Here is a 72,089-nt window from a genome sequence, read left to right as displayed (position 1 = left end):
ATCTTGGTACACATGCAACACACCCAAAGCTTCTTTTGGTGAAATAACCACTAAAATGGCCTCCTAGGCTCATAACTCAAAAGGTATGGCATAAAGCAGAGTGGTAAGGACTCTCTGGACCTCTTAAGGTCCAGATCTATGAACCATCTCGTCTTGGGACCTCACATACTCCAGATTCAACTAAAAGAGGCATAAAGAAAACCCTAGATTTCACTAGAATTATTATAAACACGAGAATGACACAGATTGTTATCTCCAATATCTTCCTCTGATAAAATAGAAGTGGATCCAAGCTCCTCAACCCGCTTAACTTGTTCTACCTCCTTCCTTCTTGCTAAAACACACAAGAAATGGTGAATTAGCCTTCCTCTTGCACCACAAACGATCTCTCTGCTCTCTAGGGTTTCTCAGGGGTGAAGTGGCCGCAAATGGAGGCCATAAAGGCCTTTAAATAAGGCACAAACCCCGAGAATTAGGGTTTCAATCCACAGCGCGGACTCGTCGAGTCCATCCTTTCCGACTCGTCGAGTCCGTTCATTAATCTAGTCAGCACACGCGATCCTACTCGACGAGTCTACGCCTCAACTCGTCGAGTCCCTCCTCATAACTCAAAAAGAAATACTCAAATTGTCATGCCTGGAAATCCGGATGTTACAATAATTATGATTTATTAATATATTATATGAATAATATATTAAGAAAGAAATCATATTATTTAATTAATAATAGTAAAAAATTAATCAGAATTAATTTTGTGGCTAAGAGACATTAATTAAATAAAGGGTACTAGAACTGTCAATTGTGTGATAGTTGGATATTGGGCTAATGGACTCCATAGAGGATGGAGTGGACGAAATCTATGGGGAAACCCATTAGAATTCGTCTAAGGCCTCTAAAGGAGGAGTCCATAGGCTGCTTAGGGCCTAAGCAGTCAGATTAGGGTTTCCTAGTTCAAAACCCTAATAGCCTCACATATTTAAAGACCCCTAGGGAACCAAAAACGAAGTTAAGCTTTCCTTAGGGTTCTTGGACGTTTTTTGGTGCCTCCTTCTCTTCTCCTAAGTCATCCTCTTGATCTTGGGGTTTGTGAGCCATTAGAGGTGTGACACTTGTGACACTAAGCTTTCAGAAGCCAATTACAAGAAGGAATTGAGATTGTTATTGCTACATAACAATCAAAGGTAAGATCTAAACCATATTCTTATGTTAATGTCGATTATCACATGCTAGATTTAGGGTTTTTGGCTTTGGATGATTATTGCATGTTCATTAGACAAACTAGATCCAAAGCTTTAGGGTTTGCATGTACACCATAGGAATGATGTAGTGCTCATAACCCATCAGTGGTATCAGAGCCTAGGTTGTTTGTTTGATGTATTTGATGCTATAAATGTTTATTCAAAGCTGAAAAACTAAATTTCTTGGATCTGGAGGCTGGACTCGGCGAGTCCATAGGTGAACTCTCCGAGTTCACAGGCAACTCGACGAGTCCATTGTTGGCTCGACGAGTCGGAGCATCAGATTCGAGATTTTTTTGGGATTTTGACCTATTTTGCTGTGGGATAATTACCAAAAACGTTTTTTTATTAATAAAATCCGATTTTTATTAATTTGGGGTGATTATCCTTACCAAAATAATAGATAATTGTCAAAATTAAGATAATTACTTGTTTTATAAGATAAATATTAATTATTTGTAATTTTGTTTTTATTATCTTGTGAAAATTAATTTAGGTCAAATTTAGATAATTACCAATTATTTGATTAATTTTAATTACTTTTAATTTGATCTAGATAGTTTTGAAAAGTTTCAAAACTTGCCCTCAAGTTTTGGAATTTGAATATTTTGATTAAAAGTTTATTTTTGAAATATTAAATTCTAAAACCCTAGTTTTTGAAAAGTTCAAATTACACACTTATGGTTTTATTACGTTAATTAAAAATATAATTAAAAGAGAGTTAGTAAATCCATAATGATATGGTTTAGATTTAATTAAATTAAAAGTGTAATTTATAAAATTAAGCCACCTAGTATTTTAAAAGTGTAAAATACACCCTTATACTATATATAACATTAAAAGTCAAATATTATATATATGTATAACTTAAACTGCTAGTCTTACCGTTAGTAGGCCTCATTCACGAAGCCGATCTATAAGGGGGGTATAAGGTTATGACCTATAAAATGGCCGTTTAATGGGTGTCCACTCTCACCCACCGCTTCCTTGATTGGTAGATGGTCATTAGCGGAACGGGTAGGATAGGGCAAACCCTCTCCTCATTAAAAGTATAATGAATAAAGTAACTAAATGTTTTTTTACAAAATTCCCAATCTTAGTTACTTTAGGAAAAAATGAAATCGATGCAATTCCATGGAATTACACTTTGTACCTTTGTCGAGACAATTAGTGGAGCGTGTGTGGTTAACCGGCACACTAAGTTGGGTTTGGAATTTGTAGCGAAGGGTGACTCGATGGTTGTCATGGATCGATGGACCGTGTGTGGTTAACTGGCACGTCGATTAGGTGATTGTAACATTGAGGGCACCACGTACATTCGCATGGTTATTCACACATTATTTGTGATCCTCGGCATCCCAGTCACAAATAAAGGGAATAATCAAGATTAAACATGACATTGAAAAGTTCAATGAATCTCAAAAGATCTAGGAGTTTCAATTCATTTAAAACTTAACCTTCTTTTCGTTTTTCATGGTGGAAATTGGTAAATCGTCATTTACCTACCTTTAAATGTTCTCCGAGTTGGATTACGACATCCCTCTTCCAATTTGTAGGATATTGTGTTGGGTCCTGACCTTAGTATCTCATTTGGGTGTTTTATTAAGGACTCAGTCAACGAAAATTGAATTTTCTCCTGTTTCATAGATGTCAAAGTTTGACAACTATGGTCTTCCTAAATGCGTTGGAAAAAGTTTTCCACGTGAAGATGATGTTCCACGATTGTATTGTGGAAATGGAAATCATGCTTCATTTCCTCCACCTCCTCCAATAATTCTCCCTGACCCACGTGTTCGAAGACTTGAAAAGTTCAAGGCCACTCAAGCCCTATTTGTAAAAGACATGAAAATGGAAAGTCTATATGTGCTCATGTCTTGGATAAAAGGTTACATATTGATAGATTGGGATTGTTGGGTGTCAATGTTTTTAGGAAGTTGGCTGTTGACTTGGTTCTTCAGTCACTTCCCGAATCATATGGTTAGTTCGTTAGAGAGTACTATATGATGGACCACGACATAACCCTTATTGATTTGACTTATTTGCTTATTGCTGCTGAATCAGAAATGATATGGCGCACTGGTCAGCAAATTTGTCTGGTAAATCAATATCCCAACCCTCTATGGGCAATGGTAACATTGGAAGTGCTGAAAAGTTTTCTCTACGCAAGAGAAAGGCTGAGTCTGAGATAGTCCCGTGTGCCATTCCAGAGAGTCCATATGTTTCTACTGCCAAAAGAAGGGGCATTGGTTACGAAGCTGCCCTCACTACCTAAGAGATCTAAGAGATGGGAGAGTCAAGATGTATGACTCTGCTTTAGGCAATATCCACTATCTAACTCTATTAAGTTCCTATTTGGAGATTCTTAATACATGATGTGATAAGATTACATTTCGATGTTTTGAAGGATCGAAGAAAGGAAAGGAAGCTTAGAGCAAGGAGCGAGCTGAGTCTGATCACGAAGAAATGGATTACGATCGCATGTATTCGATGATCGGTTTTTGAGCTGCTGCTTAGAGTTATGATAAATTCTTAGGAATATGTAATAGCATAGTTTTCATTTGCATTGTAAGGATATATTTTTCCGCAAAAAAATAAATTTTGATTTTATCTTATTTATATTTCCTTGCAATGGCAATTGTGAAAATTGATGTCTGTGTCTTTGTATTATAAGCAATATTAAGTGGATGTGATTCTTAGTTATGTTATTTATGGTAGTGTCGTGATTTTATAAGTAAGGAAAGATTCCCATCGCCCAAGTTTCAATTGGACAGAAGCTTGGAATCATATGATTTGAATCATTTGATGTATAGAAATCTTGGTACTTAGAAATTTTAAGGCCAATTCCTTGACAAAGAGTCAAGTGAAGGACTAGGAGATCGAGTTCACAATGTTGTGCACTGGTCAAGTCCACCATAAATAACAATAAGATTATTCGTCATTATTTACTAAAAGTCTAGTAAACGTGATTATGCTTACAATATTAAGTGTAATTCTGAATCATTGAAAGTTTCAATGAACGGAAGAACGAATAAGAAGAAGCAATTCGGCAGAAAGATAAAAGGTTCTTCAATCTAAGAAGAAGGGAGAGTACTTTTGTATCGTGTTTTATGATCGTCTTAAAGATTATAAGAACCATATTACAATTCATCCTCTAAGGAAATCTTGGTGTACTAGTATGGCTAAGAAGAGGAGCCGGGAATTGTCAAAATGGGTTAAGTCAATAAGATGAATCGTACTTCGTTCCAAAATCAAGTCTTAGAGTCAAACTCCAAGATTGTGACTTGAGTGACATAATCTTAAGTAGGAATGTTCTTACATTTGCATATTTTGGTAAGTTGTGATGTCTTGAATAAGACAAAGACCAGCTAGTACCAAATTGTGTGTAGGTTTGTCTTGATAAAGACACACACTAACTCTTGACTATTTGTTTGTCAAGAAATGTTTCTTGACAAGAGAATCTTATAAGTCAAGAGGTCAGTGGGAGTCTAAAGATCTTGAAAAGTTTCAAGAACAAATCAAGAACTAAACCTATTAAACACTAGCACACGACTTGAGGATTGTAACCTATTGTGTTGACAAAATATTTATTTCTGTGCCAATCCAGTTGAGTGATTATGCATATGAGTTCTACGAGTTCTCAATTGAATGCATAAGGGCAAACACCTTGATCAATGAAAGTACATTGACTGGCATAGGAGTTTGAATTTGTCACAAACATTATCTTATGATTATGCTTATGAGAAATTTGCATGGATAGGAACACATGCACCATAAAATCTAAGTGTCATAAGGTTTCTCTCCTTCATGAAAATGATTGTGAGGAAACGCTTTCACTAAGAGAGATTTTAAGGAGGTAGCGATTATGTAAATTGCATTCTCAAATTCGATTATGATTACGACATCCCTCTTCATAGTTCGAATTGTGAGATTTGGCAGTTAGTATGAACATTTAGGACTTAGTAATATAAGTTCTGAATTAGTTTAGACACACATGTGAGCTATCTAAGGAAAGGTGTGTGAATTTGAGAAGCTTAGATAAACGCTTATCGAAGCACATCGTATTGGAAATATGAACTTTGGAAAGTCAATAAGTATTGTCTTTTAGAAGTCCAACTGTTTTCTGAATACGTGTCAAAGCTAGTGGGAGCATAAATGTTATGCTGGTATGGATATAATCATCATGTTAGTGGGAGCATGATTATTATTGCAAGCTAGAAATATTAATTATAGAAAACAAAAGTTTCACTTTGCAAAGTTGCATAGGTTGAAAAGTTGTTTTGCTATAATTAAGGGAGAGAATATTATACTTCGTTTCAAATCTAAAGGTTTAGATCGATAAATTTTGATCAAATGTAGTCAAAAAGATATATAAATGTTATGTTGAAAGGATTCAACGTAAGAGAATTCTATATATGGAAATAATTGTTGTGTTCTCACACTCGATTATGATTACGGCATCCCTCTTCATAGTTCGAATCGTGAGGACATGGCAAATAGAAATAGAAATATTATAGAAAAAGACCAGTAAAGTATCATGCCGTTGTAATATTCGACCGTTCTAAAATTTTCCAAATGCCTAGGGCATTAAGAGGGAAAGAGGACTAGAATCGGATTTGACTGAATAAGTTAAACAACTGTCAAGGATAATCTAAGGTTCGCCAAGGATTAGTCACTTGTGGACAGTTAGAAGTATAGTTATGGATGGACCATATTGAATTTATTATGAATCGATAAGATTCTATTTAAAATGGGTTGTCATATGGAAAATATGGAAATGTTTCCATATCGGGAGTTGGACGTTAAGAGTTTATGTCTAGATTAGAAACTTTTATGCAAGAAGGATGTTCAAAGGAATGTACTTTGAATGTGAGACTTCACATCTATGGAATTGTCTTGTAACAATCTCCAATAGAGCATTTTGTAATTTCATTGGCCGAGTCTTGGTGACTTTTGTGCCGTGACATTACGAAAGGACCGTTGCATAAAGTGTAAGAATCTAACATATTCTAGTAGTGGCGAGAATTTTGTAATCTTACACTAATTGATAAGGATTAGGAATTGTGAAATGAGTTTTGCTGAAAATGTTCTCAATAGATCTATTTCACAAGGTAAGGACCATAGGAAAATATAGTGTGCATGCTAAGAGCATGGGACAATTGTTGTTATAATTCAAGTAATAAGTTGATTACTCGAAACATTATACAATGAATAATGTGTAATCAATATGGTGACTAAATAAAATGAGTTTTATATATACTCAAAAGTTTGGGACCATATTGGATTCGATTATTATTGTGTTTCACTTTGCATGTTTTGACTTCCTGAATAATAAGATTATTCGAACGTTCGATAGTCGCTTATACTTTGGAAGTAGGTATGAAAGAAGATGGTCATGAATTGGTTGTAGATTGTCTAAAGTATATTAGACATAGCAAAGGTTTGCTGCAACGTTCATGGGTGCTTATGAACATGATTTGAGCATTGGATTTAACCCACGCTCACTTGGATCGCGTCATGAATTTTATCACGAGTGATTGGTGAGACGATAATATCTTATATTCTTGAAACCGAGATATGTGAGTTGTATCTTGCAAATCGGTTGCACATTGATAATATGTAAATGCACCAGTAACTTGGTGTTATAAAACGTATTGTTGTGTGTGATTCGGTGAGTGAGTACAAGAGAGCATTGAATCGAAGTTTATCTGTTCCTTTTACCCAATGTGGGATAAAAGTGATATCTGTGGGCCCCTCGATGATTTAGTGATGACAAAGGAAAGTGCTCGGCCGGGCCAGGACTAATTTGATTTGTTTAATTAGTCAGTCGTCATAAATCGGAAATTGGGAAACAACACATAGACTGAGAGAATGATTTTAATCCATGTATCACGTCTATACGATATCTAGAATGGAGAAATTTATGATCCCTTATCTAAAGGGTGCGTATCTGATAAGATTAGAGTTGACAGCGGCTTTTGAAAGCTACGATTGCTGATCAGGATTTGAAGTCATACGCAGAATAGTTATTAGACTTATCCAAGTGGGAGACTGTTGGATTAGTGTCTAAGCCCATAACTATTTTGGTATGTACTTGACCCGATTGCGAGCATGGTCCTTTTGGGTTGCCTTCACCAAAGCAACTTAATAGGATGCTTTATGGAAAAAAGAGAATAATTATGATTTATTAATATATTATATGAATAATATATTAAGGGAGAAATCATATTATTTAATTAATAATAGTCAAGAATTAATCAGAATTAATTTTGTGGCTAAAAGACATTAATTAAATAAAGGGGACTAGAACTGTGAATTGCGTGATAGTTGGATATTTGGCTAATGGACTCCATAGAGGATGGAGTGGACGAAATCTATGGGGAAACCCATTAGAATTCGTCTAAGGCCTCTCAAGGAGGAGTCCATAGGCTGCTTAGGGCCTAAGCAGTCAGATTAGGGTTTCCTAGTTCAAAACCCTAATAGCCTCACATATTTAAAGACCACTAGGGCACCAAAAACGAAGTTAAGCTTTTCTTAGGGTTCTTGGACGTTTTTTGGTGCCTCCTTCTCTTCTCCCAAGTCATCCTCTTGCTCTTGGTGTTTGTGAGCCATTAGAGGTGTGACACTTGTGACACTAAGCTTTCAGAAGCCAACTACAAGAAGGAATTGAGATTGTTATTGCTACATAACAATCAAAGGTAAGATATAAACCCTATTCTTATGTTAATGTCGATTATCACATGCTAGATTTAGGGTTTTTGGCTTTGGATGATTATTGCATGTTCATTGGACAAACTAGATCCAAAGCTTTAGGGTTTTCATGTACACCATAGGAATGATGTAGTGCTCATAACCCATCAAAAGGTAGCAATCTCGACATTCATGTTAGGCCACCAATACAGTTTCTTGAGGTCCAGATACATCTTGTCTGAACCTGGATGAATGGAGTATCGGGTTTTGTGTGCTTCATTCATAACCATGTCTCTGTAACCACCGAACTTTGGTGTCCAGATCCGGTTCATGAAACAATAGACTCCATCACCCCTAATTTCGAAGTTCTTATCCATTCCCCTCAGGGTTTCACCTGCCATGTTTTTTGGTTTCAAGGCCTCAAGTTGAGCCTCTTTGATTTTTGTGGACAGATGTGAATGGATCGTCTTGGTCAACGAATTTACTCGGCGCCCCGAGTATTCTTTTTTGCTAAGGGCGTCAGCGACTACATTGGCTTTACTAGGCTGATAATGAATATCGCATTTGTAATTATTCAGTTGCTCCACACACCGTCGTTGTCTCATGTTTAGTTCCTTCTGGTCGAAGATATGCTGAAGACTTTTATGGTCCGTGAATATTGTGCATTTTGTGCCATATAAGTAATGTCTCCAGATCTTCAGAGCAAATACTACTGCTCCCAGTTCAAGGTCATGTGTTGTATAGTTGACCTCATATGTTTTCAGCTGTCTCAAGGTGTAGGATATAACCTTTCCTCGTTGCATAAGAACACATCCAAGCCCTTGATTAGAAGCATCATAGTACACTACGAAGTCCTCTGTCCGTTCAGGAAGAGACAAGATCGGTGCACTGCAGAGGGCTCGCTTCAGCGTTTGGAACGCTGTTTCTTGTTTCTCTCCCCATCTAAAAGTTACACCCTTTTGTGTCAGGGTGGTAAGTGGTTTAGCAACTCCGGAGAAATTATGGATAAATATACGATAGTAGCCAACAAGACCTAAGAATTGATGGATTTATGTAGGTGTTTTAGGTGCTGACCAGTTCTCAATTGCCTTTATTTTGGAAGGCTCCACGTGTATTCCTTCTGAACTGATCACGTGACCTAGGAAATCAACTTTCCTAATCCAAAACTCACACTTTGAGAACTTCACATAGAACTTCGCATATAACTTCTTTGTTCTCACGTGAATAGGGTGTGTCGTCCTTACTTGGATCAGTTCGTCATTGTATTCATTGATTACATACTTATCTACTCTCGGAGTAAGGAGGAGCATAGTCAACATCTACGTCATGTCTTAGAAACACTACGACCAGAGAAGCTTTACGCAAAGTTCTCTAAATGCGAATTTTGGATTCGAAGAGTCGAATTCTTGGGTCACGTGGTTAGCGAAGTGGGAATTCACGTGGACCCTTCCGAAATAAAGGCCATTGAGAACTGGTCAGCACCAACGACGCCTACAGAAATTCGTCAATTTCTAGGGCTCGCTGGCTACTATCGCATGTTCATTCAGAACTTCTCGAGAATCGCAAAACCACTTACTACATTGACCCAGAAAGGCGTGGCCTTTGACTGGGAAGAGAAACAAGAAAAAGCGTTCCGAACGCTGAAGCGAGCCTTATGCAGCGCGCCGATACTATCCCTCCCATAAGGGATAGAAGACTTCGTGGTTTATTGCGATGTAGCCAACCAAGGGCTTGGCTGTGTTCTTATGCAACGAGGTAAGGTCATCGCCTATGCCTCAAGACAGCTAAAGACACATAAAGTCAACTACACCACACATGATCTTGAGTTAGGAGCAGTGGTATTTGCTCTGAAGATCTGGAGACACTACCTGTATGGTACAAAAAGCACTATCTTTACAGACCACAAAAGCCTTCAACATATATTTGACCAGAAGGAGCTCAACATGAGACAACGACGGTGGGTCGAGCTACTCAGTGACTACAAATGCGAAATTCGTTATCATCCCAGCAAAGCCAACGTAGTAGCTGACGCCCTAAGTCGGAAATAATATTCTGGTTGTAGAGTCAAATCATTGACTATGACTATCCATTCGCATCTGTCCACACAAATTAAGGAGGCTCGGCTAGAAGCCTTGAAACCTGAAAATGTGGCAGGTGAATCTGTAAGAGGGATGGATAAAAACTTGGAAGTCAAGGATGACAGAGCCTTATATCTCATGGATCGGATCTGCACACCGAGGCACAGTGGTTTTAGAGACTTGGTCATAACCAAAGCGCACAACACTCGATATTCCGTCCACCCAGGTTCAGATAAGATGTATCTGGATCTCAAGAAATTATACTAGCGGCCTAACATGAAAGCAGAAACCCTCAGGTTTACTTGCGCCAAGGTTAAGGTCGAATACCAGAAACCCTCAGGTTTACTTCAACAACCGGAGATACCTGAATGGAAGTAGGAGCGGATCACAATGGACTTCATAACCAAGTTGCCCAAGACAACGGATGGTCTCGATACCATATGGGTGATCGTAGACAGGTTAACAAAGTCTGTGCACTTCCTGCCCATCAAAGAAACTGACAAGATGGAGAAGCTAACGAGAACTTACATTAGGGAGATTGTACGGCTGCATGGTGTTCCCATATCCATTATCTCGGATAGAGATAGTAGATTCACTTTAAGGTTCTGGCAGTCGCTACAAAGTTCCCTAGGAACTAGGCTGGACATGAGTACAGCCTACCATACGCAAACCGATGGACAAAGTGAGAGGACTATTCAAACTTTGGAAGATATGTTGGGAGCTTGTGTAGAATTTGGGAAGGCATGGGATACTCATTTACCCCTTATCGAGTTCTCCTACAATAACAGTTATCACACAAGCATAAAGGCTGCTCCATTTGAAGCCCTCTATGGCCGGAAGTGCAGATCCCCTCCCTGCTGGGCTGAAGTGTGTGATACACAATTAGCTAAAGGACTAGTTCCTGACATCACTCTCATAGGTCCGGAGATCGTTCATGAAACGATAGAGAAGATCGTTCAGATTCGTGAATGATTGAAAGCCTCTAGAGACCGAAAGAAAAGCTACGCAGACAAGAGGAGGAAACCTTTGGAATTCCGGGTTGGTGACCGTGTTCTATTGAAGGTCTCACCCTCGAAGGGCTTGATACGCTTTGGAAAGCGTGGGAAACTAAATCCAAGATACATAGGGCCTTTTGAGATCATTTCTAGGATCGGTACTGTAGCTTACAAAATCACACTACCTCAAGAACTTAGTAACGTACACCTTACTTTCCACGTTTCGAACTTGAAAAAGTGCCTATCCGATGAGACTCTTGTAATCCCACTCGACGAGATCGAGATCAACGAGAGCCTCAACTTCGTGGAAGAACCAGTAGAGATCATGGACCGAGAGGTCAAGCAAACGAAGCAAAGCCGTATCCCCATAGTGAAGGTTCGCTGGAATGCCAAGCGGGGCCCTGAATTCACTTGGCAGTACGAGGATCGAATGAAACTAAAATATCCTCAAATTTTTCCTTAGTTATTTGTCTTTGCTTAAACTCTAATTTCGGGACGAAATTCCCTTTAACGGGGGGATGACGTGACAACCCGAAATTTCAATTTTTGTAAAGCCAATCAATTCAATCAAAAGTCAGACTTGTTTCTGCTATCTTTTAGCATTGTTAAGGGTCTGTTTGAGTGTTCTAAGGCTAGTACATTTAGGAATTGTGTGTTAGGATGTCTTAGCTAAAGTTCAACGTGTTGCATTCGAGCTGGAAACTCCATCACAAGGAGTTTACGGCTGCAAACTAGAGTTTATAGCCGTAAACTCTTGACAGCCGTGAACTCTTCCCTATATATTATACTTCCTTCATTATTTCTTCACTTCTCACATTTCCAAGTCAAGAAGACTCATTTCTCTCTCAAGTATCATCAAGAACACTTCCATTTCTCTTCAAATTTGTAAGTGATTCTTCATTTGTTTCTTAATATCTATCTTGATCTTGTTAAACCCTTTGATTTCATCCATGAATTCAACTCTTTTGGGTTAGATCTTCAAATCTTCATCCTTTTCTTCAAGAACAACAAGAACAGCAAGAACACACACTAGTTCTTTGTGCCATGAACACCCAATACGCTTCCAAAACGTAAGTATCTGTTCCATATACTTGTTATCTATTAGAAGCTCTTGATTTCTATCCAAGAATCAACCATTTTGTGCATGAACTTGAAGAGTTTATGGCCGTAAACCCTTCATGTGGCCGTAAACCCTTCTTAGTTCATGATATGGCCGTAAACCCTTCAACCCATGGTCGTGAACTCCCTTTTGTACAATCATATGTGATTGTAACACTTCATTTGAAGTGTTTCCTAGTCCCTAAGGTTGTTCCCTTACATGATTAGTTGTTATATACACTAATTATATACCTATATGTGTTATTATATGCTTATTAGGATCTGTTTGTGCTCGGGACTTCACTTGGCATACTTAGCATCCTATATCGATCTTTCATTCGAATCACTCACTAAAGGTGAGTTCATACCCCTAACTTATCTTTTAAATGATTTTAAATGCTTTTATGGGGGGGGGGAATACAAGTTGAAAACAATATAGTTATAATATCAATCGCATGTGATTTATAACTGTCAAACAAGAGGATTTCTTATACTTAAAAACTGTGTTATCAAACAAACTGTTTCAAATCATTTTATAAACTGACATCAAGTCATCAATAACCATTCAAATGGTTAAAACTCTTTTATATAATAAACTCTTTATCGTTTTACAAAACTCTTTTAAACTTATATATTGTCAAAATTATGTCTATATAGATATAGTTATATAAATAAGGTTGAAAGGGCTTAGGATTGATAACTCGCTTTATTTCCTGTTCGTTGTTTGGTTGTGGAATTAGGGTATCGGTTGTTTGTCCGAGTGTTGTTTGAATCTTAGTTATATACTATGTATATGTATATAGATATAAAAGTACCTTCAATCAGTTCAATACCTTTAGGTAGCAAAGGTGTACAAACATGATCAGTCATTCAAATACAGAGCTTACTAGTAAACTATAATAGGTATAGTTTAGGAAGTTACTACTTACTATTTCTAGAACAATGAAACTCACAAGAGTCAGTTCATACATGAGTCGGTTCAAACATACTATAACAAGAACAGAAAGAAACATACTATACACTAGAACAGAAGGAACACACTATTCACTAGAACAGAAGGAACATACTATTCACTAGAATAGAAGGAACATACTATTCACTAGAACAGAAGGAACATACTATAAAAATACAATAACAAAGATAACATTAATGTGAGCCACTACTTCATGACATGGCAATATACTGCTGTGTCACGTTTTGTAACCAGAGTCTCCTGGAGGGAGAGTGTGAATTTGTGTATAGATCTATACGGGATTGACCATCCTATACCTTGCTGCTAGCTATAATTGGACCTGCAGGTCTACGGGTGACGAATGTCATACCATTTCGACGTCTTTGATCGTCGTGTTTTACTAGTCAATCAAGTATGGTTATAATCTCATCACATTTTACCTTAATATAATAATTGGTTTAAGGTAGTAAGTACATCAGTAGTTACTTTATACAATACTACTGTACATCTTCATTTTTCCCATTACATTCATATAGTGATCTTCTCACATAAACGGTAATGTAAACTATTTTCTCGTAATAATAGTCATACTTGGGAAAAACACTCACTTTTACAAAAGAACAAACATACAGAACAATCGGGTCTTGGTAGAAGGCTACATTTCTTTATAAGTAGAAAATATAGGATTTTCTAGGCGTTATACAAACATTTACATCAAACACTTACAAACACTTTCATCAAACTTATACAAACATTTGACACTAAAATACTTATAAACTCACCAGCTTAAGTGCTGATCTACGCTTTCAAAATAACTTGTATTCGCAGGTCACCAGTAGACAGGTACCGATGACCAGGTTTTGAGAAGACGGAGCATGTTCAAGACTCGTCTTTTATTTTGATATATATATATATATATATATATATATATATATATATATATATATATATATATATATATATTGGTGTCTTACAAATACATTCAGAACATACTTGTATTAAATTATATTATTAATGCAATGGATGATGTTGTTGCTTGTTTTACTATTTTGCATTGTTATGATACAGTACATGACGTCCTCCGCCCCCAAATGTTTCCGCCGTTCTAGTTTGGGAGTGTGACAGATTGGTATTAGAGCTTTGTTTATAATGAATTGAGTATATCAACCCATAAAAGATATACAACTATAAACACATCGGGATTAAAACACTCTGACCAAGAGTTTATACTTTTTAAATAATAAAATATTTAACTAAAGCATACATACAAACATTCATACTAGGACTAGTGTGATACTAGAACAAAACAAAAGTATTGCGGGTGTTGGACAACACAAGTAGGCTTGGGGACATATAATTAGATCTGGGAGTGATATAGCCTGATCAACTATATCTTTCCGAAAAGTGATTAGCATGTGCTTAGGAATGGTTGTGGTGTTGCATCAAGTCTAACAACTTACCAACACTACTACAATTAAAACTTTAGAACATAACATAAACTTAAAAATACTATAGGAGTATTTTGTGTTACTATAATTACTTATGTGCAAACTAAAAGGTCTTTAGTAGTATGTAAATAGTTGCTGGGTGGATACGCTAAGGTTATATGTGACTAAGGTGTCATAGACTTAGAATATGTGATCTTTGCTTTACTTCATGTTCCTTGTTTGGTTGTGGAATTAGAGTTAGGGTCACTTATTCGAAGGTCTATCCTGTTTTGGTTACATATGACTGGTATGCACTACGCAAGTATTGAAGTAACTGGTAAGGATCATCCTATAATTATCTTAAGTAGTACGTCTCTTAACTATTTCTTTTACCCCTATTCTCGCGTAGATAAGATGGCTGGATTCCATCTCCCCGGCGACCCGTACTTTCCCAACCAAGGAAATGGTCGATGGCTCGATGCAGAGCCAGAAGAGAATCATGCAATTCCTTTAGATGATGACTTCGCAGAAAACTTCCCAGAGGATTCTGACTCCGAGCCAGAAGTCAATGATCTACCCCTGGTGGCTCCAATCCCAAATCCTAACCCTTGTCCGGCTTTTCAAGGCCCGATGCCTTTGTGGGATGAGAACCTGAGCAGATGGAGTCAAGAGCGGGGACAACCCTTACCATTCAACAGAGACCGAAGCTTCTACAATCTGAGCCAGGGAGGATCTGCAGACAGAGTTCTTCCTATCTTGGTTCGCCGAGTGGCTCGTAATGTTGAACTAGGAATGACAGCCATTCAACAAACCTTGGAGCTCGATGCGGATACAAACGCCAATACGGATCGTATTAGCAATCTGGAAGTTTCTCATGGGAGAGCTATGAGAGACAATGAGGCTCTACAGCAAGAGCTAGCTATAACCCGAGCTGAAGTCGTAGAACTCCGAGCACGCCAGACAATGTATGAAAGACACCTTCTTGATGTGGAGCGTCAGCTGGCCGAATTAAGGGTTCATCCGAGGGGTGCCCGTCGCCAGTAGGAGATGCTCTACTCATCCTTTCTTTTGGTTTAAGGAATAGCCTTCTTATCTATGCTCTAAGTAGCACTTTCCCTGTAAATATTCCTGTACTGCAAGTACTGTTTCACTAGGTCTTTATGCTGTCAAAAGTTTCTTATCCTGGTTTGATGTAAGACCTACTCCTAGGTCATTTTTCCTGAACTTGTTACATCTTTAATGCCAATGTTATTAACAGAAACCTAATCTTTTGGGGAAATCTTTATCCAAATGCTTTCATCCTTCTATTGTTAGATCTTCATTACAATCATACTCTCATCTATTTGTTGGGCTTTGGTGAGTTAGTCCATGCATCACTCTCATTTTCTCACTATTGAATACTTACCAATATCTTCATCTTTGTGAACTTATAGCTACAAGATGCCTCCTCGTAGATCAAACAGGCGCACTACTCCGATAACTCCTACTAAACCACCACTACCTCCTCCACAATACAATCCAGCAACTATCCAAGCTGCAGTGAATGCGGCTGTTATGGCAGCCCTAGCTCAATTCATAACCACCGGTTCTAGCGGAGGTGGAACGACTGTTAACTCCACTCAAGGTGATGCTCTCGTGCGCTCTAGAGAGTGCTCATATAAGGACTTCACCAACTGCAAACCCAGGACCTTTAACGGGACTGTAGGAATCATTGCCCTCTCGCAATGGTTCGAAAAGACGGAGTCGATTTTCGAGATCTGCTCCTGTCCGGAAGGGGACAAAGTAAAATTTGCTGCTTGCACCTTCTCGGACAGAGCCCTGACATGGTGGAATAGCCATGTCAAGTCGCTAACCTTGATAGTGGCAAATGCTATGGGATGGGAAGCTCTGAAGGAGCTTATGATTGAGGAGTACTGCCCGAGGGGCGAGGTTCAGAAACTTTAACAAGAACTTTGGAGCCTAACCATGAAGGGCTCCGATATAGTTGCCTACACTGCCAGGTTCAGCGATCTGGTGGCTCTATGTCCGGAAATGGTCCCTACTTTGGGAAAAAAGGTCGAGAGGTATATCTGGGGGCTGGTGCCTCCATTTCAGGGGAATGTCTTAGCTTCACACCCCACTACCTTCGACAGTGCCAAGTGACTGGCACAACGGCACATCGATCACGGGGTCCGCACACTGACAACAACAACAACCCTTGCCATCCCAGAATCATCCAAAGCTGCTGACAACAAGCGGAAGTTTTGGGACTACAAGAAGAAGAACGCGACGCAGAACTCTGCCAAAAAGCAACAGGTCGTGGCTGTTCATGCCGCGATAGCACCTACTGCTACTGCGCCGATGAAGCAGTATGCGGGAAGCTTGCCCAAGTGAAACAAGTGCAACATCTACCACAATGGACCCTGTCGGGAAATACAGTGCGTTAACTGTAACAGGAAGGGGCACACTGCCTGTTTCTGCAAAGCTCCGGCTAGGCCAATCACCCAAGTCCCCTACGTTGGTGTGGGTCAGGCTTGCTACGAATGTGGCGAGGTGGGTCACTACAAGAGGAACTGCCCAAAGGCAGGGAACGCGGGGGGAGTCGGAAGAGTTTTAGCTATAGGCCACGAGGAAGCGGTAGCAGACCCTACAGTGGTCACCCGTATGTTTCTCCTCGATAATTCTAATGCATGCATAATGTTTGATAGTGGAGCAGAGAGTAGTTTCTTGAACTACAAATTTGCACACTTACTTAAACAAAAACCATGTGCACTGAAAGAACCGTTCACTGTAGAAATGGCTAACGGAAAAACTGAGAGCACTAGCTGTATATACATAGGATGTACCCTAACTCTAGATAGCCATTCATTTCCAACCAACCTCATGCCGGTCTCAATTAAATGTTTCAACGTCATTATCGACATGGATTGGTTGAGTCTTCATCGTGCCGACATCATGTGTTATGAGAAGGTCGTTCGTCTTAATCTACCGTCTAACGAAACCCTAATTATCTATGGCGACAAACCACGCACGAACCTTCGTATCATCTCGAGCATACAAGCCTAGAAGTACTTACGAAAGGAATGTCATGCATTCCTTGCTCATGTAGTCGATATGAGCCAAGAGACGAAAGACATAAAGAACATCCCAGAAGTACGCGACTTTCCCGACATCTTTCCAGAAGAACTACCATAATTACCTCCACACCATCAAGTCGAGTTTAGAATCAATTTAGTTCCAGGGGCTACCCTAGTAGCCAAATTGCCCTATCGTCTAGTACCAGTTGAGATGCAGGAGCTATCCGGTCAACTTAACAAACTGCTCAGCAAGGGCTTTATTAGACCAAGCTTCTCACCCTGGGGAGCACCGGTCTTGTTCGTGAAGAAGAAAGACGGATCGTTCCGTATGTGCATCGACTACAGAGAACTAAACAGGCTTACCATCAAGAATCGTTACCCTCTACCTCGCATAGACGAATTGTTCGACCAACTGCAAGGGGCAAATTACTTTTCAAAGATTGATATGAGATCCGGGTATCACCAGTTACGAGTGATAGAGGAGGATGTTCCCAAGACAGCCTTCCGAACTCGTTATGGACACTACATATTTGTAGTAATTCCATTGGGATTGACCAATGCGCCCGCAATATTCATGGACTTAATGAATAGGGTGTGTCGTCCTTACTTGGATCAGTTCGTCATTGTATTCTTTGATGACATACTTATATACTCTCGAAGTAAGGAGGAGCATGGTCAACATCTTCGTCAGGTCTTAGAAATACTACGATCGGAGAAGCTTTACGCGAAGTTCTCCAAATGCGAATTTTGGATTTGAAGAGTTGAATTCTTGGGTCGCACGGTTAGCGAAGAGGGAATTCACGTGGACCCTTCCAAAATAAAGGCCATTGAGAACTGGTCAACACCAAATACGCCTACAAAAATTCGACAATTTCTAGGCCTCACTGGCTACTATCGCGGGTTCATTCAGAACATCTCGAGAATCACAAAACCGCTTACTACATTGACCCAGAAAGGTGTGGCCTTTAACTGGGAAGAGAAACAAGAAAAAGCGGTCCAAACGCTGAATCGAGCCTTATGGAGCGCACCGATACTATCCCTCCCAGAAGGGATAGAAGAGTTCGTGGTTTATTGCGATGCATCCAACCAAGGGCTTGGCTGTGTTCTTATGCAACGAGGTAAGTTCAACGCCTATGCCTCAAGACAGCTAAAGACACACGAAGTCAACCACACCACACATGATCTTGAGTTAGGAGCAGTGGTATTTGCTCTGAAGATCTGGAGACACTACCTGTATGGTACAAAAAGCACTATCTTTACATACCACAAAAGCCTTCAACATATATTCGACCAGAAGGAGCTCAACATGAGACAACGACGGTGGGTCGAGCTACTCAGTGACTACAAATGCGAAATTCGTTATCATCCCAGCAAAGCCAACATAGTAGCTGACGCCCTAAGTTGGAAAGAATACTCTGGTCGTAGAGTAAAATCATTGACTATGACTATCCATTCGCATCTGTCCACACAAATTAAGGAGGCTCGGCTAGAAGCCTTGAAAGCTGAAAATGTGGCAGGTGAATCTCTAAGAGGGATGGATAAAAACTTAGAAGTCAAGGATGGCAGAGCCTTATATCTCATGGATCGGATCTGCACACCGAGGCACAATGGTTTTAGAGACTTGGTCATAACCAAAGCGCACAACACTCGATATTCCGTCCACCCAGGTTCAGATAAGATGTATCTGGATCTCAAGAAATTATACTGGCGGCCTAACATGAAAGCAGAGATTGCTACCTTTGTGCGGAAGTGCCTTACTTGCGCCAAGGTTAAGGTCGAATACCAGAAACCCTCAGGTATACTTCAACAACCGGAGATACCTGAATGGAAGTGGGAGCGGATCACAATGGACTTCATAAACAAGTTGCCCAAGACAACGGATGGTCTCGATACCATAAGGGTGATCGTAGGCAGGTTAACAAAGTCCGCACACTTCCTGCCCATCAAAGAAACTGACAAGATGGAGAAGCTAACGAGAACTTACATTAGGGAGATTGTACGGCTGCATGGTGTTCCCATATCCATTATCTCGGATAGAGATAGTAGATTCACTTCAAGGTTCTGGCAGTCGCTACAAAGTTCCTTACGAACTAGGCTGGACATGAGTACAACCTACCATCCACAAACCGATGGACAAAGTGAGAGGACTATTCAAACTTTGGAAGATATGTTGCGAGCCTGTGTAGACTTTGGGAAGGCATGGGATACTCATTTACCCCTTGTCGAGTTCTCCTACAATAACAGTTATCACACAAGCATAAAGGCTGCTCCATTTGAAGCCCTCTATGGCCGGAAGTGCAGATCCCCTCTGTGCTGGGCTGAAGTGGCTGATACACAGTTAGCTAAAGGACTAGTTCCTGAAAACACTCTCACAGGTCCAGAGATCATTCATGAAATGACAGAGAAGATCGTTCAGATTCGTGAACAATTGAAAGCCTCTAGAGACCAACAGAAAAGCTACGCAGACAAGAGGAGGAAACCTTTGGAATTCCAGGTTGGTGACCGTGTTCTATTGAAGGTCTCACCCTGGAAGGGCTCAATATGCTTTGGAAAGCGTGGGAAGCTAAATCCAAGATACATAGGGCCTTTTGAGATCATTACTAGGATCGGCCCTGTAGCTTACAAACTCAAACTACCTCAAGAACTTAGTAACGTACACCCTACTTTCCATGTTTTGAACTTGAAAAAGTGCCTATGCGATGAGACTCTTGTAATCCCACTCGACGAGATCGAGATCAACGAGAGCCTCAACTTCGTGGAAGAACCAGTAGAGATCATGGACTGAGAGGTCAAGCAAACGAAGCAAAGCCGTATCCCGATAGTGAAGGTTCGGTGGAATGCCAAGCGGGGACCTGAATTCACTTGGGAGCACGAGGATCAAATGAAACTGAAATATCCTCATCTTTTTCCGTAGTTATTTGTCTTTGCTTAAACTCTAATTTCGGGACGAAATTCCCTTTAACGGGGGGATGATGTGACAACCTGAAATTTATATCTTGTAAAGCCAATCAATTCAATCAAAAGTCAGACTTGTTTCTGCTATCTTTTAGCATTGTTAAGGGTCTATTTGAGTGTTCTAAGCCTAGTACACTCAAGGATTGTGTGTTAGGATGTGTTATCTAAAGTTCAACGTGTTGCCTTCGAGCCGGAAACTCCATCAAGAGGAGTTTACGGCCGCAAACTAGAGTTTACGGCCGTAAACTCTTGACAGCCGTGAACTCCTCCCTATATCTTTTACTTCCTTCATTATTTCTTCACTTCTCACATTTCCAAGTCAAGAACACTCATTTCTCTCTCAAGTATCATCAAGAACACTTCCATTTCTCTTCAAATTTATAAGTGATTCTTCATTTGTTTCTTAATATCTATCTTGATCATGATAAACCCTTTGATTTCATCCATGAATTCAACTCTTTTGGGTTAGATCTTCAAATCTTCATCCTTTTCTTCAAGAACACCAAGAACACCAAGAACACACACTAGTTCTTTGTGTCGTGAACACCCTATAGGCTTCCAAAACGTAAGTATATCTTCCATATACTTGTTATCTACTAGAAACTCTTGATTTCTATCCAAGAATCAACCATTTTATGCATGAACTTGAAGAGTTTATGGCCGTAAACCCTTCATGTGGCCGTAAACCCTTCTTAGTTCATGATATGGCCGTAAACCCTTCAAGCCATGGTCGTGAACTCCCTTTTGTACAATCATATGTGATTGTAACACTTCATTTCAAGTGTTTCCTAGTCCCTAAGGTTGTTCCCTTACATGATTAGTTGTTATATACACTAATTATATACCTATATGTGTTATTATATGCTTATTAGGATCTGTTTGTACTCGGGACTTCACTTGGTATAATTAGCATCCTATATCGATCTTTCATTCGAATCACTCACTACAGGTGAGTTCATACCCCTAACTTATCTTTTAAATGATTTTAAATGCTTTTATGGGGGGGGGGGGGAATACAAGTTGAAAACAATATAGTTATAGTATCAATCACATGTGATTTATAACTGCCAAACAAGAGGATTTCTTATACTTAAAAACTGTGTTATCAAACAAACTGTTTCAAATCATTTTATAAACTAACATCAAGTCATCAATAACCATTCAAATGGTTAAAACTATTTTATATAATAAACTCTTTATCATTTTACAAAACTCTTTTAAAGTTATATATTGTCAAAATCATGTCTATATAGATATAGTTATATAAATAAGGTTGAAAGGGCTTAGGACTGATAACTCGCTTTATTTCCTGTTCCTTGTTTGGTTGTGGAATTAGGGTATCGGTTGTTTGTCCGAGTGTCGTTTGAATCTTAGTTATATATTATGTATATGTACATAGATATAAAAGTACCTTCAATCAGTTCAATACCTTTGGGTAGCAAAGGTGTACAAACATGATCAGTCATTCAAATAAAGCGATTACTAGTAAACTATAATAGGTATAGTTTAGGAAGTTACTACTTACTATTTCTAGAACAATGAAACTCAGAAGAGTCAGTTCATACATGAGTCGGTTCAAACATACTATAACAAGAACAGAAAGAAACATACTATACACTAGAACAGAAGGAACACACTATTCACTAGAACAGAAGGAACATACTATTCACTAGAATAGAAGGAATATACTATTCACTAGAACAGAAGGAACATACTATACAAATACAATAACAAAGATAACATTAATGTGAGCCACTACTTCATGACATGGCAATATACTGCTGTGTCACGTTTTGTAACTAGAGTCTCCTGGAGGGAGAGCGTGAATTTGTGTATAGATCTATACGGGATTGACCATCCTACACCTTGCTGCTAGCTACAGTGGGACCTGCAGGTCTATGGATGACGAATGTCATACCATTTCGACGTCTTTGATCGTCGTGTTTTACTAGTCAATCAAGTATGGTTATAATCTCATCACATTTTACCTTAATTAAAGAATTGGTTTAAGGTAGTTAGTACATCGGTAGATACTTTATACAATACTACTGTACATCTTCATTTTTCCCATTACATTCATATAGTGATCTTCTTACATAAACGGTAATGTAAACTATTTTCTTGTAATAATAGTTATACTTGGGAAAAACACTCACTTTTACAAAAGAACAAACATACAGAACAGTCGGGTCTTGGTAGAAGGCTACATTTCTTTATAAGTAGAAAATATAGGATTTTCTAGGAGTTATACAAACATTTACATCAAACACTTTCATCAAACTTATACAAACATTTGACAATAAAATACTTATGAACTCACCAGCTTAAATGATGATCTACGCTTTCAAAATAACTTGTATTCTCAGGTCACCAGCAGACAGGTACCGATGACCAGGTATTCAGAAGACGGAGCATGTTCAAGACTCGTCTTTTATTTTGATATATATATATATATATATATATATATATATATATATATATATATATATATATATATATATATATATTGGTGTCTTACAAATACATTTAGAACACACTTGTATTAAATTATATTATTAATGCAATGGATGATGTTGTTGCTTGTTTTACTATTTTGCATTGTTATGATACTGTACATGACGTCCTCCGCCCATGAATGTTTCCGACGTTCTGGTTTGAGGGTGTGACAGGGAGTCTCACACAACTTTTCTGCTCCTTACACTCCACAACAGAATGGTGTAGTTGAAAGATTAAACCGCTCTTTGTGCGGAGCTTCACGAACTATGCTCACGTTTGCATGTCTGCCTCTATATTTCTGGGCGGATGCAATTGCAACTGCTTGTTTCACCCAAAATATATCTATCCTGAATAAGCGATTCTATATTACTCCTTATGAAATGTTAAATAATCGTAAACCTAATGTTATGTTTTTCCATGTATTTGGTTCCAGTGTTTCATCTTCAATTCTAAAGAACAACGAAACAAATTCGATGCGAAAGCTGACGAGGGTATATTTTTGGGATATTCGCTGACCTCCAAGGCATAAATGGTTCTCAACAAACGATCAAAGAAGATCGAAGAAAACTACTATGTTACGTTCGATTACAACTACTTGAAGATGATTCAGTCGAATGAGAGTCAATCGAAGGAATTCCTTCCTAAGCCAAGTCCAGCCACTGTTCCAATCTCCAATCTGCATGTGGAATTCATGCTACTCTTTGATGAGCCAGAGAAGGCTATCACATCTGAAGCAAAAGCAGCTGGCAATAAAGTAGATGGATTGAAAAATATCATTGATGACACTGCGAAAGACATGCACAATCAACCATCAACTGTGAAAGTACCTCAAGACACGAGCACTACATTCCAGGGGGTGAATGCTGACTCCAATGCACGTCCTCAGGGGGAGCAATCTACTCCACAAGATGAAAACATTCCATCGCAGGGGGAGGGTTACACTTCATCTCTTTGTTCTGAACCACCCGCTGATACAAATGACTCACCTCCCACAATGACTCTCGAACCTCCATTCACAGGAGATACTTCAATTCCTGAAGAAGAGGACCATTCGTCATTCGAGGGGTAGAATAAGGATGCGAATGACGATTCAGACGTTCAATCAGAATTCGAAGAAGTAAATGCTGAATTGGATCCCTCTTATGATCCAAACTATCCTCCACTAACCAAATGGACCAGAGATCACCCCAAAACCCAAGTAATTGGTGAATCTTCTGCAGGAGTCCTTACGAGATCTCAGCAAAAAGCAAAACAAACTGCATTATTCTCTAAAGTAGAATTTTATATGTTCAACTCATTCGTTTCAAAGGTAGAACCCAAAACGGTTAATGTTTCTCTTGATAATTCTGATTGGGTGCAAGCGATGCAAGACGAACTCAATGAGTTTGAACGAAACAAAGTTTAGAGGCTAATTCCAACTCCACCAGATGCACCGGTTGTAGGTTTAAAGTGGGTGTTTCGCAACAAAATGGATAAAGAAGGGAATGTTTTAAGAAACAAGGCGAGACTCATGGTTAAGGGGTATTTTCAGGAAGAAGGGCATGTTTTAAGAAACAAGGCGAGACTTGTAGGTTTAAAGTGGGTGTTTCGCAACAAAATGGATAAAGAAGGGAATGTTTTAAGAAACAAGGCGAGACTCGTGGTTAAGGGGTATTTTCAGGAAGAAGGCATCGACTACGAAGAAACCTTCGCACCTGTTGCAAGGTTGGAATTTGTTCGCATCTTCTTGGCATACACAGCGCACAAGAACTTCGAGGTATTTCAAGTGGATGTTAAATGTGCTTTCTTGAACGGAGAATTAGAAGAGACTGTATACGTGGAACAACCACCTGGATTCATAAACGAGAAGTATCCCAATCACTGCTATATCTTAGACAAGGCAGTCTATGGTATCAAGCAAGTTCCAAGAGCCTGGTATGAAACTCTCACTCTCTTCCTTAAATTGTCGAAATTTAAACAAGGTTCGGTTGAACCAACCTTCTTTCACAAGAAAGAGGGTGACCACTTGATGATCGTCGAAATTTATGTTGATGACATCATTTTTGGTTCTATGAATCTCAACTTAACAGCTGAATTCTGAAAGTTGATGGAAACTAAATTTGAGTTGAGTTCCATGGGTCCAATTAACTTTTTCTTTGGATTGCATATAAGAAAGGGACCAGAAGGTATTTTTATAAATCATGAAGCATATACAAAGACCTTACTAGCTAAGTTTGGCATGGTGGGAGAATCAAAAGTGAAGTTCCAATGGCATTCAGAACCAAAACTGACACCATCTCTAGAAAAACTTGCTGCTGATATGACCCTTTATCGTCAAATGATAGGATCATTGATGTATCTAACAACTAGTAGACCAGATATTATGTTTTCTGTTTGTTATTGTGCTAGGTTCCAAGCAAATCCTCGCAAACCTCATATGGTGGCCGTCAAGAATATCTTCAGATACTTGAAACGAACTTCATCACTTGGCATATGGTACCCCGTGAAATCAGGCTTCTTCGTACAAGCATTTTTGGATGCTTAACTTGGGGGATGTGGATTAGATAGAAAAAGCACAATTGGAGGATGCCAATTTCTAGATGGCAAACTTGTCAGTTGGAAATCCAAGAAGCAAACGTGTGTGTCCTTGTCAACAGCTGAAGCTGAATATATAGTTGCTGCCTCATGTACATCTGAAGTCATTTGGATTCAAAGTCAGCTTCATGAATATGGCTTAAGCATGAAACGAATCCCACTATATTGTGACTCTGAAAGTGCTATTCGCATTTGTCACAACCCAGTGCAACACTCAAAGACGAAACACAAAGCACTGAGGTACCATTTCATTAAGGATCACGTCAAAGATGGCAACGTTGAAATTCATTTCGTAAGATCCTCTGATCAGTTAGCTGACATATTCACGAAAGCCTTACCTAAGACAACCTTCAACAGAATTCTTCAAGGCCTAGGAATGATGGAAGCTGAGTCTGTACCGAAACCATCTTCGCTTTAATAAAGTTGTCAATGCAAATCGATGCGAACGCTCGCAGTGACTCACAATCCACTGTTCATTTGTGGTTCAGTTTTACCAATATCATTTTGTACTTTATGTATAATGTTTCAAAACTTCAAAAATCATTTATTTGAAAAATCCAAAAATACAAAAATATTTGTTCTTTTTTCGCTCTCTTGGTACCCTTTCGTTTTTATTCTTGTTACGCGAATTGACACGAGCGCTCCGTCTAATTCGTTTCCAATTTTTTCGGGACACGAATTGACACGAACGTTCACCTTAATTCTCATAAAATATTTTTTGTGCTTGTTTTCTATTTTATTTTTGTTACGCGAATTGGCACGAGCGCTCGCTCTAATTCGTTTCCGATTTTTTCGGGACACAAATTGACACGAACGTTCGCCCTAATTCGCATAAACATTTTTTTTGTTTTGTTTTGTTTTTGGTTTGTTTGGCATTATTTTGTTTTCCTTTGTACATTATGTATTTAAATTCTATTTTATTCAAAATTCAAAAATATTTTTTTCTGTTTTTATTTATTGTTCAGAAAATCTCAAAATACAAAAATATTTTGTATGTGTTTATTTTTATTTCTTTTATTTTCACAAATTTCAAAAACACCAAAAATATCTTAAGAAGATCATGGAGGTATAGATTCATATCTCAATTCGTGTGTTAGGGCAGGTATAAGTTTCTTAATCTATGTATTCGCTAAGTGTCCCTAGAAGGATGCTGTTGTATGTTGTCCAAAGCCTCAATTGACTCGATGTGAAGCCTTAATGAATCGATTCTACCAATCGTTTCTTCCCAATCACAGGCTGTTAAATTCACATTAGTCATGGGCTACCTTACTCTTCTCACTTTGAGTTAAGAGTTATCTGCTTAGTCACTTTCGTATAGCAGAGGTACATTCAGTTCTCTGGAACCACCTTCACACTTCTCCATTGCCTTCGCACTCATAAATGTAACCCTTGCGACTCTCAGCTATACCACTGAGGTTTATGGTTACACAACATCCGTGTTAATGATCTTAGTTTCGTTCTCCATGAACTAAATGAAACCCCAAATCCAACACACTTACATGAATTGACGGTGGACAATTAGATGTTCTAGATTTTCACCATGGAATTAACCCAAGCCACTTTCATGGTCTGTATCAAGGAATCTCTTTTTCTTTTGCGAGATCTTTATGAAGTGTTCTGCTTCCAAGACACTTCTTCCCATAAGATCCAGTTTTAGTTTTTGAGATTTCAAAGTTTAATCTTGTCACTAAAATGATTCCAAACCCACTCGTTCAACTGACTACACTGGTCACACGAGTACTTCATCCAACATTCGTACTTATATCAAGTTCGTTGTTTGGTTGGATGGTTAGCCACCCATTAAGCCTAGTTAAAAGATGCCTTTCAATGTTTCTTATCAAACACTTGATCGTATTTATTAATATATTAATAAATCATAACTTATACTATTCTTAAACGATTATCCATAAATTGTTCGGGTGAAGTGCAACCCAAATGGACCATGCCGGGTCGGGTCAAGTACATACCAAATATAGTTATGGACTTAGACACTATATCCAACAGTCTCCCACTTGGATAAGTCTAATAACTATAGTTGCAAGTATGACTTCAGGAACCGATCAGCAATCGTAGCTCTTTAAACTCTGTTGAACTATGAAGCGCCATTTTAGATAAGTGATCATATAATCCTCTGCTCTAGATATCAGCCGGATAAATACATGGAACATGGTCTTGCTTATTGTCCAGCATTTGTTTCCCGATTTCCGATTTGTTTGACATAGAACTTAACTGAACACATCAATTTAGTTCTGACTGGGCCCGATACATAGGTCAAAACAAAATCATCGAGGAGCCCAGATATCGCTTCTAATCCTAGAAGGAACAGATAAACTTCGACTTACATGTTTGCTCTACTACTTGTTGAATTACACACAAAAGCATGGTTTATAACATCGAGTTACCAATGCGTTTTCGTGCAATCAATGCATAACCAACTCATAGGCAACAAATAATATCTCTAGGTTTGAAGACTTATATGATATTACCGTCTCACGATCACTCGAGATAAATTCCATGAAGTGATACAACTGAGCGTGGGTTGAATCCAATACTCAGAAATTATGAGCACTCATGAGTGCTGTAGCCCCGCTTTGTCTAACATCTTAGACCTCTACAAGCCAACCCATGACAGTCTTGATTCATATCTACTTCCAACATATGACCGACTGTGGAGAGTTTGAATAATATGATATAAACCATAACATAATTATTCTGGAAGTGAAAACATGCAAAAAGAAATAATAGTAAACGATTGACAAGAGATAGCAACACTTTACTCATAAATAACAGCTTTTATTTATCATCAAATGTCAATTACATTTTAAAAATTTCAGGATTATCTAACTACTAAAACTAATATCATCCTTCAGCCCTATGCTCCGAGCATGCTGGAGATGCTTAGCCCGAGTCAGTCCCTTCGTGAGGGGATCTGCTGGGTTCTCATCCGATGATACCCTCTTTGCCACGAGGATTCCTTCTTCTATTCGATGTCTGATGAAGTGATATTTTCTGTCAATGTGTCTGGATCTCCCATGATCTCTTGGTTCCTTGGCTAAGGCAACCGCACTATTCCTGTCACAGAAAATCTCCATTGGCTCCTTTATAGCTGGTACAACTCCAAGGTCTCCGATGAAGTTCTTTAGCCATATAGCCTCCTTTGCTTCCTCGCTTGCTGCTATATACTCTGATTCACAAGTGGAATCAGCCACTGTCTCCTGCTTGGAACTTTTCCAAGTAATTACCCCTCCGTTTAGAGTAAAGACCCAGCCCGACTGAGAGCGGAAATTATCCCTGTCAGTCTGAAAGCTAGCATCACTGTACCCTACAACTCTCAAGTCCTCACTGCCACCGAGGGTAAGGACCCAGTCCTTAGTCCTCCGTACGGTACTTGAGGATATTCTTTACCGCAGTCCAGTGTGCCTTGCCAGGGTTCCCCTGATACCTGCTAACCATGCTCAAAGCAAAGGCTACATCAGGTCGAGTACACGTCATAACATACATGATCGATCCTACAGCTGAAGCATAAGGTATTCGACTCATTTCTGCTATCTCAGCCTGAGTACTAGGGCTTTGTGTCTTTTTCAATCTGGCGTTACTCTGGATGGGTAACTCTCCTTTCTTGGAGTTATGCATGTTGAACCTTTTCAACACTTTGTCCACATAGGTGCTTTGACTAAGTCCAATTAGTCTTTTACTCCTGTTTCTCAAAATCCTTATCCCTAGGATATAGGCAGCTTCTCCAAGGTCCTTCATAGCGAAACACTTCCCAAGCCAGGACTTTACTTCCTGCAGGGTTGGGATGTCATTTCCTATGAGTAGTATGTCATCCACATACAGTACCAAAAAGCTGACTATACTCCCACTAGCCTTGATATAGACACAAGATTCATCTTCACTCCTTGAAAAGCCAAATTCTTTGACTTTCTCATCAAAGCAAAGATTCCATCTGCGAGGTGCCTGTTTTAATCGATAAATGGATTTCTCGAGCTTACACACTCTACTAAGGTACTCTGTACTGACAAAACCCTCTGGCTGAACCATGTAAACATCTTCAATCAACTTTCCATTAAGGAAAGCGGGTTTGACATCCATTTGCCATATTTCATAATCATGAAATACAGCAATGGCTAACAGAACCCTAATAGACTTAATCTTGGCCACTGGTGAAAAGGTCTCATCATAATCAACTCCCGGAGTTTGAGAATAACCCTTTGCAAGCAGTCGTGCCTTATAAGTGTGTACATTACCATCCATGTCGGTCTTCTTCTTGAAGATCCATTTACACCCAACTATCTTACGATCAGGTACATTGTCAACCAAGTTCCAAACTTGATTGTCATACATGGACTGTATCTCGCTATCCATAGCCTCTTTCCATTTAGCAGCCTCAGGGCCTGCCATGGCTTCCGTGTAGCTGTTAGGCTCATCCAGATTTACCAGTGTGTTATCATTGATAAGTGTCTCACCTTCTGCAGTAATATGAAAACCATAATAATGCTCAGGTGCATTCCTAACTCTGGTGGAACGCCTCAGAGGTATAGATTCTTCAGTCGGCTCAACATGAGTTTCCTCCTCAGGTTGAGGGCTAGGGTTTGAGGTCACTTCACCACTTGACTCTTGAATTACCTCAAGGTCAATTTGCCTCCCACTGTCTCCTTGGCTCATGAATTCTCTCTCTCGAAAGAATCCTCTTCTTGCTACAAAGAACACATTATCACTGGGTCTGTAGAAGATGTAACCAAAGGATTTCTGTGGGTAGCCGATGAAAATACACCTTTCGCTTCGGGGTTCGAGCTTATCGTGAGTCTCGCGTCTCACGAAAGCCTCGCAACCCCAAATCTTGATGTGGTCTAGATTGGGAACTTTTCCAGTCCACACCTCGTGAGGTGTTTTGGCAACCTTCTTTGTAGGGACTAGATTAAGGATATGGGCGACAGTCTCTAAGGCATACCCCCAAAATGAGATTGGTAGCGAAGCTCGACTCATCATGGAACGAACCATGTCCAACAAGGTCCGATTGCGCCTCTCAGCTACACCATTCAACTGTGGTGTCCTAGGAGGTGTCAATTGTGAGACAATCCCACATTCCTTAAGATAGTCAAGGAACTCAGTACTAAGATACTCACCACCACGATCGGATCGAAGCATCTTAATGTTCCTGCCCAACTGATTCTCCACTTCTTGCTTAAACTCTTTGAATTTCTCAAAGGTTTCTGACTTATGCTTGATTAGGTAGACATATCCATATCTACTAAAATCATCAGTAAAAGTCACATAGAACCGATTATCATCTCTTGTGGCGGTTCTGAAGGGTCCACACACATCCGTGTGTATGAGGTCCAACAAACCTTCACCCCTAGCACAAGTGCCAGTAAAAGGTGACTTTGTCATTTTACCAAGCAAACAAGATTCACAACTATCATCTGACTTTAGGTCAAATGACTCCAAGACTCCATCCTTTTGGAGTTGGCCTATGCGTTTCTTGCTTACATGTCCAAGACGACAATGCCATAAGGATGCTTTATCTAAGCTAGTTGAAGAGTTAATACACAATACATTATTTCCTAGATTATCTACAACAGATACAATTTCATACACGTCATCACAAGGTAATGCTTTAAAATAAAGAACATTATTAAAGAAAGCATCAATACTACCATTATTATTATCAAAATAAAAGGTAAAACCTTGTTTATACAATGCATGAAAGGAAATAACATTTCTTGCCATTTCTGGCGAATAATAACATTTATTCAAATCTAATGTAAACCCACTATTTAGCACTAAGGAATAAACTCCTATCTTGGTGACAGGTGAAGCTTTCCTGTTTCCCATGATCAAGTTTATCTTTCCCTGCTCCACATTCTCACTTCTTTTTAGTCCCTGCAAATCACAACATATATGAATACCACAACCTGTATCAAGGACCCAAGACTTAGAATGAGGTGAGTTATTAGACAATATAGTGTATATACCTGCATGGTTGGGTTTTACTTTCCCATCCTTCAAATCTTGCTTGTACTTTGGGCAGTTTCGCTTCCAGTGCGACTTTTCATGGCAATAGAAGCATTCAGCCTCATTAGGGTTAGCAGAAGGAGTGAAAAAACCTTTCTTGGTTTTGCTTGAAGAGGAGCCTTCAAGGGTCTTACCCTTGGTACCCTTAGAAGGGTTCTTTCTCTTCTTCCCTTTGCCATGCCCGATTGCCAAGACATTGGCCGCAGTTGGAGTAGGAGTAGGAGTAGTAACAACCGACTTACCCTTTAGACCACTTTCGGCGGTCTTCAAGAGTCCTTGAAGTTTGCTGAGGGTGACTTCTTCCTTGTTCATGTGATATGTCATGCGGAATTGATCATAACACGATGGCAAGGAATGCAAAATGATGTCTATTGCTAACTCCTTAGGAAAGTTCACATTCAACTTCAGTAAACGGTCCACATACCTTTGCATTTTCTGCATGTGGCCCGTGATGGGTTCACCATCCTTCATTCGGGTTGTTATCATGGAGGAGATTATTTCATATCGCTCTTGACGAGCACTTTGATGGTAGCGGTCCATCAAGTCCTGGTGCATCTCAAAAGGATAATAGTCCTCATAGGACTTTTGGAGCTCGGCTGTCATGGTGGCCATCATGATGCATGCCACTTTTGTAGCATCTCTTTCATGTACCTCATATTCAACAAGCTCTTCAGGAGTAGCAGTTGGCTCGGGTACCTTCAGCTCCTTGTCGAGAACATATTCTTTGTTCTCATACCGAGTGACCATCCTGATGTTTCTGATCCAATCTGTAAAGTTGGACCCATCAAAGATGACTCTCCCACAAAGATTCATGAGAGAGAAGGAGCTAGTAGGGTTTGAGCCAGAAGCATTGTTATTGGAAGACATCTGAAAAGAAGAGGGAATAGATTAGATTAGATATAGAGATAGTCCTTAACAAAACACCCAAATGTAATATTAAGGCTAGGACCCAAGACAATATTTTATAACTTAGAAGAGGGATGCCGTAATCTAAGCTATAAGATATTTGAAGGTAGGTGAATGACGATTCACCAATTTCCACCATGAAAAATGAAATATTTAATTAGGTTTTAATTGGTTTAGAAACTCCTAGATTCTTTGAGATTCATTGAACTTTCTTCAATGGCATGTTTCAATCTCGAGTGTGCCCTTCAAGTTTTGTGACTGGGATGCCGAGGATCACAAAACAAGGTGTGAAGTAACCATGCAAATTACTTGGTACCCTTAATGTATTACCCCTCAATCGATGTGTCGGTTAACCACACACGCTCCATCGATACTATGATAAACATTAAGTCACCCTTTACCTACCTTGTTAAGTTCAAGTTAGTGTGCCAGTTAACCACACACGCTCCACTAACGACTTAAACAAAGTGTAAAGTGTAATTTCATGGATTAGCACCTTATTCACATTTTCCTAAAATAACTAGGATTGGGAATTCAATAAAGTTTAGTTACTTTAGTATTATCATTATACTTTTAATGAGAATTTATTAGTCCTTGTCCTACCCGTTCGGCTAACGACCCTCCACCGATCAAGGAAGCGGTGGGTGAGAGTGGACACCCATTAAGTTGCCATTTTATAGGCAACAACCTTATACCCCCCTTATAGACCGACTTCGTGAATGAGGCGTACTAGCGGTAAGACGACTTGATCTTATACATATATAAATATTTTAAACTTATAATATTATAAAGTATAAGGGTTGAATTTTAACTTTTAAAATTATAGGGGTTGGAACTAAAGTTTTTAATATGACTTTACATGTTCCAAAACTTGAGGGCAAGTTTTGTAAACTTTCAAAACTTTTCATTTCTCATAACGTATGAGTTAATGGTTATTAAAAATGAAGACTCTTCATTTTTTTGTAACCTATGTGTTCTTTTAATGGTTATTTATAAATGTGACTTTTGGTTATCCATAACTTAAGAACTAGTTATGGACTCCATTAAAACACATAAAGATCAAGAATTAATCTAATCAATTATTAGCACATAATTTCTATGATCTTCTAAACTCATATGTTTATGAATGTTCATATCAAAAATTTCAAGAATCGTAAGTACATATACAAAACTTGAAATTTTGATACGAGCTTTTGAACAAAACTTCGATTTTCAAGTTTTTTTTTTTTTTTTTTTTTTTTTTTTTTTTTTTTTGCATCAAGTATCAAATAAACAAACCTGGCTCTGATACCACTGATGGGTTTTTGAGCATTCTAACACTCCTATGGTGTACATGCAACCCTAGAAACCTTGGATCTATGTTTGACTATGATACATGCAAATAATTATTTTTCCAAGGTTCTTATCCTATCTAGCATGGCATGGGGAACTTGAATCAAATAAAGCTAGTAGAATTACTTACCTTGTAGTTGTAGTTGATTGCTTGGAGTTTTAGAGCCTAGCACCAATAGTGTGGATGCCTCAAATGGAAATCACAAATCACCACAAACTTGGAACTTTGAGAGAATAGTAATCACCTTCTTGAAATCGGCCCTCTTACTTTACTCACCACAACTAGTGTGATTTCAAGAACCAAAGCCTCCTTTATATAGTCTGGTGGATTAGGGTTACATTCATGTAAACCCTAATACCCATGTCTTTTCATTTCCATGAGATCCATGGGTTAAAGCTCCATGGAGTATCCATGGACTTTCCATGCAAGCCTAGCCCATTCCAAATAAGCATTAGCCCACACTATATAAATACAAGAGCCCATATTTAATTAGTCATACTTTTGATCTCTAAATTAATTCTAGATTAATTATAGATCAATACTAATTAAATAATATGATTTTATATTAATATATTAGGACTTATAATATATTAATAAATCATAACTTATACTATTCTCAAACGATTATCCATAAATTGTTCGGGTGAAGTGCAACCCAAATGGACCATGCCGGGTCGGGTCAAGTACATACCAAATATAGTTATGGACTTAGACACTATATCCAACAGTATTCCCCTCTGGTCATTGCCTTAACTAAGGTTGAGTGCATCAAAATGTCTCTACTCTCGAAGGCTTATTCCTCAACATCATATATCAAGGAAGAAGAACACATCACCTTTGAAATCTCTGACAAGAAAACTTCTATCACCATGTCCAAGTTCTATTCTCTGTTAGGGCTTACATACGATGACTCCATGGTGAATCCAGACTCAATCTCCATCACAGCTATCGTGGAGATGTTCTATGAGATGGGGCATAAAGATCTCATTCCTTTTATATCCAAGTTCAGAAAACTCAACTTGCCTCCTCAATGGAATGGTCTATTTACTCTTCTTTTCAAAGCTTTTTCTGAAAGAGTCACTGGTTCAGACTGTGTCAGTAAGCTGTTCATGAATCTGATGTATGGTCTTTACCATGGCATCCATCTTGATTATGGCACCGTTCTATGGGCTCACTTGGTGCAAAGTACTCACTCCACGACTCGACACAGTGAGATTTCCTGTGCTCGATTTTGGAATATTGTTGTTCAACGGGCGATTAAAAAACACTAAATCCCCATGATGAAAGACTCCCTGATGTCCTCGATTGCCACTTTTCATACAACCAAGATCATGATTGCTGACAACTTGAATTTTCTCTTTGCTGACTCTATTCCAGAGATAATGTTTCGATGTGTGCTAGCCTCAAGTAAAATTCTGGAGGAATACAAAAAGCTTCCATCTTCAGGAGCTTGCACCATTACTCTTGAGATGTGCACAACAATTGATGAAGCTGACAAGGTGAAAAAGGGAGGTAAACAAAAGCAAATGAAAGAGGGTCCCTCTGAGCCAACGATCACTCCAAAGAAGCGAAAGGAGAAAAGTGCTCCTTCTGCAGCAAATCCCAAAAGGCGAAAGCAGCCAATTCGCAAGCGAAAGACCCCTACTCCCAGTGTAAGCGAAGATTAGGAGTCTGACACTCAGTCCGACATTCTCATCGAGGAGGATAATCTCGTTCGCAACAACGATGATGACGTTCGCAACGAGGATGACAACGTTCGCAACACAAAGGAGACATCAAATCCTGAAGTAACTCAAACCTTTAACGATTCTGTTCCTTCTCCACCTCCTTCACCTAAAACCACCTCTATCCCATTTACCATTGCACCATGCCCTCCACCAGTCTGTTCACAATAACAAACCAGCATTCCTCTTTCGATCCCACTATTTATTGATTCTACAGTTCCACCCACTACCTCTACCACACCTCTTGTTTCGGTCAATGTATCTGATACGGGGGCTAAAACTTCAGGTTTCTCAAGCCATGTTTCACCTCCTGTTTCCCCTGTCAAGCGAGATGACCTAGATATGATCTTCGACGATGTTGAAGACGAAGATCTTGGGGGATTCACTTACAGTCCTTTCCAAATACTGACTGAGAGTGAAGATAATGTGCTTGTTTCGAAAGGGCAACTTCAGTCCTTAAATGAAAAGATTGATCAACTGCTTCTCGCTTCCCAGGCTTCGTCTTCCAATGCATACTCTAAAGCAGCAGTTGAGTTTCTCTTTGATAGAATCATGAAGGAGCATTCTGCTAATGACGAGAAGATGAATAAAGCAGTTGCTGACTCGGCTGAAGTTTGCAAGAATACGACCAAGAAAGTCGATAAACTAATTGCTGACACTACTACCTTCATGGAGAATTTCCAAACCACCTTCAACTCCAACACCACGGTAGCCAATGAAGATTTAAAGAGTCTGGGCCCTCTCTTCAAAACTGAGAAGACGAAGTTGCAAGAGATTCGTACTGGTCTGAAAACTGATCATGAACCGTTTCAAACCTCCATCTCCTCTCAAATTTCCAAGCTTCAAGACAAACTGGCAAAGAAGAGTAACCTCAAGGACTCCGTTTCCCTCAAGACGGAAGAAGTAAAGATGTTGAGTGTTAAACTGGACACTTCAGAGAAACAGGTCAATGATTTGTTATCTGAGAGGGCTGTTATGAGAAGCTGTATCACATATGTTACCGACATGCTCTCGGATATCATTGAGACTAGGGACTCAATGATCACCATAACAATGTGCAAGCATCTGGCAGAAAAGTTAAGGCCAGTCTTCGCAATGTTTCACAGGGTTGATGGTGTTTCAGATCAAATCTTTAATCAGAAACAAGGGGGAGAAGGTGTGTCTGGTGTGTCAAGAAAAGAAGAACCCAAAGCTCCAGTTAAACCTGTTGTCAAGAAAGAACCAAAGGGAAAGGAAAAATTGTTCTGTGAAGAGCCCATCGTTGATAATAGTGAAGGCGAAGAGGAGTTGGATGAAAACGAGCTTAAAAGGCGCAAGGCTCGTGAAGCCGAACTAGATGAGCACCAACGGATCATCCGAGAGGCTGAAGAAAAGGAAAGAGCTGAGAAAGAGGCTCAGGCTACTCTTCAAAGCAAAAAGCTCTTGTTTCCTAAGTGGACCTTGAAGCGAATCCAACGTGATTCTGTTAATCTACCAAGCCAGTATTGGTTAGAGCCAGTTGTTTCGTTTGATCTTCAAAACACACGAGAATCACAACTGGATCTACCAATCACTCCAAAAGCCTCCAGGTTACGTACTTTTGTGAAAGTGGCAAACGCTCCATCCACTGATAGCGGGGCTGATCATATGTTGTTCTCTTTTTATCTGAAGCATATGAAGCCACATTACGAAACTTGCTCGTTAATCAAGATAACTGTTATGAAAGTCACATGGCCAATCGAGACTGGTAACTTTTCGAACGTGAAGTTCAAAGTGGCAAGAGGTTCAGCCAGCCAATGCTACGAATTCACTCTCGCAAACTTACCATGTCATAACCCCAATGACTGGTTCATTCTGTACAACATGCTGCTGAAGGACAAAAAAATACGAACCTGTCATGTCTCATCTCAAGCAAATGATAAAGTCTTACATTCAGGAGATTGGGGAAATGGATGTTGAGGTTGCTGCTGTGCTGCGAAAGAAGCCTTCTGCTGTTCGTAGAATTCCTAAGGACTTTGAATAGTTGAAGCCGGGGAAGATTTACAGTAGGGAATGGTTCGTAGTCTATTTTGCTAGGGAACAAACTGGTGTAGACTTTCGCAAAGGATGCTTCTTTCTTTCTGATAAGCATTTATATAGTACATCCTTCCTTGAGTATATTTTGGATCTGGTGAGCAAATAAAAAGGTAACAGTAAGGATGACCTCAAGTGCTTCTTTGATATGGTCTTGTGGTACATTGAGATTCGCCAGGCCATTTTTGGCATCATTCCAAAAATTTATGAAGTGCAGTAGCGAATCCAAGGCTAATGGTTTCGTGCCTTAATTGACGCAAAGGGGGAGATTGTTGGGTATTAGATGTTGCAGCACTGGGCTTTAAATTTAGTCTTTTGTATTATTGATTTGGGTCTGTCCACTAGTTATTATTTCTAGGGTTAGAGTATTTAAGATTCATGCATGCATCGTTTTTTTGTGAACTCTGATCTTTACGCTGTAACCCTAATCACGCCTCTAGAGTAGCAATTCTTCATAGAGTTCTTCTGAGGCGTGACACTTAATCATTCAGCATTATTTGAAACATCATTTTGTTATTGCTTTACTTGTTTGGAATCTAATCGATCTTTAAGGATTTAAATCCTAACACCATGGAAGGGTAAAAATGGTATTTTTTTTCCCTCAAGGAGCGTAATTATGGGATTTGGACTTGTGAGTCGGGATAATGACCTTAATTAACTAGGGTTACTTGTTGTGTTTATTAGGCGAAGTCTAGTTCCGGCAGTTCGGGTGTGAGATTCATTTGTCATCAGTATAAGATGAATCTCCTCACTTATTCTTACCTGTGTGGTAGAATAGTTGTATCTGTGATGACCAGCTAGGTCTAGCTGTTATTATTGTGTTATACTGTTTATGTGTGTCTGATACTTCGGGTAGTCTCCAGGGTTGTTGATAACCCACATGGCGTGCTGTTTGCCCACTGAGACTGCTGATAGTCGCCAGGGTTGTTAATAACCCATAATAGTTTATTTATGTTGTGTTGTATGTGGTATTTTGGGGAAATCACTAATCTTCGTGCTTACAGTTGTTGATTATATGTGTTTCGGATACTTCTGAGGATCGCGGGAAGGCGGTGGTCTGACTGTACACACTCGCTGGGAGATTTGTTACTGGGCATTTTGTGGCACTCTGATATTTTGTGATGATGAATCTTATTTGATACTTGTGTTTTTCCGATAACTTGGATTATGAACAATATTTTGGGTAATTTAAAAATGAAAATTTTGTTTTGAAATTTAAGGTGTTACAATTTGGTATCAGAGTCCAGGTTTTAGGTATTTGGATGAGGTCTAGGGTAATTCCAAATTCAAACTAAGGATCTGAAGATTTTTATAAAAAACTTTTCAAAGAAATGAAGATTTTACAGGAGAAAACCCAATGAAGCAGTGTGTACAATCAACCAGAGCTCGAGCAGTAGTTTTCCAAAATATCTCACTTTATATTATGAGTAATATAGAGTTGATATCTTATGAGCTGATAGAATTGCATGCTAGTTAGTGGTAGGCTAAGGATCCTATAGGAATGGTGTGATAGGGTTGCTTGATTTTTGATGCCTTTAGCCTAGGAGTTAGTTCTTATGAGATTGAATCTGTCATTGCTATTTGCTTGGTGTATGCTATATAATTGTACATTGTTAGGATTTTATAACCTTAGAATTCTTGATTTAGCCTTTCTTCATATTCCTTGTTTGGTTATGGATTTGAGGTAGAATCTTTTATTCGAATTTCTATCGAGTCTTGTATTGTGTACGATTGGCATGCGCAAAGAAAATGGCGAGGACAATGGAGATCTTGTGAGGCAGAGCAGTGCTGGGGAGCAACCTAGAATGAGTGTCTAGATGCTTAGTAGTGGTTCTGAGGAACCGGCAGGGCGAGTATACAACTGCTCTTGAGAAATAGAGTCCTTATGACTTAGGGTCTTGAGAGGATGAATTGAGAAAAATACGGATTGGTGTGGAATGTAGTATTAGGCCGGTACTACTGAATGTACCGGATCCATATGCGACCCAAGAAGGAATCTTAAGGAACTAAGGAACTTATAGGAGTGTATGGATGTGTGTGTATGCACTTTATCCTGATTCTGATTGTTTTCTTGTGTTTCAGTATGGTAGTTACCCGAGGTTCAAGCTCTAGCGACCCTAAGAGGCCGAGTGCCAGTGATGATGAGATCCGTAGGATTGTTGCCACCGAGGTGGCCGCAACGATTAGAAGGGCTATATCAGAGAATTTTGGGTCTATAAAGACCATGCTGATTGAGACTTTTGACGAGCGCTATGCCGCCGTCACTGAGGCTGCTTCTGCCGCAAGCACTGTAACTGTTGCTGCTGCGAGACCACTGGGGGGTGATTCGTTGTGGTACCGAGAGTTCAACAACATGAACCCACCTGAGCTTGATGGGAACCAGGATTCAAATGCTGCGATGAGATGGATTTGTGATGTTGAGGGTTGTTTTTACACTTGATCTTGTCCGGAGAATCTGAGGGTTCGTTTTGCAATGAATCTGCTTCGCTTGGGAGCGAAGGATCGGTGGAAGTTTGTGACAACTGATTATACTCTTGCAGAGTGTTCTGTGGTGACTTGGGAGAGATTTACAGAGATGTTCAGAGATGATTTTATACCAGTGGTTGAGAGAGAGAGAGAGAGAGGTTAGCTCATGAGTTACTGTCTCTCAAGAAGAAGACATAGACGGTGACTGAGATCACCAGGATGTTTCATTAGAGGTCCATGTTCTACCCTGAATACATGTCAAACTAGTAGGAATGTGTGAGCCAATATCTGAGTATTCTGAGGAGGGATATCCATGTGTGGCAAGGCGGGGCATTTGGCTAGGGATTGCCCCAAGGGATATTGGGTTTGCTTCAATTGCAACCAGACGGGTCATTTGAGGGCCGAGTGTACTCAGCTTGTATCTAGGGCGGTTCAGACTCCGGCCCCCGCGACCCTGCGTATTACTGATGGCCGATAGGGGAAGGCCGAGACTCTGAGGGCTCGAGGGAGAGCATTTTAGTTGACAACAGAGGAGGCTCGAGAAGCTCCAGACTTCATGGCCGGTATGTGTTCCTTATTATTCAGCTGATTTATTTATGTTGCTTATGTTATTGTTCATGTAGGTACTTTCCTTGTGAATTTTGTACCTGCGCTTGTGCTGTTTGACTCGGGTGCGAGTCGGTCTTTTGTTAGTATTACGTGGGAGGCCTTAAGCAGGCCATTAAGAGTCTCTATACCTGATGAGCGTCTGGTCTCCGCTACTGACATCTACTGAGGTTGTGTGCTAGAGATTTTTGGTGTTGGATATCCGATAGACATTATCCCTATTGCGATGGGAGACATCTGTGTGATCGTGGGTATTGATTAGTTGAGTCGGTTTGGGGATTTGATTTACTGTGAGCGGTAGATAGTGACGGTTCGAGATCCTAGTGAGGGAGTGCTGACCATTTACGGCGAAGGAACTGGGTTAATATCAGCTTTTTCTTTAGCCGCCAGGGGCGAGGCATAGTTTACAACATGGGTGTATGTGTTATTTGGGATATGTAGTGGATACCCGAGTTGATGAGAAGAGATCTATTTCTATTGCAGATGTTCCTGTTGTGCGTGAGTTCATCGATGTTTTCCCCAAGGAATTGCCTGGTGTGCCTCTTCTGAGGCAAGTGGAGTTCCGGATCGATCTGATCCTGGGTGTGGCGCCAATTTCTAAGGCACTCCATCGTCTTGCACCTCCTGAGATGCAAGAGTTATCCTCTCAGCTTCAGGAGCTGCTAGGAAAGGAGTTTATTCACTCGAGCAGTTCTCCGTGGGGAGCACCGATCATTTTTGTCAAGAAGAAGGATGGTTCACATTGGATGTGTATTGATTACCGGGAGTTGAACATGTTGACGGTAAATAACCGTTTTCCATTGCCGAGGATTAATGATCTTTCGATCAGTTGTAGGGGGCATCTTGGTTTTCCAAGATCGATTTGAGGTCTGGTTAGCATCAGATGAGGGTGTGAGAGGAGGATATTTGATGTGTGTGAAACGTACTAGTTTTAATCCTACTAACTTAAACAAAAAAAAAACACACAAAAGGCAGTGTACCTATCAATTAGTAGTTTCGTTCAGGTAAGTAGGGTATCGAACACACGGAACGGTAAATAATTAAAATAAATGCTAATATTATCTAAATAAAACAATATAAAAGGGGGTTTCTCTAGTTTTGCAAGACTAGAAACTTAAAATTGGACTCAATTCTCCTAATCCTCTCGTTTTAGACTTGATTTCACCTTTATTCCTTACGCTTTATTCTTTCATTCTATCCCTCACCCTATATTCTGAAAAGATAAAAAACAAATACCAAGTAATAATAAAAAAAACATCAAAATAAAAATCCTAAATTATCCCTAAATACTCGAAGTTTAGAAAGAAAAAGAAAAAGTAAACTCTAATGACGGGTTGCCTCCCGCAAGCGCTTCTTTTTGTGCGAGTCTTGAGCTGGACTCTCAACTTAATAAACTTCCAATAAACTCAATGCCAATCCACCCGTTGCATTGAATATCTTCTTTGGTGGACCAATTTGTAAAATTTGGCTCTTTGCTTCAAAAATTGGCCAAACGAGCTTGAAATCATAAAACCCAAGAATCTTGACAAGGGTTGGAACCGGTTGGATACTAATCAGAAATGGATCACGCTTCAGAACTTTCTCCAAAGTTGGAATCGTCACCCCATGCTTTGAAGCACAAACTGGAAATACAGGGGGCCATGTCGTGGTAATGGTCAAACCACAGCTTGGTTCCTGCAACTCAGCTTGTTCTTGTTCTTCGTCCGACCTCTCTGCTAGCAACCTTTCCAGCTCCTCCAAATCTCTTTCTGGATTAAATTCTTCATCTTTTAACTCTAGCTCTTGTGACTCAGATTGTTCTTGTTCATTAGGCAAGATGTTATCTAACCATCTTCCAAATTTCATCAAATCTTCATCTGAGTCATATTCCTCATCTTCTCGCTCAATTTCCTGTACTATTTCCTCAAGAAAAACATCAAAAGCATCGAGATTTGGAAAATACATAATATTACGATAATAAAAATTAAAATAGAAAACGTGTAACTTTGAGATAAATCTCACACAAAGGATCGATAACACTAGCAAATAAAATTAACTATTAGAACCGTTCCCCGACAACGGCGCCAAAAACTTGATGTGTGTGAAACGTACTAGTTTTAATCCTACTAACTTAAACAAAAAAAAAACAAACACACAAAAGGCAGTGTACCTATCGATTAGTAGTTTAGTTCAGGTAAGTAGGGTATCGAACACAGGGAATGGTAAACAATTAAATTAAATGCTAATATTATCTAAATAAAACAATATAAAAGGGGATTTCTCTAGTTTTGCAAGACTAGAAACTTAAACAATCAATTAACACTCAAACAAAATACAGTTAACAATTAAGAAGAACAAGAAAGGACAACTAGATTCAATGATAAAAGAGACTTCTGTTCAGATTTGATTCACTTATTCCTATGGTTGATTTCGTGGCAAGTGCAATGGATCAATATGTCAATGGTTACCGATTCCTAATATGATTGGGTTCATGTTCACTATTACCAATCCTTTAGTAGACAAGTTAATTCAAACAGTGGCCAGTTGATTAAACTAACAAGTTTCCTAGTGTTCAGTTCGTATCAAGTAAGACTTGTAATAATAGCTAATAAAATTTGTTCAATTCAATCAACTCATATGTGGTTGTTCATCACACATGCTCACACATTGATTTACATATTTTCTAGTTAACCCTAGTTTCATGTTCACTATTCCTAGGCATACAATCTTGTATTCTCAAAATTATATGAATAAAGTAATCAAGAAGATGTTCATACAACTTAATAACTCACTTATTAACATAAAATATTTATCATCAATACATGAGGATCTTTAACAAGCTTAACAAGATAAATAACCAAATTAATATTAATCCAACCACTCAATCAAACCATGTTCATAAGATTATCTCATCCAAACAGAAGTAAAAAGCTTTTAGCTCATATCTACAGCAAGTAATAACCTAAAATCAAAATCTAATGATTCAAACATGGTTTAAAACAAAGATTAAGAAAAGAAGAATGATTATGTGACTTTGATTCTCTTCTAAATTGTCTCTTATGTTGCAATCTCGAAAACTGAAGCTTCAAGAACCCTTCTGGTCTTCAATAATCGCAGCTAGCCTCCAGAAAGTGTTAGGGTTCGAATGAAAAGCATTTATATATATAAATTATGAAAACAGGGCCAACTCGACGATTTTTCACCACCAACTCGTCGAGTTTTTTCGATAATCCGCGTATACAGCGTGTACGGCAAGGCATCTTCGAATCGGGAACATTTTGACCAACTCGTCGAGTTTTGGGTCAACTCGTCGAGTTCTCTTGGAATCAACGTTTTCTCAAAACACGAAAGTCGTCCGAAATTGTGTCTAGTTTTTATAACATTTTGAATCTCGTCAATCGGAGTTATGGACAAAACATCGACGAGGGGTCAAGCTGTCCAATAACATCCTTCTTTCTTCAGTTTTCAATCTCCAAGCTTCCAATCACTCAATCCTCTTCCCTTTTCACCCGAGCATGTCTTTTATTGCTGAAATTGAAATAGTAGGCTAATTAAGTACCTTTTGTCCATAAAATGATATAAAATCAACAATAATTAATAAGATAATGAATGATTTCTATGACTAAATAAGCCCATATCAATATTTAGAAGACGTCCTTTCGAACTTGTTATGGACATTACGAGTTCGTGGTGATGCCTTTTGGACTCACCAACGCACTGAAAACGTTCATGGATCTCATGACCCGGGTGTGAAAGTCCATGTTGGATCGATTGGTGATTGTCTTCATTGATGACATTTTGGTCTATTCGAAGACAAGAAAGTAGCATGAGGAGCATTTGCGGGAGATTCTAGGAGTTTTGAGGATGGAGAGGCTCTATGCCAAGTTCTCCAAGTGTGACTTCTGGTTGCGCAAGGTTCAGTTTCTGGGACACCTCGTTAACCAGAACGGTATCTTGGTCGACCCATCCAAGATAGAGGGCGTAATGCGGTAGGAAGTACCGAAGTCTACATCCGAGATTCGGAGCCTCCTCAGTTTGGCGGGATATTATCGAAGATTCATTCGATACTTCTCCAAGATTGTTGTTCCTCTCACTAGGTTGACGAGGAAGGATGTTGTGTTCAGTTGGGGGCTTGGGAAGCACGCATCATTCGAGAGACTTCGTCAGAGACTGTGTGGGGCACCAGTAGTTTCCCTCCCAGAGGGAGTTGAGGATTTTATGGTCTACTGCGATGCATCCATTGCAGGGTTGGGTGCTGTGTTGATGCAGAGGGGGCATGTGATTGCATATGCTTCGAGGCAGCTGAAGGCTCATGAAGCGAAGTATCCCACTCATGGCTTGGAATTGGGGGCGGTGGTTTTTTCTCTCAAGATTTGGCGCCAATATCTTTATGGTGTTCGGTGTACCATCTACATGGACCATAAGAGCTTGAGTAATCTTACGAATCAGCCTAACCTGAACATGAGGCATAGGAGGTGGTTGGATGTAGTGAAAGATTATGAGTGTGAGATTCTGTATCACCCAAGAAAGTCCAATGTGGTGGTCGAAGCCTTGAGCCATAGGGTGATCAGTACCCCGATTCAGGATGTGTGTATGAGGATGAATGTGATGACCCCAGTGTTGGAAACGATCAAAGAAGCACAGTCAGAGGACATAAAGGAAGAAAATCAGAAAAGTGGCGAGTGATTGGTTAGATTTCAACATTTCATATCGACATCAGTGGTTTTTTTCTCTTCAGGGGCATGTTTGGGTGCCTTATTATGGTGGGGCTCGACGGGTATTGACGAAGGAGGCCCACAAGTCGAGATTTTCCATCCATCCGGGGCTACCAAGATGTATCTCGACCTGAAGCATAGTTACTGGTGGCCGTGTATAAAGAGTGATGTGCCGTGGTTTATAGAGTGATGTTTGACCTGCCGGAGGGTCAAGGCCGAGCACCAGCACCCTCATGGCAAGTTGCAGCCATTGGACGTTCCACTGTGGAAGTGGGAGCAGATCACAATAGATTTTATTACCAAATTGCTGAAGACTGCGAGGGGTTTTGATGCTATCTGGGTGATAGTTTATCATTTGACGAAGAGGGCTCACTTCCTAGCCATAAGCGAGGGCTCTTCTGCAGAGAAGTTTGCTAAGATTTATGTCCTAGAGGTGGTGGCTCGGCATGGGGTGCCAACTTCCATTGTGTCGGGTCGAGATGTTCGTTTCACTTCCAGGTTTTGGAAGAGGCTTCGTGAGGAGTTAGGTACCCGGTTACATTTTAGTACTGCATATCATCCGTAGACAGACGGGCAGAGCGAGCAGACTATTCAGACGCTTGAGGATATGTTGCGTGCCTGCATCAGTGATTTCGATGGGAGTTGGGACTCCTATCTCCCTTTGGCTGAGTTTTCTTATAACAACAACCATCATACCAACATTGGCATGCCTCCCTTTGAGCTTCTCTATGAGAGGAGGTGTATGACTCCTATTTTTGGGGCTAGGTCGGCTAGAGAGTCATGGGGAGCACAAAGATATTGCTCAAGACGACCAAGGTTATCTAACAAGTTAGACAGAGATTGTGGACGACCCAGAGCCACCATAATAGTTATGCGGATCTGCGACGCGCTGAGCTGGAGTTTAAGGTAGGAGATTTGGTGCTTTTGAAGGTATCACCATTGAAGGGTGTTATCCGCTTCAGGAAGCGGGGAAAGCTGGGCCCCAGGTTTATTGGCCCTTTCAGAGTGTTGGCCCGCGTGGTCAAGGTGGCTTACCGGTTGGAGCTACCGGAGGAGTTGAGGCAGATTGTTGATACCTTCCATGTTTCCTAGTTAAGGAAGTGTATAAATGACGAGATAACTGTGGTTCATTTGGAGAACATTCAGGTCGATGATCGCCTTAATTACATCGAGAGGCCTGTGGCGATTTTGGGTTGGAGAATGAAGACCTTGAGGTACAAGGTAGTGAACTTGGTTAAAGTTTAGTGGCAACAACGGAAAGGCTCGGTATGGACTTGGGAGAACGAAACTGAGATGCGCGAGCACTACCCTAATCTGTTTTCCGCAGCTGACTTTGAGGGCGAAGTCTGATTCTAGTGGGGGAGAATTGTAACACCTAGTTTTCAGGTAGTTTCATTTTAGTCCTTGGCTTAATTAAAGTTTTCATATTTTGCCCTTATGACAAAATCCTTGCATTTAGCCAGTAAGCTGGACGTACGTGAGGTACGCGCAACGTACATGATCGAACCTTGGAATCGTTGGATGCATGCTAGTACGCTGGGCGTACATATGGTACGCAAGGCGTACTAGCTCAACTCCTAAACCCTAACATTTAGGTTTTGATCCCTATTTAATCCACCTTATGCCTCCCTTAGACATTTCTTATTAGCCTCCCTTCCCTCTAAACCCTATATATCAAACCCTAGCCTTGTGAGTGATAATCTTGGAGTCTTTTTGGTGATTTTGTGCATTCTTGTTGAGGAAGAAGGTCCTTGAAGAAGGTAGTGTTGCTTGCAAGCTTGTAGATGCTGAAACTCCTTCATTTTGTGCATTTTTTGAAGGTATAATGTAACGACGTAAATTTCCAAAACAATTTCTCATTTTAAAAACATGCTTTCATTCATAAAATATCATAGTATTCCAATGTATCACGTGTTATCACAATAACAATTCCCAAGATCCTCAAATACATAAATCCTCTCAGTGTGTACGGATCATGCCGGCGCCTTCCCGCGATCCTCGCTAGTACCTAAAACACATAACACAACAACTGTAAGCATAAATGCTTAGTGAGTTCCCCAAAATACCACGTACAACACATACGCCACTCGAGGCTATAATACGACCCTTCGGTCGATGTGTCTCAGCGGGACCCCCCAGTCCCGTAGCTCGTTGGACCCTCTGGTCCGGTCATAGCTCGTCGGACCCTTCGGTCCAGTCTGTGTCGTTGGACCCTTCGGTCCGGTCTATATCGTTGGGCCCTCCGGCCCGGTATGTTCAACATATAGCATACATATAACACAATGCACATAATCTCATACATACACATAGCACACAAGACCCTCTGGTCTACACATAAATACCACTCCAGGTAATGTATAGTGAGAAGACTCACCTCGGGTATCTCGGATAATCTCGCACACGAAAACACTTATCAAGTCCCCGCCTAAAAAGATAAACAGTACTCTCGAATAAATAATGGCTCTCAAAGACTATATCACATCCCTTCCTACAATCCCACAGAAGGGTAAAAGACCATTTTACCCCTCCCTGACCCAAAAGTCCAAATGTTGACCAAAACCCTAAAAGTCAACGAAAGTCAACAGGGGCAGTACACAGCGCGTACCAGCTCTTGTACACTGGGCGTACTCCGACGATCCAGAATTGGGGTCTCAGACCCTTACGCTGCGCGTACTGAGATTTACGCCCAGCGTAAGTCTCAGTTTCATGCATTCATGGATTTTGGTCTTAAATGGTTAAGACATAAACTCAAACTCCAGATCTGACTTCTCTAAGACCACTTAATCCATAAAGTCGAGACCTTTAAGCCTTTGCATGGCTGTAAAGGTCCCTAATCACTTTAACACCTTTCCCTCTTCCTCATAAGGTCTAGATCTCATGCATGGCTCAATACTCACGTCCAAGATTGGATTTATATGAACCTACAACTCATTTTACTCTGAAATATAGCAGATCTAGGCTTATAGAGACCATTTGCTCATAAAGTCTCCACCTTGGGACCAAAAACCCTAAAAGTTGGTCCAAGAAACACAAATCACAATTGACAAGGAAAGCTTTGAGCTTTTTACCTCAGGAAGAGGCTCCAACCTCTGTAGAACTCAGATCTACTCTTGTCCACCAACTTCTAGCTCCTAAAATGGCCTCCTCTTCTCTTTCACCACTTTGAAATGACACTTTGAAGCTTAGAACACACACACAAGCTAGGAACGAAGGGTAGCTCTCTATTAGGGTTTCACTCTCTGAAATGGTGGCTGAGGATAAGGCCTTAACATTCCTTTTATAGTGCACAAGCCATAATTTAGGGTTTGCATCTGGGCCGGTTACGCCCAGCGTAACCTTGGGTACGCCCAGCGTACCTAGGCAAGTCCGCGTCCAAATTAAGCGCATGAGTACGCGCAGCGTACTCTTCAGTGCGCCCAGCGTACTCATTTGCATAAATATTTCCTTTAAGGGCCAAACTTGACAACTTGGAAAAGAAGAAGGGTATAAGAGATGCACCTGAATTTCGGGATGTTACAATTCTTCCCCACTAGAACCAGACTTCGCCCTTGAAGTCTCATGCTGTAAACAACTCTGGATGCTGCTCCCGCATCTCTGACTCTGTGTCCCAAGTCAGCTCAGACCCCCTCCGATGTTGCCACTGAACCTGAACCAGGGGCACCTCCTTGTTCCTCAGAACCTTGATCTTTCGATCCACAATCGCGATTGGCCTCTCAGCATAATTCAGGCTCGCATCCACCGAAATATCCTCTAGCGGTACCACCACCGACTCGTCGGCTATACACTTCCTCAACTGAGACACGTGGAAGGTATCATGAATCAGGCTCAACTCTGCAGGTAGCTCCAACCGATATGCTACCTTGCCCACCCTCACAGTCACCATGAACGAACCGATGTACCGGGGCCCCAGCTTGCCCCTCTTCTTGAATCGGATCACTCCTTTCCAAGGGGACACTTTCAGGAGTACGAAGTCCCCCACTTGGAACTCCAGCTCGGATCGTCGCCGATCCGCATAACTCTTTTGACGACTCTGAGCCGTCAGTAACCTCTGTCTAACCTGCTGTATCTGCTCTGTCGTCTGCAGCACTATCTCAGTGCTACCCATCACCCGCTGTCCTACCTCTCCCCAGCAAATGCGAGTCCGACACCTCCTCCCATACAACAACTCGAAGGGAGGCATACCAATACTAGAATGGTGGCTGTTGTTGTACGAAAACTCAGCCAACGGTAAGTACGTGTCCCAACTTCCTCCGAAGTCCTACACACATGCTCGCAGCATGTCCTCGAGCGTCTGAATCGTCCGCTCACTCTGTCCGTCCGACTGGGGGTGGTAAGCGGTACTGAAGTGCAACCTCGTGCCCAACTCCTCATGGAACTTCTTCCAGAACCTGGAAGTGAAACGTACATCTCGATCTGACACAATCGAGATCGGTACTCCATTACGCGATACCACCTCCCTCACATACAACTCTACCAACTTCTCAGCTGAAGAGTTCTCACTGATAGCGAGAAAATGCGCACTCTTCGTCAGTCGGTCGACGATCACCCAAATTGCATCGACACCCCTTGCGGTCCTCGACAATTTGGTGATGAAATCCATGGAAATCTATTCCCACTTCCACTGGGGAACCTCAAGCGGCTGCAACTTGCCATGCGGACGCTGGTGCTCGGCCTTAACCTTGCGACAGGTCAAGCACCTCTCGACAAACCACGCGACATCCCTCTTCATACAGGGCCACCAATAATCCTTCTTCAGGTCCAAGTACATCTTCGTGGCCCCGGGATGGATCGAGAACCTCGATCTATGCGCCTCCTCCATCAGGTTGGTACGTGCCCTGCCTGCATACGTCACCCAAATCCGACCTTGAAAGGTCATCAGCCCTCGACTATCGGTAACGAATTCGGACACCTGCCCGATCACCCGCTCCCTCTTGCGGTTCTCCGGTATCACGGCCTCTGCCTGGGCCTCCCGAATGGTGTCCAACACCTGAGTCATCACTGTCAGTTGCATACAAATGTCTCGAATCGGGGCACTCTCCGCCCTACGGCTCAGCGCATTAGCTACAACATTAGCTTTGCCCGGGTGGTACAGGATCTCACAATCGTAATCCTTTACCACATCCAACCATCTCCTCTGGCGCATATTCAGGTTGGGCTGATCCATCAGATACTTCAAACTCTTGTGGTCCGTGTATATGGTACACCGAACCCCGTACAGGTAATGGCGCCAGATCTTGAGGGCGAACACCACTGCCCCCAACTCCAGATCGTGGGTGGGATACCTCGTCTCACGAGGCTTCAGCTGCCTCGATGCATACGCTATCACATGCCTTCTCTGCATAAGCACCGCACCCAACCCTGATATCGATGCGTCGCAGTACACCACAAAATGCTCCATTCCCTCTGGAAGGGATAACACCGGGGCTTCGCACAACCTCTGGCGAAGAGTCTCAAACGAGGCCTGCTGCTCAGGACCCCACGAAAAAGTAACGCCCTTCCGGGTCAATCTGGTGAGAGGCACGACGATCTTGGAGAAATCTTTAATAAATCTCCTATAATAGCCGGCCAACCCCAGAAAACTCCTGATCTCTGTGGGGGTTCTCGGCACCTCCCAACTCATCACCGCCTCAATCTTGGCCGGATCGACCAATATCCCATTCTGATTAACGAGGTGTCCCAGGAACTGGACCTCTCGTAACCAGAAATCACACTTGGAGAATTTGGCGTAAAGCCTCTCCGATCTCAGAACTCCGAGGATCTCCCTCAAATGCTCCTGATGCTGCTCTCTGGATCTCGAATACACCAATATGTCATCGATGAACACGATCACCGATCGATCCAACATCGGCCTACACACTCTGTTCATGAGATCCATGAATGTTGTTGGTGCATTGGTGAGCCCGAAAGGCATCACCACGAACTCGTAATGCCCATAACAAGTCCTGAATGCCGTCTTCTGGATATCCTCATCCCGCACTCTCATTTGATGATATCCAGACCTCAGATCAATCTTGGAGAACCAAGACGCTCCCTGTAACTGATCAAACAGATCATCAATCCTCGGCAGTGGGTAACGTTTCTTGACCGTTAACTTGTTCAACTCCCGGTAATCAATGCACATCCGATGTGAACCATCCTTTTTCTTGACAAAAAGGATTGGCACTCCCCACGGTGAGCTACTTGGTCGAATAAACCCCTTCCCCAGCAGCTCCTGCAGCTGTGAGGATAACTCCTGCATCTCTGGTGCCGGAAGGCGATAGGGCGCCTTGGCGATAGGCGCCGCTCCCGGAACCAAATCGATGCGAAACTCCACCTTCCTCTCGGGAGGCACACCCGACAACTCCTCGGGGAAAATGTCCGGGAACTCACGTACTATCGGCACATCATCAATAGAACTAGGTCTCTCCACTGCTACTTGTGTGTCCATCACATAGGCCACAAACCCACTACAGCCCTGCTGTAGACTCTGTCTCGCTCTAGCAGCCGAACAGAATGTTGACCCTGAACGGGTACCCTCGCCGTACACCGTAAGAACTCACCCACTAGGGTCTCGTATCGTCACCAACTGTCGGTCGCAGTCTATAACTGCCCCAAAACGGCTCAACCAATCCATACCCACTATAACACACACGTCCCCCATCGCAATCGGGACCATATCAATCGGAAACTCAACCCCGAAGATCTCGAGTACACATCCCCGAATCACCTCCGTAGCATATACCGCTCGCTCGTCAGCTATGGAAACTCGTAGAGGTCGACTCAACGCCTCCCGCTGGATACTGATGTGTTGACTAAACGCTAACGACACAAAAGACCGATTCGCACCCGAGTCAAATAACACCAAAGCAGGTACAGAACTCACAAGAAAAGTACCTACGCATAACATTCTATAAGCACAAAATCTCAAACTCAGCATAAATAAATGAAAGAATACATACCAGCCACGACATCGGGCGCTGCGCGGACCTCCTCCGCTGTCAACTGGAAGGCTCTCCCGCGAGCCTTCGGTGCCTCGGCCTTCACTGGCCGGGTCTCAGTAGCTCGAGCAACAGGTGCAGATCCCTGCAGCAACTGTGGGCACTCGGCCTTCCGATGGTCGGTCTGGTTGCAATGAAAGCAAACCGAGAATCCCTTAGGGCAATCCCTCGCGTAATGCCCCTCCTTCCCGCACTTGTAACACACCCCAGCCCTGCACCCTCCCTCGTGGCTCTTGCCGCACTTTCCACAAGTGCGGCCCTTCGGACCCCCAGATCTCAAATCAGCGGGCTTTGCCCGCTTGGCTGTCGGCTGCACCTGTGCCGGTCGCCTGTGCCTCCTCTGAGACTCGGCCTCCTCCCTAACCTGAGTCTCCAGCTCAATCTCTCTCTTCCGGGCATTTGCCTGAAGCTCGACAAATATCTGGTATAACGAGTTCACCATGAACTCCCGGATATCCCTCCTCAGTATGCTCAAGTACCGGCTCATACGTGCCTGCTCAGTCGACACGTGCTCAGGGCAAAACAATGCCCTCTCGTGAAACATCCTCGTAATCACCGTCACAGACTCAGTTCCCTGCTTGAGGGATAAGAACTCCTGGGCCAGACGTTCCATCTCCACAGGGGGAACATACTCATCTTGAAACATCGTGGTGAACCTCTCCCAGGTCACCGCAGTAAGCACTGCCGTAGTGAAGTCTGTCGTCACAAACTTCCACCAGTCCTTCGCTCCCAAGCGAAGCTGGTTCAGCGCAAACCGAACCCTCAGATGCTCCGGACACGAGTAGGTGTAAAAGCATCCCTCGATATCATAAATCCACCTCATCGCAGCAATCGGGTCCTGCGTCCCATCAAACTCTGGTGGCTTCGTGTTGCTGAACTTTCGGTACAGCAACGAGTCACCCCCTGCGGCCTGGCAGCAGCGACGGCTGCGGTGGCCGCAGCAACAGCAGCCTCAGTAAGAGCAGCGTACCGCTCATCAAAAGTCTCGATGAGCGTGGTCTTGATAGACCCGAACATCTCTGGTAGCTCAGCTCGAATGGCCGCAACCACCTCCTCGTGAATCAACCTACAAATCTCCTCATCACTGGTACCACTGGTACCACTGCCTCCTGGGTGGTGGCGCGTCCCAACCATGATGTCTCTGAAACACAACACAAAAGAATCAGAGACTCGTTCGAGTATACTCGCACTCGATACTCAACCCTACTTGTTCTTTAGTACCCTGAGGATTCTTACTTGGACTGCTCACCGATCCAGTGTTTCCAGTAGTACGGGACCGTATACTACCTTCCACAGCGCATCGGTATTCACCCCAAGTCCTCCTCCTAGGATCCCAGATCACAAGTACTCTATATCTCACTAAACTCAGGCTACTCTCTAGTAGACCACTCATAAGTTCGTCGCTGCTACCTACTTACTCTCGAAGCATCTCATAGTAGCAGTAACTCCTAGGCTAATGCATTACAGATCAGGCCACTCTCGTCCTAATAAGAACACCTAGCCTACTCGAGCATGCATATCATATCATAACATATCTCATAACACAGAATGTAAGGGTATTTTGGGAAATCATCGTTCAGGCGCTGGCTGATCGTACACACTGCTCCATTCTGCTTTTCTCAAAATCTTTTACTCTCTTAGAAAAATTGTTTATTTTATGAAAACTTTCTCAATTCCTCAGTTTGAGTTCAGATTCATCCGAAGATGCACCCGGATCCCTCAAACCAAGGCTCTGATACCAACTTGTAACGACGTAAATTTCCAAAACAATTTTTCATTTTAAAAACATGCTTTCATTCATAAAATATCATAGTATTCGAATGTATCACGTGTTATCATATTAACAATTCCCAAGAACCTCAAATACATAAATCCTTTCAGTGTGTACGGATCATGCCGACGCCTTCCCGTGATCCTCGCTAGTACTTGAAACACATAACACAACAACTGTAAGCAGAAATGCTTAGTGAGTTCCCCAAAATACCACGTACAACACATACGCCACTCGAGGCTATAATACGACCCTTCGGTCGATGTGTCTCAGCGGGACCCCCCAGTCCCGTAGCTCGTTGGACCCTCTGGTCCGGTCATAGCTCGTCGGACCCTTCGGTCCAGTCTGTGTCGTTGGACCCTTCGGTCCAGTCTATATCGTTCGGCCCTCCGGCCCGGTATGTTCAACACATAGCATACATATAACACAATGCACATAATCTCATACATACACATAGCACACAAGACCCTCTCGTCTACACATAAATACCACTCTAGGTAATGTATAGTGAGAAGACTCACCTCGGGTATCTCGGATAATCTCGCACACGAAAACACTGATCTAGTCCCCGCCTAAACACATAAACAGTACTCTTGAATAAATAATCGCTCTTAAAGACTAGATCACATCCCTTCCTACAATCCCACAGAAGGATAAAAGACCATTTTACCCCTCCCTGACCCAAAAGTCCAAATGTTGACCAAAACCCTAAAAGTCAACGAAAGTCAACAGGGGCAGTACGCGGCGCGTACCAGCTCTTGTACGCTGGGCGTACTCCGGCGATCCAGACCCTTACACTGCGCGTACTGAGATTTACGCCCAGCGTAAGTCTCAGTTTCATGCATTCATGGATTTTGGTCTTAAATGGTTAAGATATAAACTCAAACTCCAGGTCTGACTTCTCTAAGACCACTTAATCCATAAAGTCGAGACCTTTAAGCCTTTGCATGGCTGTAAAGGTCCCTAATCACTTTAACACCTTTCCCTCTTCCTCATAAGGTCTAGATCTCATGCATGGCTCAATATTCACGTCTAAGATTGGATTTTTATGAACCTACAACTCATTTTACTTTGAAATATAGCAGATCTAGGCTTATGGAGACCATTTGCTCATAACGTCTCCACCTTGGGACCAAAAACCCTAAAAGTTGGTCCAAGAAACACAAATCACAATTGACAAGGAAAGCTTTGAGCTTTTTACCTCAGGAAGAAGCTCCAACCTCTGTAGAACTCAGATCTACTCTTGTCCACCAACTTCTAGCTCCTAAAATGGCCTCCTCTTCTCTTTCACCACCTTGAAATGACACTTTGAAGCTTAGAACACACACACACAAGCTAGGAACGAAGGGTAGCTCTCTATTAGGGTTTCACTCTCTGAAATGGTGGCTGAGGATAAGGCCTTAACATTCCTTTTATAGTGCACAAGCCACAATTTAGGGTTTGCATCTGGGCCGGTTACGCCCGGCGTAACCTTGGGTACGCCCAGCGTACCTAGGCGAGTCCGCGTCCAAATTAAGCGCATGAGTACGCGCAGCGTACTCTTCAGTGCGCCCAACGTACTCATTTGATTTAATATTTCTTTTCAGGGCCAAACTTGACAACTTGGAAAAGAAGAAGGGTATAAGAGATGCACCTGAATTTCGGGATGTTACATATAAAGTGTATACCTTGCTGATGCTCTTTCCAGATCTCCTTAGATGGGTTTTTATGAGCTTTTTGTCCCAAAGCTTGGACCTTTGTGAGTATGGAGTACTGCAAATCATTTTGGCTCTCCTTTTAGATGTATTAGAGTGCTTAGATCCTTAAAATGGTTGCTTGATCGTTTTCCTTGGCTCATGAATGAGTTAAGTGACTTAGAGTGTTGTAGAAGTTAGTGTTTTGTGTATTGAGCCTTATCTAGCCATGAAAAGTCTTAAAGTCGGTGAATTTATGTATTAAGACGTTCTATGGAGGTCAGATCTATGTTTGGATTGCAAGTCTTAATGATTAAGACGTTTGGGGGTGATTTTGGGATCAGAAGACATACTTCCAACGTACTTATGGCTACGCCCAGCGTAGCCAGGCTTGACATCGACCCATCTGATTCTTTGAGCACGCGAGGCGTAGGAAGCGTACGCCCAACGTACGCGCTCGGCGGTGGACTTTTTGCTGACTTTTGAATCTGGTCAAGGATTTAGGGTTTTGGACCATGGAAGGGGAAAAATGGTATTTTTGCCCTCAAGGAGCATAGTTGTGGGATTTGGACTTGTGAGTCGGGATAATGACCTTAATTGACTAGGGTTACTTGTTGTGTTTATTAGGCGGAGTCTAGTTCCAGCAGTTCGGGTGTGAGATTTATCTGTCATTAGTATCAGGTGAGTCTCCTCACTTATTCTTACCTATGTGGTAGAATAGTTGTATTGATGATGACCAGTTGGGTCTAGCTGTTATTATTGTGTTATGCTTTTTATGTGTGAGTAAGACTTCGGGTAGTTTCCACGGTTGTTGTTAACCCACATGTCGTGTTGTTTGCCCACTGGGTCTGCTAATAGTCTCCAGGGTTGTTGATAACCCATATCTGTTTATTTATGTTGTGTTGTATGTGGTACTTTGGGGAACTCACTAAGCTTCGTGCTTATAGTTGTTGATTATATGTGTTTCAGGTACTTCTGAGGATCGCGGGAAGGTGAAGGTCTGATTGTACACACTCGCTGGGAGGTTTGTTACTGGGCATTTTGTGACACACTGATATTTTGTGATGATGATTTGTATTTGATACTTGTGTTTTTCCATTAACTTGGATTACGAACAATATTTTGGGTAATTTAAAAATGGAAAAATGTTGTTTGAAATTTGATGTGTTACAGATTAACAGCTAAAGACTCTCCTAAAAGTTAAGTAATTTAAAAGCAAGTAATTGGGGGGGGGGGGTCTCTTGTTTTACAAGTCCAAATTACTTAAAGGCAATTATCACAAAATAGATTAACTAACAAAAAGCAATCAAACTTAAGTTTTAAGACAAGATATTAAAGAGACTTCCATTTAGACACGATTCACTTTGCTCTAATGGTTGATTTCTTGGAAAGTGCAATGGATTAAGTTGTTGTTGCTTATCGATTCCAAAGTTGATTAAAATTTATGATCAAAAGACTAATCCTTTAGTAAAGCAAGTTTATTCATTTATTGATCAAGTGGACAAACAAACAAGAATACTAGTGTTAAGTTCGAATTATGCTAGACTTGAATTAGTGAATGATATTAATGTTTAGTAACATCAATTCAATACATAATGATCATCATATATTAGCTTTCACATTAATTAACCGCTTTTCTATTCAACCCTATGTTTTTAATGAAAACACTAGTCTTATAACTTTAATGATCACAAATTCATAAGATACAAGCATACCAAAACAGATTGATCCTCTAATCTTACTAAAACTCAGCAATAAACAGAAAAAGCAGTTATCATTAACACAAAAGCGTCTTTATCAAGCTATCATAACAAATAAGCAACTAGCAACAATCCAGAATCCTATAAATCAACACATAGTCATTGAGATCCTCTACTCTAAACAAAAGTTAGGGTTTTTAGCCCATAACTACTGGAAACAAACAAGCATGATAAAAAACAAAGTAAACCAAGGTTTAGAAGTAATGTTGCTTTAAGATCTCTTCAAAACTAAGCTTCAAACGAAATCAGATCTCTCTCAGCCTCGTAGCACGTCTCTGGTCTACAAAAGTGGATAATTACTTGAAGCATAAGCTAGGGTTGAAGGCAGAACCGCAATATATGTAGTTTCTGAAAAACTGCCTCCCACGTCGTGGCAAATAGGCTCCACGGTGTGGCGCTCATAAAACATGCATATTCTCCAAGGTGATTACTTGATCGCGAATCTCCTCCTCACCACAACGTGGCAGCAGATCTCCATGCTGCGGGACTTCAGAATCCTTGGAACTTTGACCACTGTTGACTCGATCCAATTTTTTCCTGCTTCCAGCTCTGCATTTTACTTCGTTTTAATCTCGAGCATGTCTTCGCTGCTACAAAACATATTTTAAACATATTAAGCACCTGTTTTCCTAAAATAAGCACAATTGTAGCTAACAAAATTTAGATAATGCACAAAATATATGAATAAATATGCAAATATCAGAATACCCCACACTTGAATTTTACTTTCCCCTAAGCAAAACTGATTTTACTATCATTATACCATTAGGGGTGTAAGTGAGCCGAGCTGCTCGTGATCTACTTGGGATCGACTTGTTAAAATCTCGAATCGAGATCGAATTAAACGAGCATAGGCCAAGCTCGAGCCTAAATATAAGGCTCGTTTATAAAATGAGCTCGAGTCGAGCTTCAATCAGTGAGATCGCGAGCCTAAACGAGCCTATATATAATTAACATTATTATTATTTTTATATATTAATAAAATATTTGAGGAATTAGGGATGTAGGGTATTAGTAAACGAGCTTCTTAATGAGCTTGAACCGAGCCTAAGCTTATTTAGGCTCATCATACTAAAAACGAGTCGATCTCTAGACCGTACAGTTCTTCACGAGCTCGAGCCGACCTCAGTACAATAAAGCTCGAATCGAGCTCGAGGCCCTCAAAACTTAAATGAGCCCGATTTGAGCCTATCCAAGCTCGGGCTCGACTCGTTTCGTTTACATCCCTATATACCATCACATCAAAACCTTAGCTACCAACATCGCACAAGACAATCCATTTTCAGCTCGTCCATTACATCGAAACCACAATGCATGTATATGTGTCTAATGCTTCTTAAATACTTCCCCAATCCTAAATATTTACAGTTCTCATAAACACTTCCCATTTATTTTGAACAACATTAATTTTTGGCATTCCTACCACCTTTACCCTTTTATTTACCCCCTTTCGTTTCAAAAGTTATCGCCAAATTCCATGTGACTCAACTTTAAAAATAAAAACATTATATAATATAATTGTCCTAAAACATAACTACAATTTTTATTGAAACTTTATATTTTTGTGGAACTTTTTCTCTTTTTTCACATTTTTTTATTTGTTTTTGATTTTTTCAATTTTTCAATTTGTTTTTTATCTTTTCTTAATTCGTTTACTTTGACTTCACACATAAGCAAATAAATAACTTTGAACTTTAACTTTATTGCAATTTTACTATAGTTTGTGATTTTCTAAGAGATTCACTGGAGTACTCGGAATCCCTTAGGTCACTAATGGAGCCCATGACTTTCGATGAAACCTATGTAGCGGCATTCTTCCTGGTTCGATCCGCGTTAATATATTGTAGGTGGACAAATATAAAATATCGCGCGGGGTTTACTGGCCAAGTTCCAAAGGCCACAAATTGACCCCACTCTTGAACTGTTACTTTATTTTATATAATAACTAGACTCAACAAATGCAGAAAAGTAAACAGATAAACTTAAAAAGTTGACTCGCTTTGTTTTAACAGAAAGGGCCTAGTTGATAAATCATTCAGTAGTAGGCTTTTGATTAGGTCTAGGTATTCACAAAGGAAAACTTATTATGTCCCTCAAAATGCACAATGTTGTGTTTTTGTCTCATGAGTTCACTAGGATAGGGAAGCCTCAAATACACTAGAACATATATTGGGTCAATTAAACATTGAAGCTCACATCAGATCGCCCCACACAACACTAGACACCTAAGTCCCAACACAACAATATAACCCTTTATTTTAATATGTAACTAGATTTCAAAATTAGAGCATTTTTCAAGTCTATATTTTTTTTCCAAATTTCCAATCTAGCATTTTTATTTTTTAAATCATCATGCTTGTATTCCTATTATCGACCCTTACCCTACACTTAATTCGTGCAATGTCCCCATTGCATGCTTAACAAAATTAAAGAACATAAAAGTAAAGAGGGAGAAAAAGGAATAGACTCCCCTAGGACAGAAATGGCGAGGTTGAAATCGAATGCTGAGTGGTTGACATCTTGTGTAATAGCTGTAAAACAATACTGCTGGACTGCTTTAGGAATGAACTTCAAATGCACCAAAAAAACAGACTCCAAATAGTGGTGAAATGAGCAATTGAAATTTGTATCTGAGGCTCCGCACACTATGCTAGCATAGCGTTGCCATGCCTTGGTCTTCGAAAAATTCAGAACTGGATCGCGAAAATTTTCATGCCCACGCCGTGGCAGAGTGTCGCCACTCCGTGGCTGCTATAACTACGTAAAAGTATGCATTCTGTCCACACGATTTTGGGTCAAGAAAAGGTAATTCCAGGTGGCATACCCATCTATTCTTATTTTAGATCAAATTCTTCAGTTAACATAGCTATATAACTCGAAAATTCTCTCAAAATCTCTTCTCGATTCGCAAGTCATACCCCTTACTTAAGCTCTCGTCACATTTCTCAGGAAAAATATCGCACTCTCCTATTAACTCGCTGAACTTAATGCTGGCATACCATGAATTCTAGGAAAACAAAAAGAAAAACACGTCACAAAAGGAAAAAAAACTATAAAAATTATGATTATCTTACTATAAAAACACGTCACCAACCGCCGTTAATATTTAACGAGAGGACGTGAAAATATAATAAGGACAACCTTGTAAGCACCTGATGTATTTTAATATATTCAAAATTTTCATCCTTAATTAGCTCAACCTTTAGGCTCAAAAATAAGTACGCAAAAAGTCGCGTCACTTTGAGAGAAGGTTAGCTTATTTAGATCTCTTAAGCTACTAGGATTCGAGAAATATAAATTTCGTAAGAATCCGACACAGTATGGGTGAGATATGGCATTAATGGTAAATGAATATCTACCGTAATTAAAAAGTTACAACGACAAAAACTACAAGGAGATTGGTCGAATTTTGGAGAAAGTCACCAACTAGACAATTATAGTACTAATTAAAGTAGGAATTATGAGGCAAGGAATGCCTAAAACGGACGTCACATGTGAGAGTTATGATTTTTAAAAGATTATAACGGTAATAAAAACATATCGAAAGACGAAAGTCAAAACTAGACAAAATGACAAAAAGGAAAGTTGTAGAGAATGACGAGACCTACACGGATATATAAGAGTCGTTGGGAACGGAGTTCATATGCGAGAGTTATGGAAATTCGAAGTTGAATTTTTATTGTCACGTGCGCTTGCGCACAGTACGTCATGCACACTGACACTGATTTCGTAGAGATATGGGATGACAGGGCACGCTGAGATGAGGACACATCGTACCATCGTATGCATCACGCGTATTTGCGTGACATGCACTCCAAACTTACTATTAATATCATGTCTTGGCAGCTCATCTCCCTTACACCTCTCATCGACTCTCTATCTATATCGTTTCATGTGCTATCGCCCCGATCGACTCACAAAGTGCTAACTTGTGGTTTCTACCCTACACCAACGTTTTCAAACTACAGAGATTCATGGCCCCATTTTGCAAATGTATTCGGGGGGAGGTGGGAATAATCTAAAATGCAACTTTACTAAGTTATTAGTAATTATAGTTACATAATTATGGTCATATCATTAGGATGATATTATGGCCGGTAGTTACTCTGCCCAAACTCTTTAGATAATATTATGCCTAGTTGTTATGATGAATCACTATGATAGAAAATATAATACCTAGTTGTCACGTTGGTTAGTTGCCAGGAATTGCAGAAACTTGTTATTATAGCCATCTTTGCATAAGCTTAGTACCTAGTGTTACTCTGCCCAAATTCTCGGCTACGCAAAACACAAACATACGCACAAACACACACACACAGACACACACACACACACACACACACACACACACACATATATATATATATATATATATATATATATACATGTATATATATATATATGTATATGTATATATATATATATATATATATATATATATATATATATATATATATCAGATAAATAATATATATAATAAGTTTACCATATAAATACAACACGAATAAAAGCACGATCGAGCTGGGGTGCCCCCCCACAACAAGAGTTAGATGAGACACAATTCACCAATACGCTGATAGATTTTTAGCTAGCACCTAACCTATAATCGTTAATTCTAAGTATGTGAGAGAGAGGTATGTATAGATCTATACGGGTTTGACACTCCCATATGTGGTTGTTAGCTATAACTCGACGGCAAGTCGAAGCAAGCATAACTTTCTAAACACAGCGATGTCCGGAAAGCCTCATGGTATTTTCAGGATCAACATTCATAGCTCGATTATAGGAACTCATCGTAACTTTTTCAAAATAAAACTACCTATCATAAACTACTACTAGGAACTAATCTAATTAATTAGTGATAGTACACACAAACTCGAGGAAGCGAGTTTAGGTCAACCAACATCTAACTATCTTCGACTACTAGTAGGAACCAACTTATGGAAATAGTGATAGTACTCACAAACTGAAGGAAGTGAGTTTAACATAAAAAAAGAACTAAAATACCTACGCATGTTTTATAAAAATAAAATCTGTGGACTCACCAACATTATGTTGAGCTCTTAAACTACATGTATTCTCAGAAGAATGAACCTGTCTGAAGGAGGAGATAACCCTGGTGATGCAGCCCGGAACCTATGTACTTTTCTTTTGTACTTTGCTTTTTGTAACCTATTTGTACTTCGAATAATTATGTAATATCTTTTATTTAAAGAATAAATAGCTATGTTGTTTAGTACATCCTGTGTATTATTCAATGCATATCTTGGCCTGAAATCCCAACATCCTAAACTTGCACAGCCTGGCGCTTCCACCAGCGGCCAGGGGTGTGACATATTGGTATCTGAGCTACATATTATAGTGAACTATGCAAAGAAACATGCAGGGAATATGTTGCTAACTGGACATGAGATTATTCACGAGACAAGCGAGAAGATCGTGAAAATTAGGGAAGGATTAAGAACGGATCGTTATCGTCAGAAGAAATACGCTGACTTTCGACGAAAACCACTTGAATTTCAAGTTGGAGATAAAATCATGGTAAGGGTATCTCCTTGGAAAGGAGCTATAAGATTTGGAAAGAGACGCAAACTCAATCTGAGATACATATGGACTTTTCAGATCCTTGTCAAGATAGGCCAATAGCCTACCGACTTGCTCTTCGCCAAGAACACAACAATATACATAATGTCTTCCACGTTTAAAACGTAAAGAAATGTCTCTCTGAAGACATGCTAGTTGTACCTTTCGAAGAAATTCAGATCGACACAAAGCTAAATTTCATTGAGGAACCAATCGAGATCATGGATTTCAAAGTCAAGAGGCTTAAGAAAAGCCGCATTCCCATAATCAAGGTACGATGTAACTCTAAGAAAGGACCAGAGTACACATGGGAACGCGAAGATCAAATGAGGAGCAAGTATCCCCATTTATTTGAAAATTTTATTTTAATGGGGGGAGGATGTGACAACCTAGAGAATACGTCACCAACCATCGTTAATATTTAACAATAAGACAATAAAATGTAATAAGGACAACCTTATAACCACCCGATATATTTTAATATATTCGAAATTTTCATCCTTAATTACGTCAACCTTTAGACTCGAAAATAAGTGCGTAAAAAGTCGTGTCACTTTGAGAGAAGGTTATCATATATAGACTCCTTAAGCTACCATGATTCCAAAAATATAAATTTCATAAGAATCCGACACAATATGGGTGAGATATGACATTTATGGTAAATGAATATCTACTGTAATTAAAAAGTTAGAACGATGAAAACTACAAGGAGATTGGTCAATTTTTGGAGAAAATCACCAGCTAGACAATCATAGTACTACATAAAGTAGGAATTATGAGGCAAAGAACGCCTAAAATGGACGTCACATGTGAGCATTATGATTTTTATAAGATTATTACAGTAATAAAAACAGGTCGAGAAACGAAAGAAAAAACTAGAAAAAACGACAAAAAGGAAAGTTATAGAGAATGATGAGACCTACATGGATATATAAGAGTTGTTGGGAACGGAGTTCTTATGCGAGAGTTATGAAAATTCGAAGTTGAATTTTTACGGTTACGTGTGCTCGGGCGCATTGACACTCGGTTTCGTCGAGATACGGGGTAACATCCGAAATATTCAAGGCCAAAATTTTTGTTTTAATTAAGCAACTTATAAAATAGTTTATTGAAAACTTCATCGATTCATATCATTTCATAAAATATAGTCACGTGTCTCAAAACCATATCACAAAATAGTAATAATGTCAGAGTACAATCCCAAAAATCTCATAATGCGGAAATCCTGTGTGTGCGTGTGATGCGCTGCTACCGTACGGCTCCTTCCCCTTCGAAGAAGAGGTACCTGAAACAAAACTAAAAACTGTAAGCACAAAGCTTAGTGAGTTCCCCTATCATACCATATACCATATAACAATCATACTGCTAGGCAATTCTGGGGGTGCCTGACCTACCCATGTCAAGTCATTCTGGGGTGCTCGACCTACCCTGCCAGGCAATTCTAGGGTGCCTGACCTACCCATGTCAAGCCATTCTGGGGTGCTCGACCTACCGTCCGGTTTATCTAAACCGGCTTCGGGGACTATTTCACCCTACTACTACTACTACCATATAATAACATAGCATAAACATACTGCCATGCAATTCTGGGTGCCCGACCTACCCTTCGGTCCTTACGACCGTGACACAGGGCCATTCCCCCTACTACCACTATCACATCATATCATATCATGCTAGCACATAGAACACATCAGGTAGTAGCACACCTAGATAATTATCACAAAGACAATCATCTAACGAACAACTCCTACTAGTGGGCCGACATTGTGGCCGTAGACCCACTCCTACTGGAAGGTAACTCACCTCAGTGTCGTTCAGTAACTGAACTGTCCTCGGTGCTGGGATCAACTCTCCTCAAACTCCTACACATAAAAACCTTCCCTAATTACCATTTCATACTCGTAACCCTCTCAAGGGTCAAATCAGGTCAAAATCAAAGTCAAGGTTAACGCCCTGGTCAAAGTCAACATCATGGTTGACTCAACTCGCTGAGTTCATCCATCAACTCGTCGAGTTCCATAATTCGGAGAAACTCAAATTATCGATCGGACTCGTCGAGTTACCCTCTAAATCGCCGAGTTTCTCCTTACGACAGAGTCGGGATTTCCACTTGTAATCGTCGAGTCCTTCTTGGACTCGTCGAGTTCTCCTTCATACAAATCTGAACATTTTCTCATTGACTCGCCGAGTTCATCCTTGAACTCGTCGAGTCCTGCTTCATATCAGTTGGGATATTGTCTTGAAATCACCGAGTTCATCCTAGAAGTCATCGAGTTCTTGATCTTCAAGTCCATAATCACGTCCATCTTGTTGAGTTCTCTTCTAGACTCAACCAGATTGTTCATAAACAGAAAAGGTTGGGGAACCATGACCCGACTCACCGAGTTCTATGAACTACTCATCGAGTCCCCCAAAGTCCAAGTCTATCCAGTCGATTTCAGTCGTACTTAATGCATACAGAACATAGATCTAACCTCCTAGGACTGATATAGCACGTAAAGTTACAAAATTTACGTGCATGCATGGTTTAATTAGTCCACAAAGTCCTAAAAAGCGTTCCATAAGATGCATGGGACTCCCATGGCCATAAAGTTGGCACCTTTATGCCATGGAGTCCCTCTAAGACTCTGCATCCGAAGTCCTAACACCAAAACAAGCTTGCATCCACAAATGGTTCCATAATGAGCCCTAAATGGCCCTAAACTACCCCATGGAGGGATCTAGTGAATGAATGAACAAGGTACAAACTTTTTACCTCAAATGAGCTGGGAATGTGACAAAATCTCCGGATCTACTTGATTCCTCTTGATCTCCCAAGCTTCCTCTTTCTTCTCAAGCTTCAAAAACACACAAAATCTCTCAAGAGTGGCTCTCACACTTGCAAAATAATCTAGGGCTTCAAGTTAGGGTTTTCTGGACTAAGGGAGACGATGGAGGCTGGGAGGGAGGCCAGATAAAGTGTTTAAATAGGGTGCAACCCATAAAATTTAGGGTTTCATCTAGACATGTCTACTCATCGAGTCGGGGATTCCGACTCGGCGAGTAGACTCTTCCACCGCGTCCAAGATTCGCCTCTACTTTACGAGTTGGGGCCTCCAACTCGTCGAGTCCCAGTGTAAAAATGCAAATATTCATATTTAAAATACGTACCAGGAACCGGCCGTTACAAATCTCCCCCACTAATTTTAGACTCCGTCCTCGAAGTCTGCTGTTGCATCTGGAAAAAGCTCGGGGTAGTGCTCCCTCATCTCGTCCTCCGGCTCCCAAGTCCATTCTGAGCCCTTCCGGTGCTGCCATTGCACCTTCACCAACTCGACCCTCTTGTTCCTCAGATCCTTCGAATTCTTGTCAAGGATAGCTACTGGTCGCTCGATGTAGTTCAGGCTGTCATCAACCTGAATATCCTCTAGAGGCACCACTGCAGAGTTGTCTACCAGGCACTTCCACAACTGGGAGACGTGAAAGCTACTGTGAATCTGGCTAAGCTCGGCTGGCAGATCCAGCCTATACGCCACCTTTCCCACCCGGGCTGCAACCCTGAAAGGTCCAATGTACTTAGGGCCCAACTTGCCCCGCTTCCTGAACCGGATAACACCTTTCCAAGGTGACACCTTCAGGAGAACCATATCCCCGACCTGGAACTCTAGGTCTGAACGGCGCTTGCCGACATAACTTTTCTGCCGACTCTGAGCAGTCTGAAGCCTGATCCTAACCTGCTGGATCCTCTCCGTCGTCTTGAGTACCACCTCGGTACTCCCCATGACCCTCTGTCCAACCTCACCCAAGCAGATCGGGGTCCTACACTTCCTCCTATATAACATCTCGAAGGGAGGGCGGTCGAAACTCGCGTGGTAACTATTAATGTAGGAAAACTCTGCCAAGGGAAGGTAAGTATCCTAACTACCACCAAAGTCTAATACGTAGGCTCGCAGCATATCCTCCAAGGTCTGGATGGTTCGCTCGCTCTGACCATCCGTCTGTGGGTGAAAAGCGGTGCTAAAGTGCAGACGAGTACACAACTCGTCAATGAATTTCTTCCAGAATCTGGAAGTGAATCGCACGTCCCGATCAGAAATCATGGAAACTGGAACTCTGTTTCGTGCTACTATCTCTTGGATGTAGATATCAGCCAGCTTCTCGGCCGAGATGCTCCTCTGGATCGGTATGAAATGGCACTCTTGGTCAATCGATACACGATGACCCATTCGAATCCACCCCTCGTGTGGTCCTGGGAAGCTTTGTGTTGAAATCCATAGTAATATCTTCCCATTTCCACATAGGTATGTCCAATGGCTGTGTCATGCCGTGAGGCCTCTGGTGCTCGGCCTTGACCTTCCTACAGGTAATGCATCTCTCGACGTACCAGGCCACATCCCGCTTCATGCAGAGCCACCAGTAATCAGGACGAAGATCTCTGTACATCTTCGTCGCCCCTGGATGGATGGAAAACCTAGATTTGTGCGCCTTCTCCATCAAAACCTGGCGCACACCTCCATGATATGGAAACCACACCCTACGGTGTAGTGTCACCAACCCATGGCTATCATAGTCGAAGGAGGAAACCTGACCCACAATACGCTCACTCTTCCGATGTTCCTCCTACATAGCCTCATGCTGGACCTCTCGGAATTCGCTCCAAAAGCGAAGTCACTACTGTCATTCACAAGCAAATGCCCCTGATCGGGGCCGCCTTGCGGCTAAGAGTATCGGCCACAACATTGGCCTTTCCCGGGTGGTAGAGGATCTCATAATCATAATCCTTCACTACATCTAGCCACCACGTTGCCTCATGTTCAGATTCAGCTAGTCCATGAGTTACCTCAAGCTCTTGTGGTCCGTGTATATGGTACAACAGACCCCATAGAGGTAATGTCTCCAAATCTTGACGGCAAAGACAACCGCCCCCAACTCTAGATCGTTCGTCGGGTAGTTCGCCTCGTGAGGCTTCCGCTGCCTCGAGGGGTAGGCGATGATGTGCCCTCTCTACGTCAGTACTGCGCCCAACCCCAAAATGGACGCATCGTAGAATACTACAAAATCCTCCACTCCCTCTGGTAGGGCTAAGATCGGTGCCTCACACAACCTCTGCCTCAGTGTCTCTAATGCTATCTGCTGTTTAGGCCCCCAGCAAAATACAACGGCATTCTTCGTCAGCCGGATCAAGGGTACTGCTATCTTGGAGAAGTCCAGAATAAATCTCCGGTCATAGCCTGCTAACTTTAGGAAAATCCGAATCTCAGATGGATACTTCAGAACCTCTCATCTCATCATGGCCTCTACTTTTGCCGGGTCAACCAAAATACCGTTCTGGTTGACAAGGTGCCCAAGAAACTGCACCTCGCGCAACCAGAAATCACACTTGGAGAACTTGGCTTACAAGCTCGCCCTCCTCAAGGTATCCAACACCTCTCGCAAGTACTCCTCATGTTGCTCCCGTGTCTTGGAATAAACCAAGATGTCATCAATGAAAATTATCATAGACCGATCCAGCATCAGTCTGCATACGCGGTTCATGAGATCCATGAATACGGCAGGAGCACTGGTAAGCCCGAAGGGCATCACCACAAACTCGTAGTGCCCATAGCGTGTAACACCTCGTTTATTTATTAGATAAATAAATTAATTAATGAACGAATTGTAGCTCTAAAATAAATAATTATATATCAAAGGATGGTTTCGAAGAGCTAATTGTCATAATTTTAGAAGTTGGGGGTTAAAAGTGTAAGTTCGGATTTATTTTGTAAGTGTTTATGAAGGCATGGACTAAATGGTAACTTCTGGGACTTAAATTGAAGAGATTTTGGAGGCTTAAGGGCTGAATGGTAACATATGGATTTCTGTTGAAAAGAATTTTGTAGAGGAGGGGCTGCATAGTAATTATCGGGACTTGATTTGTAAGGGTTTTCTGAAGGAGGGGTTAGAAGGGTAAAATATGGATCAGTTTCGAATTAAATTGGGGCTGGAGGGACCATTTTGGTCATTAGGGCAAACCTTTTAATGGTGTCGGGTATATAACCCATAAGGGAACCCTAACCCTAGCTCTAAGTGAGCAGCTTTCATCTTCTTCCCCCCCCCCTTATGCCTCCCTCACCGGCGCCACCTCTCCACTCATACCTCTCCACCGTCGTTCCTTCCCTAGCCGCTGCTGCAGCCGCCACATCTCCTTTGCCGACGATGACCTAGCTGGTGACGAGGTTCATAATGACCGCCATTGCTCTTCCTCTCCTGTTACAACCGCCATCAAAGAAGCTCTCCTGCCGCTGCCATCCATGTCGTCCCAAGAAAGCGTGTGGGTGTTTGTTTTTGCTGTGGTGTGTTTGTGTGTGTAGTTTGTTTGGCTGGAAAAACAAAGAACCGCCACCACCACCACCGTGAGATGGTGGCTGCCACCATGCACCGCCATGTGTATCTATGTGTGTTAGTAGGTGTGTGTGTGTTTATTTGAGATTTAGCATTGTAAAGTGTAATTAAAAACTGGAATAATGAAAGGAAAACTGAAAACCACCACCGTGAGGTGGTGGCTGCCGCCACCGGCCGCCGTATCGGGTGGCGGTGTGCTTTGATGGTGTTTTGACTCGTTTGGATGGTTGGTCAAAGGGACTAAGAAACCCTAATAGGCCCAATGAGGCTTAATGGGCTTAATAAACCCTAATGGGCCCAATGAAGCTTAATGCACCTAAAAGCCCAAACAGATGACTAATGGGCCTAGTGAAACCTTAATGAGTCTAGTTAACCTTAATTGATCAAAAGACATATCAATTGGGCCTAATGGACTAAGATGGGTTTGGAAACCCTAATTAGGGTTTAGAAAACCCTAATGTTGGATTTATGGGCTTGGACTTATTGGGACCCACTTTTGGGCCATTGGAATAATGGAATTGTGTGATTAAGCCCAATCACACCATATGACTTATTTAGAAGAATGATGGACTTAATGGACTAAGTCCTTAACGGATTAAATCCTTAATGGGTTAAGTGAGAAACACTTAACCCTAATCTTCATTTTATGTGAAACCCTAATTTCACATGGGTGTATTGTTGGGCCTTCTATTGGGCCTTAATGATTACGTTATTAAATGGGCTATCCGAGATCAAGCAAATGGTCTAGAATAATTTAATGGGCCTAGGGTAAGGCCGATGTAAGGGGTTTAGGCCCAATTTAGAAAATTGGGCCATAGTTAGGCCTTAATGATTATATAATATTGGACCATTAGACTGTCAAAGGTTGGACTAGAATAAATGGTTGGGCCTTATGGTAAGACCTTGTAAAGGTTTGGGCCCAATTTAGAAAATTGGGCCATATGTTGGGCTTTGACTTATAGTTGACTTTTGGGCCTTTGGATTGGGCCTTGGGCTTGAATAAAGCTGAGTTAGGGATAAAGTAGTATTTACCCCAAGTATGTATTTATGGTTATGTGTTGGAACCCAATTATTAATTGGGTGATGTTTTGATGTTGACAGTTCGGGAATCTGTCAACCAGCAGTTGAGGTTGGGTCTGCGGGACTTCAGCAGTGTGGGGTGAGTCTACGGGACTTCAGTAGTGTGAGGTGAGTTACCTCCCAGTAGCGGTGGGTTTACGACCACAATTCCGGCCCACCAGTAAGAGTTGTATGTTAGATGATTGTCTTTGTGATATTCATCTAGGTTTGCTACTACCTGATATGTTTATATGCTGGCATGATATGTTATATGTAATAGTGGTAGTAGGGGGAGAATAGTCCCCAAGTTCGGTTGTTAGAACCGAAGGGTAGGTCGGACACCCCAGATGTGTCTGACAGTATGTTATGATATGTTTATATGCTGACATGATATGTTATATGTGATAGTGGTAGTAGGAGGGAATAGTCCCCAAGTTCGGTTGTTAGGACCGAAGGGTAGGTCGGACACCCCAAATATGTCTGATAATATGTTTATGTTATGATATATGTGATAGTAGCTGTATGGGGTGGAAAAGTCCCCGATGTTCGGTTGTTAGGACCGATGGGTAGGTAAGCACCCCAGAACGGCTTGACACGGATAGGTCAGCACCCCAGAATGGCTCGACATGGGTTTGTCAGCACCCCATAATGGCTTGACATGGGTAGGTCGGCACCCCAGAATGACCGAACCGGGTAGGTCGGGAACCCCGAAATTGCCCGGCAGTATGTATGGTATGTGATATGATGGGGGAACTCACTAAGCTTCGTGCTTACGGTTTACAGTTTTGGTTTCAGGTACTCGTGTTCAAAGGAAAGGAGCCAGCTTGATCGCAGCGCATCACACTATGTTTTCCGCACATGAGATCCTTGGGATTACACTCTGATATGGTTTTATGATAATAAAAGGGTAGTGTCAGTCGCGGGTGTTAGATGCATATGTGGTTGGTCATCACATATTCAAAAGAATTGTATTTTCGCATGGGCTGTGTTCGATTAGAGTTCAGTGGTACTGCAAGATTAGAAGTGGGAACGAGGATTCGTCAGCCAGAGTAAAGGTTGAGACCTTCAATTAATAGCATGGGATACGGATTGAGGTGTCAGATTGGACCAGATTTGAAGAGTACTCTTCAAGATTTCAGAGGATGGACGATCTTAAGGTTTAATCGGTGATTAAATGCTAGCATTGGTAAGCACAGGTTGTCATCAGTGGGATACTAGAAAGCGAGAAGGATTGGGAATCCCTCAATTCTCGCAGGCCGTGAAGACTTAGTTGAATCTAAGTGGGGGAGAGACTTTTTATAAGGTTCTCCAAATGTGAGTTCTGGTTACGCGGGGTGCAATCTCTTGGCCACCTTATCAACCAGAAGGGTATTCTAGTTGATCCGGCCAAGATAGAGGCCGTGATGTAGTGGGAGATTCCGAGGTCTCCATCTGAGATTCAGAGTTCCCTGGGTCTAGTGGGTTATTACCGAAGATTTATACGAGTCTTCTCCGAGATTATGGTTCCTTTGGCCCGACTGACCAAGAAGTCGATGGCCTTTCGTTGGGGGCCTG

The sequence above is a fragment of the Lactuca virosa genome, chromosome 2 (assembly GCF_052849685.1).
Source record: "Lactuca virosa cultivar CGN04683 chromosome 2, Lactuca_virosa_CGN04683_v6, whole genome shotgun sequence".
Classification (NCBI taxonomy): Eukaryota; Viridiplantae; Streptophyta; class Magnoliopsida; order Asterales; family Asteraceae; genus Lactuca; species Lactuca virosa.
This window is presented reverse-complemented; position numbering follows the sequence as displayed.